The sequence below is a fragment of the Balaenoptera acutorostrata genome, chromosome 1, assembly GCF_949987535.1.
Source record: "Balaenoptera acutorostrata chromosome 1, mBalAcu1.1, whole genome shotgun sequence".
NCBI lineage: Eukaryota > Metazoa > Chordata > Mammalia > Artiodactyla > Balaenopteridae > Balaenoptera > Balaenoptera acutorostrata.
The window spans coordinates 146,908,309-146,965,583 of NC_080064.1; the positions used below are offsets into that span (position 1 = coordinate 146,908,309).

The window sequence follows — 57,275 nt, forward strand, 5'->3', positions numbered from 1 at the left end:
GAGACACATTGGAGGCTATAAACCTAGTTCGCCCAATTCCCAGGGCAGTCCATTCCTTCGTGCCACAAGTGCCTTCACATTAACTATCTGGTAGCGCTGGTTACCTTTTCCAGAGAACAGATCATCTCACCAATAGTATATCTTGAGGTCAGGGAACTCTTTCACTTTGTTACTTCAGTTTGTAGCTTAATTTATACGCATTTTATATACTCTTTGGTAGACTAACTGGTTGTGTTTTAGGGAGTCCCAGGCGAGACCAGGAGTCCGAACCCGATCCCCAGCAGCCGGCCAGGGAGGCTTAATGGGGGTCGCAGGTAGGGGCAGGAGACCTCAAGGAGAGAGAACGCCGAGAACGAAGCGCCGCCGTCGTCATCCGGGCATTGCCCGGGGGCTCCGTCGCCCCGCGGAGGGCGCCGGGGGGCGGGGCCGGGCGGCCCGGGGCGGGGCGGCGGCTCGGGCCCTCCTGGCAGCACGCGGCGGCGCCCCCTCCCCTCGCGCCACGGGCCTCCTGGCGCCGTGCACGTCCCCGTCCCGCGCCTCCGCCCCCTCGCCCACTCGCTCCTTCCCGCCCTCCCCGCCGCGCCGGCCGAGCCGGCTTCCCCTCGGTCTCTCATGAATATTGAGCGGCCCCTGTTGTATTTCCCGAGCTCCATTGCGGAAGCCGAGGCTCGCCATATTGTGCGGCGGCGCCGGCAGCCGCGGCGCCTTGTACCTGAGTCTCGCTCCGGCCGCGGCTAGCGGAGCCCCGGATTGGGGCAGGAGCCGGTGAGCGGGGCGGGCGGGGAGGCGAGGGGCGCGGAAGCGGCGGGCTCGGCCGCGCGTTAGCTCGGCGTGGCTGCGGGCGGCTGACGGCCGCCCCGGGGTCGGGGGGGGGTGTGTTCGCGGGGGTGTGAGGGGAGATGGCGCCGCCACCCCCGGCCGCTCTCGGGGCGGGGATGGCGGGGGAGGCGGCTTCTCATTGTTCCCGTTTCTTCGAGGGTCTTGGCGGGGGTGGGGAGTCCGGCTTGGGGAGGACCCCGTGGGCGAATCTCGGGGATTCCTTCCTTCGTGCGAACCGCTCGTTCCTCTGCGCGGAGGCCGGGGCTGCGGTGCGGCCCCCTCGCCTCCCGGGGCGGGGGCCCCAGCCTCTCCACGTCCGCTCTCCGGGGGCGAACCGCGTGGAATGCAGGGTTTTCCTCCCCGGGCTTCCCCCTCGCAGCCGGGGGTGTGTGTCCGCACTGTGGAGGGTGAGGCAGGGGCGCTTTGTGCAAATAGCCAGCTTTCCCCCGGGTTGCTGGAGTCCGGGTTCGAGCGTAGAGGCGCTCTTCGGCGTCGGGGTTCCCTGTAGGCTGCGGGGAGACCCCTCCTGGTTAAAACATTCCTGGACTGCCGCTTGCCTGCTCGGGAGTATCTGTTGCTGCTTTCTAAAACCGCGAGGTTGCCCCGGAGGAGTCGTGGGGGGAGGGGGTGTCTTGGGTTGTTTCTGATGGAAGCTTCGCGTTTTGAACCCAGTCGTGTACGCTGAGGTCTTTGGTACCGAGTGTTGCCGGGGAGCCCTCGTCCTGGTTGTCAGGATCATTTCCCTCCTACAGACGTTGCCTCCCTGCTCCCAGAGATACTGTTAGTAAAAATTGGTCTCTAAAACTTTGAGGTTCATTCCGATTATTTGGCCCCTAAGACCAATTATAGGCTTACCTCCTTGAATCTTTTTTGGATAACTATTGCCTGGCTGTCAGAAGTTTTAGAGAATGTGTACCTTTACGTGGTAAAATGGTTTGAAAATGTCAGGTTTCTCGAAGGTGTGTAAAGATACTTGTTTGCTGTGAAAAGGGTAGCTTTGCTTTCGGTATTTTAGTAATATGGTTTATTTCTTTTAAAAAGTAAAAAAATTGAGACATGGTTTCATTGTTTTAGACTGAGAATTATGTTTAAAACTAATGTGTGTGTGATTTGCATCACATAGTCTACTTTTGGTAGTTCCAAGATGATCAGCTGGAATACTTAGTGTAATTGGCAGATAATCTACTTTCCTCACTTGCATTAGAGTGTAGTTGTTGAATATTTTAATAACTTAGATTGGTGTTAGAGCTTGGTTTTAAAGTGAGTGTTTCATCCTTTGATTTATAAAGCATTTAAATGGCAGCAATATGACTCTTGGTTATTCCTTTTTCCCCCTAAAATTTCTACTTGTCACAATCAACAGGTATCTTTTAAAATCTTGTTTGTACATTTAACGTGATTTTTAGTAAAATAATGGGTAGTTATATAAGACTCCATTTTCCAAGGCTAGCACAGCAAATATGGCCCCTTACTTTTTCTAAGGATTGGAGATAATTTCCTTCAGGTACCGTTGTGGAATACACATTTGAGGTAAATTACAGTAGTTGTGAGAGTGAAATGGAGAATTTATGAAGGAAAACTGCCTGAGTAGGCTAGTCCGCTTGAGTATTAGAAAAATATGCTGATGGTCCTCAAATGTGCTGCAAAGAAAGATTTTAAATTAGAACCATTAACATAATGTAGACAATGCAGACATTCAACAGACTACGAATTTTGAGTTTTTTCCTCTGCCTGTGTGGAACACTCAGACTGCTAGCTCCCAGGTTTGTGTGGATAGAAATATGGAGCAGGTCAGCAAACATCTTTGGAATTTCATTTGTCTATTACTGACCTTCAGCATGTGGTGTCAGGTCTGTCTCTTTAATTTGATTTATTCGTGATTTGTGTTTATATTATGCAGTCTTTGGAGTAAAGGTGATATATGTCTAATGAATAATATATAACCAGATGTTTCAGTGACAGTTTCATTTCTATACATTAGCACAGAAGCATAATTCCTTCTAGCAAGAAAAGTGAGTTAACATTAAAATGCACTTTATTAAAATTACGGCAGCATTTCTGGTGTGACTTAAAGCACTTCACACCTTTGTATCAACTCATTTGTTAAATCTGGGGAAACTAGACAGTGTATCCCAGTTTGCAGTTTTTTTTTTAATAGTAATCTTTTATTTATTTATTTATTTATTTATATATTTATTTTTGACTGCGTTGGGTCTTCGTTTCTGTGCGAGGGCTTTCTCTAGTTGCGGCAAGCGGGGGCCACTCATCATCGCGGTGCGCGGGCCTCTCACTATCGCGGCCTCTCTTCCTGCGGAGCACAGGCTTCAGACGCGCAGGCTCAGTAGTTGTGGCTCACGGGCCCAGTTGCTCCGCAGCATGTGGGATCTTCCCAGACCAGGGCTCGAACCCGTGTCCCCTGCATTAGCAGGCTGATTCTCAACCACTGCACCACCAGGGAAGCCCCTGCAGTTTTTAAAAAGGGAAAAATACTGTGAGATTATGTACAGTCTGACGGCATACAGATCTACACTTGATTTTTAATTAATGTTTGTTACGCATGGTGTGGAAGACAGACATTGTCGTCAGACATTAGTTATTTAATTTCCTGATGTTTTTCATTTCTTTGGAATCTTTCAAGATATCAATAAGTTATTATAGTAACTTATTGAGTGTTTATTTGCATTTAAGTGAGTAGATCCCCATATAATTTGGGTACAAAGGTACAGTAAAATTTACCCTGTCCATTCTCTGTAGATCCAGATATCCTGTCTATTCCACCCCCCCACCCCCGACTTTCACTTTTTCTACCTAATGTGTCAGACGGGTCCTCTGGTGTCTCTTGTAAGGTGTATAGCTTGGTTGATTTTACATGGATATACTGACTGTGGTAATGGGACTTTTGGCAGTTAAGTAGCAACTGGTATTAGTATGTCCATGGGCAGGAGCTAGGTGATGAGTCCCCGAATTATGCTAAGGGAGTAGGTGGCCCACTCTCCACTTTTATGCTTTGTGGAGGAACCCCAGTGGAACTGGCATGGACTTTTAACTTTAAAATTTTTTTCACTTCTGTTTTGTCTTATGGATGTTAGGCAGCCGAAGTGGACTAATATGTCTGGGTCTAGTGATACCTTTTCTTGGATGCTCAGGAACTATATACATACGTTGCTAAGAATTCTGAGAAAGATTCTCATTGTTTGAATTTGCCTTCTCTCTATGTGTCTGCCATTTTGTCATAATTTTTAAAAAATCTATTAAGTACAATAATGAAAAATTATTTTTGAAATTAACCTCAGATTAAATTGTCTAATGAGGGCGTCTTATTAAATGAAGTAACAAACCATAACATTTGAACAAAGCATTTTGGTCATTTGTTTTCAGCAGTTGTGTTGATTTGGGGCTCTCCTGCAAGAGGGATTTCTTTTTGTTCCTATGCTGTAGCGTGTAGTTGTAGTTTATGAAAAAGTTAGATTCTAACGTCAGTGCGTAAAATGAAAAACACATGTAGTAAGAAATTATGCTTGAAAATCCCTTAGGATAGGAAAACATACCAATAAGTTCAGTTCAGCTTTAGTGTTGGAATAGGTTGTTGTTTCTTTTGTTGAACACTAGATGAAGTAGTCAGCCTGTAGTATGGGCTGTGTTGAACACAGCAAAAAAAAAAAAAGTCTTTAAATATAAGAATCACATTCAGCGCGGCGTCATGCTCATACCAGGAGAGGCTTGTGGGAACTGAGAGCACTGAGGAACAACAGACCAGCTCCACTATCTCACATTTTCTCTAGGATACATGTGCTCTAGTGAGAGGACGTGGGGGTGTGTGCTTGGAATAGCCGGAACTGTGTAAATATTTCTCATTTCCTCTCTTTTTTTTCCTTTGCAAGCTGGATAGTTTAAATCACAAAAGGTAAATGATTTTTATGTTGCAATTTAACAGACACAAATTTAAAGGGTTTGGTGTTTTTCTTTCTAAAATATATTTTACCTGTAACTCCAAAGTTACTTTGCTTTTCCCTTCAGTAAAGAAGCAAGGTATCTCAGAGGAGAGCAGCTAGAATCACTGTGATTAACAATGTATTAGTGTCCAACAGAGAAAACAAACTTCAATAGGAATTTGAACAGAGGGAATTTAATATAGGGAGATGGTTAGACGAGTGTTAAGAGCAAAAAGAGAACGTTATAGTAATCAGTTAAAGAGCTCAGAGAAGAGGTTCTACTGGCCTGGTTCTGAACTTTTGAGGTCAGCCTTGTTGAGCTGCTGATTAGTTCTGGGGGATACTGAAGGAAGCTGGAGGCTGGAACCAAGTGCTGCTGCCAGTAACTGGAAGGAAGTCCCCTCACCCGTCTTCCTGCTTTCCCATCTCCATTCATTACCTCCATTGGCAAAGCCTAACAGGGAGCCCCCTGGCAGAAGAGTTGGTGAAATACAGTTGCACAGTCTCAGCCTAAGCACCACAAAGCGGTCTAGAGTGGTGGTTTTGGAGTTGAGAGACAGGGAGTAAATTACCTGCACAAGTAGTATAGATTAAAATAATTTAAATAGGGAATCCTGTCCTTACCTTGCCTGTTCAAAAAACATTTATTGATTATCTTCTGTGTGCCAGACCTTCTGCTAGGGATTAGGGATAGAAAAATGAAGCGAATAGGGTCTCTTATTCAATTGAATAAGCAGAGATGACAAACTACCATACAGGTGTTAAATGCAGTAACAGATAAGTGATACGCTTTGGGAACCCAAAGGACATAGCAACCTACTTGCCTCTTTTCTTCCCAGCTAAACCTAATGACTACTGTTTTTATTTGGTATCTTGATCAAATCCAACTTCATTCTGTTTGACTGCTGTCCTATGAAAGCTGTTTCTCTGAGATGCCTCAGATTTATCATGCAGTTACTGTCATTAGTTAAGCATTTCTCTGTGCTTTATTTTTCTAGATTATAAACACCATCATTTTCTCTGCACTTATAGCCTAGCCTAGTACTTCACACATAGAAGATGTTTGAGGAATATTTATTTTTGCAGTGGATAATGGGAATTAAAGTATTGCTCATTACCTTTGTAGACATTGTTTCCTCCTTCCAAGGTCATTAGAAAATAGTTTGGCTAGAGTGTTGTGATTTTACAGATGTGAGAATTGAAAGATTTAAATAATTGGTTAATATAAACTATATAGTACTAGTAACTGATCTACAAATAGGACTTTGGATTTCTGATGTGTTATATTCCAGATCCAGCAGTTTTGGCAGGGATTTCATTTGATGGCTAAATAAAACCTTCTTCTACTTCTCATTTTAGAGCCTAATGTTCTAAAATCTCAAATTATTTTGGGGTGGGGGGAGGAAGAAAAGAAGCCCCTCATTTTATTTCCTAAAAATAAAAACATCATGCAGTTTCTATTTACATTGTTCTTTTTAGTTGTCTACTGTTTTCTTTTTTTCTACTCACTGTGTTGATTACACTACTTCTGTTAGCTATTGTAAAATGTGCAAATCTGCATACTTCATTTCGACTTCCTTTTTAGAAGAGTGTTCTGCGTGTTTCCCCCACCATACACAGACTATGTTGATTTAACTTAAAACCAACTGATTTTTCACTTATAAAAAGATGTATGCCTCCATGCCAGTAATTGCATTAAATCCTCACTATTTACACTATTTACTGTATAAAGTCTAATTCAGTCTGGGACGGCTGTCTGTATAGAGTCTAATTCAGTCTGGGACGGCTGTCTGTATAGAGTCTAATTCAGTCTGGGACGGCTGTCTTGGTATCCAGCCAAATGTTTTGTAGAAGGCTTTCCTGTATTACAGAAGGGGTAGTGTTGTGTATAGTAGAAGGAGCTTCAGAACTGAAGGCAGGAGACTTGGTTTCTAGGTCTGGTTCCACTACTAGCAAGTTTCTTGGCCTTTCTGTTTTCTTTTCTATTAAAAAAAAAATAGCACACTCGTTGACCTTCCAGGTTATTTGTAAAGGTTTAAGAGGTAACATAAAGAGCATTGTGAATATAAGAGGGTGTATTTGAAGAAAGAGAGAGGGACAGATTGATCTGCTGCATGGATCTTGAGAGAGAGAAAGACAGAGATTGATCTATGGCATAGTTGTGTGTCTCCTTTCAAGTTTTTGAGTCTGCATGTTTAAAAGAAGATTTTTAGGGTGAAATGGGGTATGGGAGGAGTTGTGGATGTCCTATAACCCTACTTTTCCCAAGTCTGGTCAATAGTGTAGTATTCCCAATCTCCTTAAATAATTGTCTGTTAAGGTTGATGTGCTTCATTAATTTTCTTTCACCAGGGCTAAATATCTTATGTCGTGAGACAATACCCCAAATTTATACACTTAGGCACAAAACTACCACTTTGCAGATTGTTTAAATGACAAGGGCCTAAGGGAGTAGAAGAAGTAGATGCCATTACTATTTTGACTGGAAATTTCCTATTTTGGTTTTGTTTTATTTATGTTGTTTTATAATACCAATTACAGAAAATCTCTGTGCTTTTATTTATTTTTTATTTTTTTGGTTACGTCAGGTCTGAGTTGTGGCACGTGGGCTCCTTAGTTGTGGCATATGAACCCTTAGTTGCTGCATGCATGTGGGATCTAGTTCTGTGACCAGGGATCAAACCTGGATCCCCTGCATTGGGAGCTTGGAGTCTTAACCACTGCACCACCAGGGAAGTCCCTCTCTGTGCTTTTAAAAAGACACATAGCAAGATTAGAAATTATACCTGTTGTTTAGTTTTTTTTTTTATTAACACCTTTATTGGAGTATAATTGTTTTACAATGGTGTGTTAGTTTCTGCTGTATAACAAAGTGAACCAGCTATACATACACATATATCCTCATATCTCCTCCCTGTTGCGCCTCCCTCCCACCGTCCCTATCCTCCCCCCCAAGGTGGACACAAAGCATGGAGCTGATCTTCCTGTGCTATGTGGCTGCGTCCCACTAGCTATTGATTTTACCTTTGTAGTGTGTAAATGTCCATGCCACTCTCTCACTTCGTCCCAGCTTACTCTTCCCCCTCCCCATGTCCTCAAGTCCATTCTCTAGGTCTGCATCTTTATTGCTGTCTTGCCCCTAGGTTCTTCAGAACCGTTTTTTTTTTTTTGAAGATTCCATATATATGTGTTAGCATATGGTATTTGTTTTTCCCTTTCTGACTTCACCCTGTACGACAGTCTCTAGGTCCATCCACCTCACTGCAAATAACTCAATTTCGTTTCCTTTTCTGTTGTTTAGCTTTAATGAATTTAATTTCTTATCCTTGATCTTAAAAGTTTTTTTTTGTTTGTTTCTTTCTTTGTGGGTAAATAAGAATTTTTTTTGAATTTTATTTTATTTTTTTATATAGCAGGTTCTTATTAGTTATCCATTTTATACATATTAGTGTATATATGTCAGTCCCAATCTCCCAGTTCATCACACCACCACCACCACCTTCACGCCCCGCCACTTTCCCCACTTGGTGTCCATACATTTGTTCTCTACATCTGTGTCTCCATTTCTGCCCTGCAAATCGGTTCATCTGTACCATTTTTCTAGGTTCCACATATATGCGTTAATATACAATATTTGTTTTTCTCTTTCTGACTTACTTCACTCTGTATGACAGTCTCTAGATCCATCCATGCCTCTACAAATGACCCAATTTCATTCATTTTTATGGCTGAGTAATATTCCATTGTATATATGTACCACATCTTCTTTATCCGTTCGTCTGTCGACAGACATTTAGGTTGCTTCCATGACCTGGCTACTGTAAATAGTGCTGCAATGAACATTGGGGTGCATGTGTCTTTTTGAATTATGGTTTTCTCTGTATATACCCAGTAGTGGGATTGCTGGGTCCTATGGTAATTCTATTTTTAGTTTTTTAAGGAAGCTCCATACGGTTCTCCATAGTGGCTGTATCAATTTACATTCCCACCAACAGTGCAAGAGGGTTCCCTTTTCTCCACACCCTCTTCAGCATTTGTTGTTTGTAGATTTTCTGATCATGCCCATTCTAACTGGTGTGAGGTGATACCTCATTGTAGTTTTGATTTGCATTTCTCTAACAATTAGTGATGAGCAGCTTTTCATGTGCTTCTTGGCCATCTGTATGTCTTCTTTGGAGAAATGTCTATTTAGGTCTTCTGCCCATTTTTTGATTGGGTTGTTTGTTTTTTAATATTGAGCTCCATGAGCTGTTTATATATTTTGGAGATTAATCCTTTGTCCGTTGATTGGTTTGCGAATATTTTCTCCCATTTTGAGGGTTGTCTTTTCGTCTTGTTTGTAGTTTCCTTTGCTTTGCAAAAGCTTTTAAGTTTCATTAGGTCCCATTTATTTATTTATTTATTTAATTAATTTATTTTTAATTACATTATTCTAAGAGGTGGATCAAAAAAGATCTTGCTGTGATTTATGTCAAAGAGTGTTCTTCCTATGTTTTCCTCTAAGAGTTTTATAGTGTCCAGTCTTACATTTAGGTCTCTAATCCGTTTTGAGGTTTTTTTTGTGTATGGTGTTAGGGAGTGTTGTAATTTCATTCTTTTACATGTAGCTGTCCAGTTTTCCCAGCACCACTTATTGAAGAGACTGTCTTTTCTCCATTGTATATCCTTGCCTCCTTTGTCATAGATTAGTTGACTATAGGTGCGTGGGTTTATCTCTGGGCTTTCTGTCATTTTCCATTGATCTATATCTGTGGTTTTGTGCCAGTACCATACTGTCTTGATTACTGTAGCTTTGTAGTATAGTCCGAGGTCAGGGAGCTCTGTTTCCTCCAGCTCCGTTTTTTCCCTCAAGACTGCTTTGGCTATTCAGGGTCTTTTGTGTTTCCATACAAATCTTAAGATTTTTTTTTTCTAGTTCCGTAAAAACTGCCATTGGTAATTTGATACAGATTGCATTGAATCTGTAAATTGCTTTGGATAGTATAGTCATTTTTGCAATATTGATTCTTCCAATCCAAGAACATGGTATATCTCTCCATCTGTTTGTATCATCTTTAATTTCTTTCATCAGTGTCTTATAGTTTTCTGCATACAGGTCTTTTGTCTCCCTAGGTAGGTTTATTCCTAAGTATTTTATTCTTTTTGTTGCAGTGGTAAACGGGAGTGTTTCCTTAATTTCTCTTTCAGATTTTTCATCATTAGTGTATAAGAATGCAAGAGATTTGTGTGCATTAATTTTGTATCCTGCAACTTTACCAAATTCATTGATTAGCTCTAGTAGTTTTCTGGTGGCATCTTTAGGATTCTCTATGAATAGTATCATGTCATCTGCATACAGTGACAGTTCTACTTCATCTTTTCCAATTTGTATTCCTTTTATTTCTTTTTCTTCTCTGATTGCCGTGGCTAGGACTTCCAAAACTATGTTGAATAAGAGTGGTGAGAGAGGACATCCTTGTCTTTTTCCTTATCTTAGAGGAAATGCTTTCAGTTTTTCACCATTGAGAATGATGTTTGCTGTGGGTTTGTTGTATATGGCCTTTATTATGTTGAGGTAGGTTCCCTCTATGCCCACTTTCTGGGGAGTTTTTATCATAGATGGGTGTTGAATTTTGACAAAAGCTTTTTCTGCATCTGTTGAGATGATCATGTTTTTTATTCTTCAACTTGTTTATATGGTGTATTACACTGATTTGCATATATTGAAGAATCCTTGCATCCCTGGGATAAATCCCACTTGATCATGGTGTATGATCCTTTTAATGTGTTGTTAGATTATGTTTGCTAGTATTTTGTTGAGGATTTTTGCGTCTATATTCATGAGTGATATTGGTCTGTAATTTTCTTTTTTTGTAGTATCTTTGTCTGGTTTTGGTATCAGGGTGATGGTGGCCTCATAGAATGAGTTTGGGAGTGTTCTTCTGCTGCAATTTTCTGGAACAGTTTGAGAAGGATGGGTGTTAGCTCTTCTCTAAATGTTTGATAGAATTCACCTGTGAAGCCATCTGGTTCTGGACTTTTGTTTGTTGGAAGATTTTTAATCACAGTTTCAGTACTTGTGATTGGTCTGTGCGTATTTTCCATTTCTTCCAGGTTGTCCATTTTATTGTCATAGAGTTGCTTGTAGTAGTCTCTTAGGATGGTTTGTATTTCTGCAGTGTCTATTGTAACTTCTCCTTTTTCATTTCTAATTTTATTGATTTGAGTCCTCTCCCTCTTTTTCTTGATGAATCGGGCAATGGTTTATCAATTTTGTTTATCTTCTCAAAGAAGCACCTTTTAGCTTTACTGATCTTTGCTATTGTTTTCTTTGTTTCTATTTCACTTATTTCTGCTCTGATCTTTATTTCTTTCCTTCTGCTAACTTTGGGTTTTGTTTGTTCTTCTTTCTCTAGTTCCTTTAGGTGTAAGGTTAGATTGTTTATTTGAGATTTTTTTTGTTTCTTGAGGTAGACTTGTATAGCTATAAACTTCCCTCTTAGAACTGCTTTTGCTGCATCCCATAGGTTTTGGATCGTCGTGTTTTCATTGTCTTTTGTCTCTAGGTGTTTTTTGATTTCCTCTTTGATTACTTCAGTGATCTCTTGGTTATTTAGTAATGTATTGTTTAGCCTCCATGTGTTTGTATGTTTTACGTTTTTTTTCCTGTAATTGATTTCTAATCTCATAGTGTTGTGGTCAGAAAAGATGCTTGATACCATTTCAATTTTCTTAAATGTACTGAGGCTTGATTTGTGACCCAAGATGTGATCTATCCTGGAGAATGTTCTGTGCACACTTGAGAAGAAAGTGTAATCTGCTGTTTTTGGATGGAATGTCCTATAAATATCAATTAAATCTATCTGGTCTATTGTGTCATTTAAAGCTTCTGTTTCCTTATTTATTTTCATTTTGGATGATCTGTCCATTGGTGTAAGTGAGGTGTTGAAGTCCCCCACTATTATTGTATTACTGTCGATTTTCTCTTTCATAGCTGTTAGCAGTTGCCTTATGTATTGAGGTGCTCCTATGTGGGGTGCATATGTATTTATAATTGTTATATCTTTTTCCTGGATTGATCCCTTGATCATTATGTAGTGTCCTTCCTTGTCTCTTGTAACATTCTTTATTTTAAAGTCTGTTTTATCTGATATGAGTATTGCTACTCCAGCTTTCTTTTGATTTCCATTTGCATGGAATATCTTTTTCCATCCCTTCACTTTCAGTCTGTATGTGTCCCTAGGTCTGAAGTGGGTCTCTTGTAGACAGCATATAGATGGGTCTTGTTTTTGTATCCATTCAGCGAGCCTGTGTTTTTTGGTTGGAGCATTTAATCCATTCACATTTAAGGTAATTATCGATATGTATGTTCCTGTGACCATTTTCTTAATTGTTTTGGATTTGTTTTTGTAGGTCCTTTTTTTCTCTTGTGTTTCCTACTTAGAGAAGATCCTTTAGCATTTGTTGTAGAGCTGGTTTGGTGGTGCTGAATTCTCTTAGCTTTTGCTTGTCTCTAAAGCTTTTGATTTCTCCATCTAATCTGAATGAGATTCTTGCCGGGTAGAGTAATCTTGGTTGTAGGTTTTTCCCTTTCATCACTTTAAATATGTCCTGCCATTCCCTTCTGGCTTGTAGAGTTTCTGCTGAGAAATCAGCTGTTAACATTATGGGAGTTCCATTGTATGTTATTTGTTGTTTTCCCTTATTGCTTTCAATAATTTGTCTTTGTCTTTAATTTTTGCCAATTTGATTATTATGTGTCTCGGTGTGTTTCTCTTTGGGTGTATCCTCCCTGGGACTCTGCGCTTCCTGGACTTGGGTGGCTATTTCCTTTCCAATGTTAGGGAAGTTTTCAACTATAATCTCTTCAAATACTTTCTCGGGTCCTTTCTCTCTCTCTTCTCCTTCTGGGACCCAGAAGAGTCCCAGAAGACTCTATAATGAGAATGTTGTTGTGTTTAATGTTGTCCCAGAGGTCTCTTAGGCTGTCTTCAGTTCTTTTCATTGTTTTTTCTTTATTCTGTTCTGTGGCAGTGAATTCCACCAGTCTGTCTTCCAGGTCACTTATCCGTTCTTCTTCCTCAGTTATTCTGCTATTGATTCCTTCTAGTGTATATTTCATTTCCGTTATTGTACTGTTCATCTCTGTTTGTTTGTTCTTTAATTTTTCTCACTGTTTGCTCTTTAATTCTTCTAAGTCTTTGTTAAACATTTCTTGCATCTTCTCGATCTTTACCTCCATTCTTTTTCCTAAGTCTTGGATCATCTTCACTATCATTATTCTGAATTCTTTTCCTGGAGGGTTGCCTATTTCCACTTCATTTAGTTGGTTTTCTGGGATTTTATCTTGTTTCTTTATCTTGTACATAGCCTTCTGCCTTTTCATCTTGTCTGTATTTCTGTGAATGTGGTTTTTGTTCCACAGGCTGCAGGATTGTAGTTCTTCTTGCTTCTGCTGGCTGCTCTCTGGTGGCTGAGGCTATCTAAGAGGCTTGTGTGAGCTTCCTGATGGGAGGGACTGGCTTTGGGTAGAGCTGTGTGTTGCTCTGGTGGGCAGAGCTCAGTAAAACTTTAATCCTCTTGTTTGCTGATGGGTGGGGCTGGGTTGACTCCCTGTTGGTTGTTTGGCCTGAGGTGACCCAACACTGGAGCTTACCCGGCTCTTTGTTGGGTCTAATGGCGGACTCTGAGAAGGCTCACATCACAGAGTACTTCCCAGAACTTCTGCTGCCAGTGTCCTTGTTCTCACGGTGAGACACAGCCACCCCCCGCCTCTGCAGGAGACCCTCCAACACTAGCAGGTAGGTCTGGTTCAGTCTCTCCTGGGGTCACTGCTCCTTCCCCTGGGTCCCAATGTGCACACTACTTTGTGTGTGCCCTACACGAGTGGAGTCTCTGTTTCCCCCAGTCCTTTCAAAGTCCTGGTATCCAATCCCGATAGCTTTCGAATCTCATTCTTTAGGAATTCCTCCTCCCGTTGCCGGATCCCCAGGTTGGGGAGCCTGACGTGGGGCTCAGAACCTTCACTCCAGTGGGTGGACTTCCGTGGTATAAGTGTTCTCCAGTTTGTGAGTCACCCACCCAGCAGTTATGGGATTTGATTTTATTGTGATTGCGCCCGTCCTACCATGTTATTGTGGCTTCTCCTTTGTCTTTGGATGTGGGGTATCTTTTTTGGTGAGTTCCAGTGTCTTCCTGTCAATGATTGTTCAGTTAGTTGTGATTCCGGTGCTCTCGCAGTGAGAGCATGTCCTTCTACTCCACTATATTCAGTATCGATCTTAAAACTTTTAATTGACATATTTGTAAAGAAAACATGCCTCATAGAATTAGTGGAAAGATGCTTTTTTATTTTTGTCAGGTACTGTCCTCTAGGAATGTTTCCTTTTGTGATTGTAAAGTAATGGAAGCATGTTAAAGGCTCTCAAATATTGATAGTTGAATTTTGTCTAAAATACTAAGACTAAATTTCTCCATTCTTAATGTTATTATTATCGGTTATGTTTGTATTCAGATGTGGGTCTCATTTATCAGTTTGAGTTAACCAGTCATAATTTATCAGTTTAGTGTCCTGAAATATTTTTTTTTCCCAAGAAGTCTCTATAACTTTTGAAAATCTAATGTTACAGTTTTGTATAATTTAAATAACATGATTATTAATTCCAATTTATTTTATTCTGAAACCTTTGAGTATCAAGGATACTGGAATGATTGATTTAGGAGAATTAAGACAATACAGTTGTGCCAGTGAGAAAAAAACAGTTTCACAGAGTAAAGAAGCTGTCATTCACTTCTTAAATGGATTGTTTTTAGTTTTAATCCCTATGTGCAAAATAGTGCTTAGTCCTTTCCAAAGTAATTAAGAGCTAAGAATGGGGAAAAAATCCATAAATTAAGTTGTCTTTTTAATCAAATATAACAACTTTCAGTTGTCACTTTATTAATTAAAATTTTTTTAATGGAGAATTTAAGAAATGGAAAAAATCATGCTTTCAATACTCAGTTTTAATTGCTCTTAAATTTTGATTTATTTCCCTTTGGAAATAAATTTTAGCCTTTGGCTTTTGTTTTGTTTAAAATATAGTTTTAACTATCTTTTGTATGTAAACCTAAATTTATGTTTATTTTTAAATCTAACTTTAGATATCACTAACATTTTCTATGCCATAACCAATTTTGTAACATTTTTGATGATTGCATAATATTTCAAGTGGATGTACCATAGTATATTTATACACTTCCTTGTGGTTGGATCCTAAGGTTCCTTTTAGCTTTATATTTATGTTGATGGTAGGGAAGTACAACATTCATTGTGGCAACCAGATGGAAGTAATTAACAAGTAGTACCTATTATCTCCATAACTTTATCTTTGCAAGAATAAACCTGTTTTTTTTAATTGAAGTATAGTTGATATACAATGTTGTGTTAATTTCTGCTGTACAGCAAAGTGATTCAGTTATATATATACATACGTTCTTTTTTATACTCTTTTCCATTATGGTTTATCACAGGATACTGAATATAGTTAGTAGGACCTTGTTGTTTATCCATTCTATATATACTAGTTTCCATCTGCTGACCCCAACTCCCAATCCTTCCCTCCCTCACTCCCCTCCCCCTTGGCAACCACAAGTCTGTTCTCTATGTCTGTGAGTCTGTTTCTGTTTGATAGCTAGGTTCAGTTGTGTCACATTTTAGATTCCACATTTAAGTGATATCATATGGTATTTGTCTTTCTGACTTTACTTCGTATGATAGTCTCTAGGTCTATCCATATTGCTGCAAATGGCATTATTTCATTCTTTTTTATCTCTGAGTAGTATTCCACTGTATATATATACCACATCTGCTTTACCCATTTATCTGTTACAGACACTTAGCTTGCTTCCATGTTTTGGCTATTGTAAATAATGCTGCTGTGAACATTGGGGTGCATGTATCTTTTCGAATTATAGTTTTGTCTGGATATGTGCCCAGGAGTGGGATTGCTGGATCATATGGCAACTCTGTTTTTTTAGTTTTTTGAGGAATCTCCATACTGTTCTCCATAGTGGCTGTACCAGCTTACATTCCCACCAACAGTGTGTAGGAGGGTTCCTTTTTCTCCATATCCTCTCCAGCATTTGTTATTTGTAGACTTTATGATGGCCATTCTGACTGGTGTGAGGTAGTGTCTCACTGTAGTTTTGATTTGCATTTCTCTAATAATTAGCCATGTTGAGCATCTTTTTGTGTGCCTGTTGGCCATCTGTCTGTCTTCTTTGGAGAAATATGTCTATAGGTCTTCTGCCCATTTTTCGATTGAATTGTTTGCTTTTTTGTTGTTGAGTTGTATGAGCTGTTTCTATATTTTGGAAATTAATCCCTTGTCAGTCGCATCATTTGCAAATATTTTCTTCTATTCCAGAGGTTGTCTTTTAGTTTTGTTTATGGTTTCTTTTCCTGTACAAAAATTTGTAAGTTTGATTGGGTCCCATTTGTTTATTTTTGCTTAAAATAAACCTATCTTTTTTTAAAAAATTTTTTTAAAAATTAATTAATTTATTTTTTATTTTATGGCTGTGTTGGGTCTTCGTTTCTGTGCGAGGGCTTTCTCTAGTTGTGGCAAGCAGGGGCCACTCTTCATCACGGTGCGCAGGCCTCTCACTATCACAGCCTCTCTTGTTGCGGAGCACAGGCTCCAGATGTGCAGGCTCAGTAATTGTGGCTCACGGGCCCAGTTGCTCCGTGGCATGTGGGATCTTCCCAGACCAGGGCTCGAACCCGTGTCCCCTGCATTGGCAGGCAGATTCTCAACCACTGCGCCACCAGGGAAGCCCAATAAACCTATCTTTGATGGCGGTGGCTTGTTGTGCAGTACAGCTGAAGAAAACTGAGAAGCAATTAGAGAAGGTAGCCTCCGTTTCCCTGTTTAAGATTTGGAATTCTTTTTTAGACAGTGTGTAGCAAGTGTTTTTGGGCTTCAGTCCAAGGATCTCTTAAGGATCCATGAGTAGTCTGGAATTTTGCTTGTGTGTTCTTTTGTATTTTTTACTTTTGTATTCTGCACCCCACTCCCCGGAGATGAGAGTTCCTAGCTTTTATCAGATTCTCAAGGGGCATATAGACTCAGAAAAGTTAAGGGCCATGGACTAAAAGGATTTTGTTTAAAAAGTGGAGGTAGAGGGAAAACTATATTTAAAAAGTGCCTGAAAACAGTGAAACAGTGTCTGTTGTATCAAATTAGTGTTAGTTTTCCTTTCCGTTTATTGTTCAGTAACATAGAATCCGTTTTCCTTAGGAGAGAATGGGTTTTGCTGCTTTCGCTACTTAAATTCTTCTTTATTGTAGTATTATTATGGTTTTCTCTTTTTAACATTGGTTATTTGAAGAACTCACATTAAGATTTTCAAAGTCTAATTGCTAATAAGTAACTTTGCCCTAATAGACATATACATATATCTATATATTTTTAATATATACATATTTAAATATCTTTTTAAATTGCTAACCAGGAACTCTGCCGTAATGGACATTAAAAATATATATACACACACACACATATATCACCTAAAACATGCTCATTTTACAGATAAAGAGAATAAGAGGTATATATCGACTTGCTCAGTCATGTTGATTTCTAGTATATGAGCTATGCCAGATTTTTGCTGCTTTCATGAATCTAGAGATTATGCTAATCTTTATATTTATTAGAGCTATAAGACATCTTTCTATCCTTAAAGTTTCTGGTTTCTTTTTTCTTCTTCTAAGACCCCGTCCTTTGAAACTGCAGGAGCTGCTTTTTGCCAGTTTTAAACTTTTTTTGATGCAAGTTGCAGAAACCAGGAGATAGGGGCAGAAGAGAAATCAGTTTACCTTTTGAAATTGTATCAAGAGCCCAAAATGAGAATTGAGGTCTCCTGAATCCCAGTCTGGCTGCTACTGTTTTCCATAACAGTTGCTTTTCTGCAAAAGAAAATCTACCCTAAGTAAAGGGAGACCAGAAACACATTCTTTACTTCTCCAATCTTATCTATTGTTTTAAAACTGTTAAAATCTGTGCTTGTTGTATTTTGGTAATAATAGTAATAGGAGTTGAAAAATGGAGGGAAACCCCCTCTACAAACTCCAGCAACTCCACGTTATCTTCTAAAATAGAACTTTTACATAGCTATAATTGTAGCACAAATTCAAGTTAGTGGCCTCTCTCATCTCTTTACCTTACAAGTATTACTACTCATTGCATATGGTATTAATAATTGTTATTTTTAATGATTGAAGAAATTTCCCGATGTTGATGTTGCAGCAGATGTCTCCGTGCTGATGGCATTATTATTGTAGTAGTGGTAATAATAATAATTGGTGTGGTAGTTAAAGGCATGGCTTTCTTAGTCAAATAGACCTGAGTTTGAGTCTTTCCTCTGACCCTGTGAGACCTTTAAACAAGTTGCTTGCTTGTTTGTTTATTCAGTTATTTATATTTTGGCTTGATTTCCTTATTTATTAAATGTGGGCAGTAATAGTACATATTTCATAGGGTTGTTAGGATTAAGCAAGATTTCATATAAAGTGGTAAATACTCTGTAGATGTTACCTATTATTATTAATAGCATTATTTTCTAGGACTGGGATTACTGGGTGCAAGAATATGAATGTTTTGTATCTCTGGGAATGAATTGCCTAGCTGTTTTCTGAAAGGGTTATTCCAGCTGCTGTTGGGAGAATGTGGAGGCATCAGCCTTCAGCTTTCTTATCTTTCTCAATCTTATTTTTTCTTTTCTGCCCTTGTCAGAAATTTAGACCCTGTTGGTATATTTTCTGTGACACAGGGAATGTTGCTGTTACTTTGTACATTGTTACTTGCTAAAGCTAACGTGTGTTCATCAGCACCTCTGCTGCTTCTGACAGGAATCTGCACTTGATAGACATTTCTCTTCCCAAGAAAGGATGACAACCTTGGTATACCACTTTTCAAAAGTTGTTAACATCGGACTTCCCTGGCGGTCCAGTGGTTAAGATGCTGCGCTTCCAAAGCAGGGGCGTGGGTTCAATCCCTGGTCGGGGAACTAAGATCCCATATGCTGTGCAGTGCAGCCAAAAAAAAAGTTGTTAACATCTATTCTGGCATGTGGGGTTTTGGACTAAAAGTCGTTAGTTACTAGAATTCTCTTTTTAGCTTTGCCATTAATGATAAGTATATGTAAATCTTTAAGCTTTGCTTTATGCTTTACTTGTGTTTCATTTCTCCCTCTCAAAGATAGAAATACATATCTGTTTCTGCCGTTAAATCTGCAGATTTTTATTGGGAGCCAACCATGTATGCTGATGGCATAGAGCAACAGTCCACAGTCAGTAGTCAATTGGTTACACACATCAGTATGTTCCCCTGTTTACAGTTTCCTGTAATCTGGGTACGGATGTGAAATGAAGTTGGTACTCCCTCTTGTTCTACTTAGGAACTCAGAATTTTTCTGCTCTGCTCAGCAAATTATCAATGTCCTTTGTATCTCTTGGTCTTGTAGCATGGGGAGAATGAAAATTAATCTCTCTCTAAGAATGTGGTTAGTTTGTGGTATAGAGCTGGTGCATGTTCAGAGCTGAGAACCTAGATTATGCTGGAGTTTGAGGTCTAAACTATAGTACTAGTGAGTCAGTAGTTTGGCAGTAGGTCGCTAGATTCAAATAATTGGTTGAAGCAGTCGACTGGGAACCCCTTAGGCAAGCAGAGGTTGATACATGTTAGAAGAATTACAAAATCCCAGACTGGCAGATGAGAACCAGGAGGTAAAGTGCCACTGTAAGGACAGTCTTGTCAGAGGGACAGACGACTAAGAATTCAGGAAATCAACAAAAATGGGACGTTCTGACCAAATGGAGCAAAGCAAAAAAAAATAACAGGAGGAAAAAAGCAAACAAAACCCTCCACGTGTACAGCCTCTAGCACAAAGATACCAGTTCAGAGGAAAATCTACAGCTAGCTGACTGTTTAAAATATGTATGCAAGCATACCAGATGGATGTGGAGAGCTATGGTATCAGCTCTTTTCTTTAAGACAAGGAAAAAAGTGCAGAAAGCCTTGTATATGACTTGAATGCTAGACGTGTGAACTTTAATGCACAATATGCCTCTTTTTGACCTGCTTTGAAAAGAAAAGAGTGGAGGAAACGACTGGTCGAGGTTGTTATTCAAGTTGTAAGAAGTATTCAAGTTGAAAGAAGTTGCTAAAGGTAGAAGAATACCTTCTTAGCTTAAGAGGACACGACTGTGTTAGGCATTGTCCTATTAAGGATATTTAAGCAAGCTTTTTTTTTTTTAAATTTTATTTATTTATTTATTTATTTATGGCTGTGTTGGGTCTTCGTTTCTGTGCGAGGGCTTTCTCTAGTTGCGGCAAGTGGGGGCCACTCTTCATCGCGGTGCGCGGGCCTCTCACTATCGCGGCCTCTCTTGTTGCGGAGCACAGGCTCCAGACGCGCAGGCTCAGCAATTGTGGCTCACGGGCCTAGTCGCTCCGCGGCATGTGGGATCTTCCCAGACCAGGGCTCGAACCTGTGTCCTCTGCATTGGCAGGCAGACTCTCAACCACTGCGCCACCAGGAAAGCCCTAAGCAAGCTTTTTGATCCACAAAATATGAGAGCTAAGGGGGCTCTTGATATTACTTAATATAAATTCTTAAACTTACAAATAAGGAAACTAGATCCTCAGTTAAAGTGACTAGCCTTAGTTCACCCAAGAATTTGGAAGCAGACCTTCTTTACTATTTGAGTATATTTGTAGAAGATTTGTGGCTATTCATGTTTCAGTAACCGATCTTCCTATTATCAAATTGTCTCCACCTAGTGGCAACAAATATTTTGCAAAGCTGAGTACAACCAACGGGGAAAAAACTGCTGGGGGCCTTTATTCTTCACTGCTTTTCAGGAAGTCAGCCTGGTGACAGTTGTGTTGTTTTGGGGAAGGGAAAGGAGGAGACAGTGTGCCTAATGCTTACTTTCATTTTCCATAACCTTATAGGAATTTGTAAACTCTTTATACTTGAATTAGGCAGCACATTTATCGTTGACCATGTAAGAAGTTCGTGTGTTAAGCTTGTACTGTTTTCATGTACACACACACACACACATACACACATATTATATAAGCATATATGTATATATACTCACACATATACTTTTTTTCTCTCTCTTCCCATCTTTGTGTAATGAGTTAAAAGATAGCATGATAACTTCATCAGTGGAGAATAAATGAACTAAACAATAAATGATGTTGGGACAATTGCCAGTTATGTTGGGGTGGGGCTCTGTGGAGGGGAATAGGTCCCAACCTTTGTAAAAAATGAAATTCTGAAAGTATTAGAATAAAGTATGGGTGGATGGTGGATATTGTTTACAACTTTAGAGTATGGATTAGCTTTCCAAAGAAGCCATAGAGGAAAAAATAAATACATTAAAAATATATAAAAAATAAAATCTATGGCCTAAAGAAGCCAAAGGCAAAAGACAACAAAACTGGGGGAAAATATTTAACAGTCATGACAAGCAAAAAAGGTCCATTTCCTTAACAGGAAAAGTTCTTACAAATTAATTTTTAAAAAAACTAATAGAAATGGATATGAATAAGTAATTGACAGACCCCCCAAAAAATGGCCAACAAAGCTCTGAAAAGATACTCAGCTTCACTCATGGTTGAAGCCTTGCAAATTAAAACAACAATGAAATATCATTTCCCACCTATCAGATTCGGCAGGCTTTTTAACAAAGTGTTGCTAATTCTTAATTGGTAAAAGGGTACATTGGTCTAGCAATTTAGCAGTATTTGTCTGAATTTAAAAAGTTACCTGCCTTTTGATCCAGTAATTACACTTTTAGGAATTTGCCTAGGCAACATCTTATCTAGTATAATTTTCTGTCAAATGTAAAGTCAACAAAACATACATTAAACTAATAAATGAATGAATGAATGAATGGTAAACCACATCTTTATTGGGGGACAATTTCAGGAACTTATAGTATCATTTGGAAATGCCAGGAGTTTCCTAAGGTCACTTAAAACTAATCTTTAGCTAGAACAGTTCTCAACCCTGGCTATACATAAAAACCATCTGGTTGACTTTCTAACCATACCAAGAGCCCCAGAAATAATGATTCAGTTGCTCTGAAATGGGACCTTGGTATCAGAGCTCTCCAGGTGATTCCTGTATGCAGCCAAATTTGAGAACTACGTCTCTAGATTAAGATTGTTTTTCCTGTGAATACATTAATTTTCTTCTGGCAGAAGATAAGACTTTATTGGGCAAGTAAGCTGAAGTTCATATTTTTTCCACCTTGTCCCACTCTGGCTTTCTCTTATAATTTGGGTTCAGCTGGTACGTTAGTTTCCTATTGCTGCTTTGACAAACTACCACAACATAGTGGCTTAAAAATAACACAAGTTTGTTATCTTACAGTTCTGACAGCCGGAAGTCCACAGCGGGTCTTGGGGAATTAAAATCAAGGTGTTGACAGGGCTGTGTTCCTTCTGGAGGCTCTAGGGGAGAATTCATATCCTTTTCATTTTTAGCTTCTAGAGGCTGCCTACACTCTTGGCTCATGAATTCTTCTTCCATCGTCAAGCCAGCATTATAGCATCTTCACATTTCTTTGACTTATACCTCTGCCTCCATCACATTGCCTTCTCTCTTTTAAGGACCCTTGTGATTACATGGGGCCAAATCCAGATAATCCATAAACTCCCCGTATCAAGATTGTTGATTTAATCACATTGGCAGAGTCCTTTTTGCCATGTGTGGTAACATGTTCACAAATTCTGGCCATTATTCAGCCTGCCACAGTTGGAGACCTAATTCAGAAGCCACTAAAAATTTACAAATGGAACATTTTATTGTATTTTAAATTGATATCATATTGCAGCCCAAAGGAAATTAGCTTTTATATGGTAAGTTATGATTAATGTTTATTGCCTCTCAGAAACAATCTGCAGTTTTTCTTTTATTGTTAGAAATGTGGGTTGGATACGCTAGGCATTCTTGTTTCTATTAAAATCAATAATAGCTATCATATATTCTTCACAGAATGGTACAAAATAGGTACATACTTTATTTCAGCCCTGGCAGGATTTTTTTTTTTTTTAATAGAATTCAGGACTCTTTTTTTTTTTTTAGAAGTTTGTTTATTTATTTATTTATTTATTTATTTATTTATTTATTTATTATTTATATTTGGCTGTGTTGGGTCTTCGTTTCTGTACGAGGGCTTTCTCCAGGCGAGCGGGGGCCACTCTTCATCGCAGTGCGCGGGCCTCTCACTGTCGCAGCCTCTCTTGTTGCGGAGCACGAGCTCCAGACGCGCAGGCTCAGTAGTTGTGGCTCACGGGCCCAGCCGCTCCGCGGCATGTGGGATCTTCCCAGACCTGGGCTCGAACCCGTGTCGCCTGCACTGGCAGGCAGACTCTCAACCACTGCACCACCAGGGAAGCCCCAGGGAAGCCCTGGTGGCGCAGTGGTTGAGAGGAAGCCCTGTACTTTTACAGGAACCCCTATACTTTTATTCCAAAGTATAAAATTCCAAAGGATTTTATACTTTGGTATTTGTAGTATCTCTGAAGAGTAGTTTATAGCAGGGTTGAGGGTCACCATTAGGTTTCTTCCTATTGCTGATGAGTTGTTTTCGAACCAGCTGCAGATGATCCATAAAGATTGATATATGGTGGGATAATTTTAACGACTTCTCTTCCTACGCCTGTGAGTTCAGTTAACAAGCCCAGAATTTCCTTTGACCCTTACTCCACTTTTTCTTTTTACACGGCATGTTCCTTTCTCTTATAGTTTTGGCTAATATAAGCTGAAATTTCCCACCAGAACCTTTCTTGCTTCAGATGGGTTTATTCTTCTGGATGACCTTGCATGTACCTTATGTGCAACAAGTCCAGAACTGAATTCAGCTTCTCATTCCTTCCTAGAAGATGCATACCATTTCCTGTTTAAGAAACATTTAAAATATTTTTTTATTGCTGTAAAATATATACTATGTAAAATTTACCATTTTTAATCATTTTTTAAGTGTAGTATTAAATAGCATTAAGTACATTAACACTGTTAATGTAACTATTACTACTATTTATTTCCTGAACTTTTTCATCATCCCACACTGTAACTACTCATTACCAATCCACCCCCGCCCCCAGCCCCTAGTAACCACTATTCTACTTTCTATGAATTTGACCATTCTAGGTACTTCATATAAGTGGAATCACAATCTTCATTCCTTTGTGTTTGGCTTATTTTACTTAGTATAATGTTTTATTTATTTATTTAATAGGTTAATGTATTTTAATAGCAAACTTACAGGAACAGCACAGAAGACAGACAACATTAAAAACATGTACTTTCAGGTAGGACAACTCAAAAAAATATAGTGAATGGATGGAATCTACTGTATGATAAGAATGCTACAAACACTATTTAGTTGCAGTCAGTAAGAAATTTACTCGTTTTAAAAAAATCCAAATGCTGGCATTGTCCAGAAAAATTTAACAGCTTTATTTATAATTGTTATAAAGTTGAACTGCTGAGACATTTTGACTTGCATTAATGCTTTATGTCCCCTCATTTGTATTAAAAATTCACACACAAATGAAAATGGAAAAATTGCCAGTACCTGATTTCTGTCCCCTATTTTTCCAGTCATGTACTTAGGTATTTTTTGACCTCATTGGGTGGGGTGGGGGGGGGAATCTAACATTCAGAACTACCAGTAACAGGAGGATAGTGTTCTTTGATGTGCAAAAGTTTTTAATTTTAATAGAGTCCTGTTTATCAGTTTTTGCTTTTGTTGCCTATGCTTTTTGTGTCCTATCCAAAAAATAATTGCTGAATTCAGTGTCATGAAGAATTTCCCCTGTGTTTTCTTCTAAGAGTTTTATAGTTTTAGCTCTTACATTTAGATCTTTGATCCATTTTGAGTTAATTTTTTTATGTGGGATAAGGTAGGAGTCTAACTTCATTCTTTTGCAGGTATATAGCCATTTTTTTCCAGTAACTTTTGTTGACAAGACTGATCTTTCCCCATTGAATGATCTTGGCACCCTTGTCAATGTAATTGACCGTAATACATGAAGATTTACTTCTGGGCTTTCTATTTGATTCCATTGGTTGGTCTGTATGTCTGCCTTTATGCCAGTACCAAATTATTTTGAATATTGTAGCTTTGTAGCAAGTTTTGAAATTAGGAAGTATGAGTCCTTCAACTTGTTCTTTTTCAAGATTATTTTGGCTATTTGGGGTCCATTGAGATGCTATATGAATTTTAGAGTGGGTTTTTCAATTTTTGCAAAAAATATTGTTGAGTTTTTGTTAGGGATTGTACCGAATCTGTAGATTGCTTTGGGTAGTATTGTCATCTTAACAATATTAAGTCTTCTGGTCTATGAACAAGGGATGGGATATCTTACCATTTATTTGTCTTTAATTTCTTTTAGCAGTGTTTTGTAATTTTCAGTGTACAAATCTTTTTTCTCCTTGATTAAATTCCTAAGTATTATTCTTTTTGATGCTTTTGTAAATGGAATTGTATTGATTTCCTTTTCAGACTGTTCATTGTTAGTATATGGAAGGTCAACTGATTTTTGTGTTGATTTTCTTTTTTCTTCCCCTTTGCAACTGTTGAATTCATTGATCAGTTCAGTTTTGAACATTTTTTTGGTGGAATCTTTAGGGTTTTCTACATATAAGATCATGGCATCTGTTAACAGATACTTTTAGTTCCTTTCTAATTTGGACGCCTTTATTTCTTTTTCTTGCCTAATTGATCTGGCTAGAACTTCCAAAAATACGTTGAGTAGAAGTGGTGAAAATACCATTTCCTATTTTGTTAACTCACTTTCTTAGCATCAACATCTTAGAAAACCCACAAGCTTGTGGCTCTATTCTCCTCTTTTCTTATTTCCTATATCCTATGTATTTTACCTTCTCAGTATTTTTCAGCTGTGTCCCTCCTAAGTCATTCTTATTATTATCAGCCCCATTGTAGGCATTTCTAATTTGGATACTAGCCTTTAGCTAGTATTCTTGCCTCCCTCATCCTCCACTGTTGCCAGAGTTGGTCTTTTTGTCCTAAATGCAAATCTGATCTTGTCATTGCACTGTGAATTTCTCCTGACACCTTTGCATGACATATTGAGCCTCCCTGATCTCACCCACGGTTTAATTCTTCAGTCTCACTCTGTGCCACTCCCTTTCTCCCTCTTATCATCAATTTAATGGTGAACTACTTGGAGTTTCACAAACACCGTGCTGAGTTGTGCCTTTGCTTAATATGTTGGTCCTTCGGGACTGCTTTCCTTTCCTCAGTTGGTTAGCTTCCACTTAACTGTCAACTCTCCTCCTCCAAGGAGGAATGTCTTTCTCTAGGTTTCTTTGTGCTCTTGTAGCATTTATCAAACTGTGTTGAAAATATGTTCAGGGCCCACTAGCCAGTAAACTCATGGAGGGTCTCATTTCCATCATGTGCTGTGGTAGCTCTCAAATGTTTCCTAAACTTTTGAACTCAACTGTTTTTCATTATGGGTCTGTTAGCTTCTCATATGGGTAGGCAGAGGGACAGAAGGAGAGCCAGGCTGCTGCTGATATAACTGGTGTTGGCTATTAATAGCCCTTGATAGGTGCTTTCTGAAGTCTTGGGGAGAGACTGAATTGAGCCATTAAGAAAGTATCTGTGGGAGTGGGGAAAGTGAAGGAGTAGTGTTTGAGGAGATGAGATAGTGATGAGAAGTATTATAGGAGGGCACAGATCACACTAAATTATCTAGATCTGCATTTTAAATGCTTTAAAAAAATTTTAGAACATTTATTTTTCCTGTAACTATAACTTAATTTTATATAGAGACCAGCAAACATTAAGTCTGTTACCAATAGTACTCAGAAACTTAAGACTGGATAATGAAGATACGGTAAATCACCTTTGAAAGGTTCCTGCTTTGTGTTCCACAGTGTGGAAAGATATAATCCAATTAGGAAGTGATTATATTACCTTTTAAAATAAAGCTATTGGGTTACCAAAAGTAATTTAGCTTTTTATTCAAGATGTTTAGTACAATGACAACTTTTCCAATAAAGAACACTTTGTGTTTTTAGAAGCTTACAGAAATTAGTGTCTGTCTTACAGCTGTAGCTTTAGATTAAACTGCTGTGAGTGGCTTTTATGAGGTGATGCTTATTGCCGGCAATGTTATGATGACAATTGGATTGCTTACTCAGAATTATTTCTCCCTGGTTTGCCTAGTCTTGAATAAATTTCTAAACTCTAACACCTGTACCTGTGAGCAAGCAGTGTTTTAATTAAGGAACAAATCGTTTGCTCTTTCATATGTTGTATAATGTAATGCAAGAGGAAAATAAAACTTCTAAAGGTTGGGAGAGTTAATTTGATGTGACCTTTATTTACTTTATGTTCAGAGATGGCAATAACTGTGGAAGAAAAAGATAAATTTCTTGTTACAAAAAAAGAGTTTCATAGCTTTTGTTTCGTAGTAGAGAAGCAAATCTCAAATGAAGAAAAATGCTTTATAGGAAAATGGGATAATCTAAGTAATTTAAAAGTGATTGTATTTTCTGATACATGGTTCACAGTTTTAAAAACAAATTAAGGAAACAAATCATATACAGGATAAAGACAGAAGTATTGGCTGTGAGGAGTTAGTTACATAGTTACTTTTACTTTTGGCAGTTGTGGTAGGCTGAAAAATGGACCCTCCAAAGATACCCACATCCGAATCCCGGGAATCTGTGATGTTACTTTATTTGGGGGGTGGGGGTCTTTGCAGATGTCATTAAGTTAAAGATTTTGATATAAGGAGATTACGCTGGATTATCTGGGTGAGCTCTAAATGTTATTACATTTGTCCTTGTAAGTGAGAGGCAGAGTTTACACGCAGAAGAGGAGGAGGCAATGTGACCACAGAGGCAAAGATTGGCGTGTTGTGGCCACAAGTCAAGGAATGCCAGCAGTTACTCCAGTCTGGAAGAGACAAGGACCAGATTCTCCCATAAAATCTCTGGAGGATGCACAGACCTGCCAGCACCTTGATTTTGGCCCAGTGATATTGATTTAGGATTTTTGGCCTCCAGGACTGAGTGAGAGAATTTTCTGTTGTTTTAAACCACAAAACTTGTGGTAATTTATTTCAGCTGTTGTAGGAAACTAATACATCAGTTTTTCTTCAAAGTATGAATGGACATTTCTGAATAACTCCATATACCTTAACTCTGTTAACTCTTTGTTCTTTTGGGGGGGGTATATTTATAGCTCAAGCACGTTAGACTGTAGTTCTATTTCAAATATTCTGAATAGACCAGGTAATTTTTATGATTAAAACAACTGGTAAACATTTTTAGGCGCAGAACTTTGAGGTTTTAGCTCAAAGTAAGTTATATTTAAAGCTCTTTTTTTGGGAAGAGTGTTTTTATTCATTCTGGAATCTCCCTGGTGGCTACTTTCAATAGCTACACTCTGGTAAGAGTACAATTTAGAGTCCTAAAATTTTACAACACAGTGTCAGCCCTTTTGCCTGTGTATCTGCTGTTTGATAAGAATTCTTCTCTCACCTGCACTACAGAAAATGTACACTTGAGGCTCTTATTGAGAATGGAGTTATGAGTTTTTTATGACCCAGCATGTGTCAGGGAGTCTTTGAGACTTGACACTTTGGTTTATTAGGAGTCTGACCAAAGTGTAAAGACCATATAGATTCTCTGCACTTTAGCCCTGTATCCTTAATGATCAGACAGCAGTGTACCTGGCCTATATTATCTTAATTTTCTCAAAGATTATATATGTGTTTGGGGAAAGAGAAGGATAATTCAAGAAACATCCATTTGAATGCCTCTAAATGTTCTTCAAAGCTGTGGTTCAAGATGCCCTTCTTTATGTCACCTAGTGCCCCTTGTATAAAGAATCCACAAGTTTCTAATGGGATTTGAGCCAGAAATGTCTCTATCTAATATTTCTTTTTTCCCTTAAGCTTCCAGGAACTACTCTTAGTATTCAGTTACATACAGGTGACTAGCAGTAAACAACTGACAAAGATATCTGCCCTTTCTGGCAACTTCTGTTTGTTATAGAAAAGGCCTTAAATAAGTAGTCTTGGGAACGAATAAGCCTGTTGATTGATTTTTTTCTTTTTTTTAATCACATGAGGCACATGATCAAGCATTCTTGTGTTCCTTTCTAAAATAATAAAATTATTATTTTTGAAAGGGGTTTTATGTAAAAATTTTTATTTTTAATAAGTTAGGGGGTGGCTAAGTCATTTTTTCCCCTAGTCTTTTACATATTGGGGCCTGAGAAATAATAATTCTTATTTATTGAAATAAAGGAAATTATATCTTTTCATTTTTATGAGTTATCATTTATAAAGTGCTGGACATTTTATATGAACATCTCATTCAGCTTTACCAATGACACTGAAAAGTTTTGTCATTTTGCAGATTAAAAAAAAAAAAGCCTTGAGAGACTGAGAAATTTGCTTGTGGATCTGTAGCCGGTAACAGCCAGCGTTAGCATGCAAACTCAGGTTGATCCAGTTCCAAAAAACACTCTGCTTTCTAGTTGTCTCATTTGTTGTACTATAACAAGGATATCCCTAAAATATGAAGTTCTCTGACTTTATGCTTGAAGAATATATGGTTTAGTGGATCTGTTTTTCCTTCTAGGGGAGCCAGAGAATGATCTTCGGAGCAAATGCATGGCCCAGTCAAGGAATTTGAGGGTCTTGGAGGTCTCAAAGAGTTGAATGGAACCTGTATTAGTATTGTCCTTAGTTTTTTCATGTGAAACCTGCTATTTGCCACATCTAACGTCTATAGACTAGTCACTATGGTTTTTTAATACTCCCCTCAGCCAATTTGAGGATTATAGATGAGAGGTGGGATAAAAATGGCACTTTGGGGAGCCTTTACATTACTTTGCTAGGTACTATTAAGAGAATATTTATGTGAGATGATGTTATGATTAGTGTCTAAGTCCCTAGATGAGTCTTCAAAAGACTAATCCATAATGTCATTGAATTAGTATACAAATACAAATTTTCCAATACTTTAGACATGTAACTTAAGTATGATATGTTTTTAATGGAAAAAATTAAAGTGGAAATTTTAGTTTCTAAGTTGAGGATTCATGACAAAGTAATTTTTATATTCATTTATAAAAATTTGTCACTCTTCCTAAAGCCTGAATTACAAGATATGTTTTACCAACCAAATTCTGTTAGAATGATAAAATTTTGATATCTGTATTTGTTCATATTATCCTGAAAGTAGACAAAATTTCTGGGGCCAGGATAGATTTTACAGTAGTAACCACATCAGTTCCCTTTTGCCCCAGTTCTTCACCCCTAGAGTGATGCAGTGAGAGCGGGATGTTCGTTTGGTAGGTGACGAATCCCAAAAATTTGATTCTAGGCGCTTGTATACAAGTTGCCCACCTCTCCTTCTGAGAGAGGGAGAGAGACCTTTGCTCCCTAATTAAACAAATTTTCCTGGGTTACGGAAGGGGAGGAGCCTAGATTCTTAATCTTTGGACTATTAAATGAATGTTTCTGGGGGAAAAATTAGACAAGTCTCAGAATTTACAACCCCTGGAATGTCTCCATAGTCTCACAGCTGTCCCACCCTGAAATATAAACACATATCCTAGAGAGGTGAATCTGTTATCTATACAGTTATCTATAAGTTTTCAAAGCTTGTCCTTTGAAGGACAGATTTCTTTGCCCAGGAAGCCCTCACCATGCAGAAACATAGAACTATTTTCTCTGCACATAGAAAATAGACCAACTGATAAATCTTCCTTTTTGTTTTATCTTTTCTCAGGTTAATTTGAATTGACTTTTTTTTAGTCATGAAAATATGAAATGTTAAGGTTGCCTAATTTGAGCTCCTTTCTTTATGTAGTCATCACCATTGTTGAGTTGTTCAGCAAATATTTATTAACTATTATATGCTAGGCACATTGCAAGGTACTGGGAATATTGTGGTGAATAAGATAGGTAACTACCCTGCTTTCAAGGAGCTTAGAGGCTATAAAAGTGTAATGGTGAAAAACAAACAAACAAGGGAAGACTTGAGAGAATGAGAAAGTTAGAATTTTGTTAGAATGCATGAAGGAGCTAGCTGTGGAAATATCGTGGGGGAAGAAAGCATTCTGTTACAGGTAGAAGGATGGGCTACTGAAAAGATTCTAAAATTAGAATGTGTTTGCCAAGATTGATAAAGATGGCAAATGTGGCTAAAACACAGTCAACAGAATTCAAAATTACAAACGTATTTAGGTATTTGGATTTCCTTTTTAATTACTTAAATGAGGTCGATCACATTATACATTTTGCTCTACAGCTTGCTTTTTTTTTTTAACTTAATGTATGATGTATACATATGTTGAATTCCACGTCAGTATGTATAACTACATAGTATTTTGTACTATGGGTATATTCTAATTGGCCATATTCCCATTGATAAACATATATATGTACATGATTTTTTGCTATTACAATGCTGTGATGACTCTTCATGTATATATATTTATCACATACCTGTATGAGAATTTTTGTCAGGTAGATTTCCTAAGAGAACCATTATGAGGTCAAAACTTAGGTGCATTAAAAATTTTGACAGATATAGGCTGCTCTGAGTGGTGATGGTTCAACCAGTACAGTACAGTGAGTCCTATTTTTTGATTTGGCCAAAGAGCAGAGAGTTCTTTTGGTGTATTCTTTCATTGGCATCTATTTTTCAGACACTGACTTTTGATTCACAAGTTAATTTTATTAAATTTTTTGAAGGATAAATGAATGGGATTATTTTGTAGTTTAAGGTTACCTTTGTGTGTTAAAATACATGTTGTACTAAAGTTCTAAAAGCTGATGTGTCTACTATTAGACTTATAAAGAATGTGGATTAAATGACATCAGCCAGTAAGTTAATTGTATGTTGATGAAAGGTAATAAACTGAAAAGTAGGGAATGCATTTCCATAGAGATTTCTGTAACAGTCGTGTATAGCTTGATTCAACCAGTTTCCATTTCAAAGAGTACATTCTTAATGCCAAAAACCGCAGTTATGCCTTAAATGCCAAATTGCTCTGTCCCCAAAACCATGCCACTGTACACTTCCAATGATTTGAGAATTCCTGTTTCTGCACACCCTTTTAACACCCAGTATTATCAGTCATCTTAATTTTTGTCAGTATTGCAGACAAAAAATAGAGCCTATGTAACATTGTCTTGATTTGCAGTTTAGTGATTTGTAGTGAAGTTAAGCACAGTGTAGTTTTGTTGGCCACTTGTATTCCTCTGTTAATTACCCATTTATCATTTTGCCTATATTGAGTTGTCTTTTAAATTGACCTGGGGGAAGATTTGTTATGTATTATGGATTTTGGCCTTTGTTTATTATGTATGTTGCAAATATTTTCTCCCTGTCAATTGTTTATCTTTTAAATATGCTTATATCTTTTGTTGTTTTTTTGTATATAAGTTTAAAACTTTTATGAGGTGAAATGTGAACTATTTTTAAAGCCTTCTGGGTATGGCATCTTGCTTAGGCTGCCTTCCTAATCCCAATCATATGAAGACATTCTACCCTCTTCTAGCTCTTTCGTATAGTTTTTTAAAAATGTTTAATCCTTCTAGAATTTTTTTATTCATTTATTTGTGTAGGTTCATCTGATTTACTTCAAAAAATTTAAAACTTTTTGTTATCCCTCTGATTTAAAATATCCTAAATTACATAAATTCACATGTTTTTGAACCCTCTGTTTTGTGCATTATTTCATTCATCTTCGTGCATTAATTCGTCTTTTCTTCAGACCATAGTGTTGCTTTTTATTAGGCTTTAATGTTTGATGTAAGGTAAGCCTCCCTGATTATTTTTCTCTTTTAAAATATCCTGGGTGTTCTTGTGCATCTTCTAAGTGAACCTTAGAATCACTTTGTCTATTGATATTTTGATTGGGATTGCCTTACATTGGGTTTATATGTTTATCCAATTTAGGTCTTCTTTAATGGCCTTGAGTTAAGTTGTAGAGTTTTGTCTTGTCAATATTTTTTGAAATTTACTCCTAAATATTTCATAGTTTTTGTTGCCATTGTGAATGGTTGTGAATGGGAGCTATTAAAAAGTACATTTCTAAGTGGTTATTCCTGGTTTATAGGAAACCTGTGGCTTTTTGACCTTGTTTTCTCTCCTCAAGCCAAACATGTTACTGCTTTTTTTTTTAGATCTAGTAGTTTTTCATTTGATGCTACTGGACGTTCTAGGTAGCTATATTATCTGCAGCTGATGATTTTGTCACTTCCTCTTCCAGTGTGTGTGTGTGTATGTGTATGTGTGTGCCTCTCTTTTTTTTTTTTGTGGTGGCATAATTTAGGACTTCTGGCAGAATGTTGTAGGGCAGTCGTGTTTTGCTCCTGACGTTTTAATAGGAATCTTCAGAAGTTTTAACTTTGGGGCTTCTGGCATATTTCCATCAAGTTAAGGATATTTCCATTTATTTCTAACTTTCTAAGACTTTTAATTAGGAGTAGTTGAATTTCTTAAGTGGTATAAAGATGAATATAGCATTCACTAATAATCTAATTTAAAAATCTGTTTTATATCTATGTATGTGCATTTTCTAATTTTTCTTTCCCTTTTGATTATGTCAGAAATTTAGCTATTGGATTAGCTGTATCAGGTTACTAAATTTTGCTTTCATGAACAAGTCCATTTTATTTTTAAAGCAGTTGTTTCTGTTTGATTTCTGCTTTTATAATGATCATTTTTCCCTTTTACTTAATTAGGTTCATATTCTAATTTCTAATGCTTGGTGCATATTTTTTTCTACTCTCCATGGTTTTATTACTTAAAAATTGAAGGTTATAAGTATTTTTGAAGGACATTTTTCTCATTATACATCCCATATGTTTTGGTAAGGTTGTATTTTCACTTTATTAATTTATAAAGAACATATAGTGTCAATTTTCAATTTTGCTTTCCTTTTTAACCCATTCCAGTGTGGCTTTTGCTCCTCAGCTTAACCCCATTTGATTCTTGGGAAGATCACCATCATGGCCCCTTCTTTAGTTCTGTAACCTCTTCTTGTGTATTTTCCCATTTACTTACCTGTCACACTGACCTTTCTGTCTTTCTGACATGTCTGTTCCTTTGAAGTCCTTCCTTGATCCTCTGTTTTTAATAGCTCCTTTTCTCTTCTTGATTATCTAAACCAATGCCCTTTTTTGTATCTCTTATTTAGAACTTAAGAATTTTTAGTTTATTGTGTCATACTTGTGTTTACTGCTATCATTCTTAGCACCGTGTACAGTGCATGGGTTGCAATGGATAATCAGTATTTGAATGAGTGAGTGAATGATATGTAATCTTATGAAAGGATTGGGGCAGGGAGAGGGACCTACCCAGATATATAGGCCTTTTGTCAGGGCAGATCAATTTTGGTAAAATTACATCAGGAAAATTGATAATCTGGAAATTAAATTCCTTTCAAACTATCCAAGCCTTATAGCCTTTTGTGTAGCTCAGGAGTACATATGCATACCCCACTTTGAGGATTCCTAGTTAAATCATAAAAGATCAGCATTAGGAAATTCTTTCCATTTATGTATTATTTAAGGTTCATTTTTTTCCTTTCTAAATGCCTTCCCTCACTCATTTATTTAACTTTTATTGAAAAGCAGGCTCATTTCTAGGTGTAGCAGAAAATATTAAGATGTATCAAATTATTTAAGTCAGTGGGATAGACATGTAAGCAGCTCTAATGCAATACAAGTAAGTTCAAAGTACAGAAAATACTTTGTACTTTGCATCCCTTTTTTTCTACTCAAGTAAGTATAACCTTTTCCTCTGGCTTGTTCAAGATCTTTTCATTGTCTTTGAATATCTGTAATTTAAAAATGATACGCTGAGGTGTAGTTTTTTTGGCATTTATTCTGCTGGGTATTCTCGGAGCTTCCCAGATTTGTGGTTTGATAATCTGACATTAATTTGGGGAAATTCTCAGTCATTATTGTTTAAAATCTTTCTTCTGTTCCTTTCTCTCTTCTCTTCCTAGTATCCCCATTACATGTATGTTACATCTTTTGTAGATATTCCACAGTCCTTGGATATTTTGTTCTGTTTTTCTTAGTCTTTAGTCTTTGTTTTTTTCGCTTTTCAGTTTTTGAGGGTTCTATTGGTACATCCTCTGACTCAGAAATACTTTCTTTAGCTGTATGCAGGCTACTAATAAGACCATCAAAGGCATTCTTTATGGCTGTTACAGTGTTTTTGAGCTCTAATTTCTTTTTAGTTCTTTCTTAGGATTTCCATCTCTCTGCATACATTGCCCATGTGTTCTTCTATGGTCTTTATCCTTTAGAGCCCTTAGCATATTATTCATAGTTATTTTAAATTTCTGGTCTGATAATTCCAGTATCCCTGCCATATCTGGTTCTGATGCTTGCTTTGTCTCTCAAATTGTGTTTTTGTCTTTTGATATGCCTTGTAATTTTTTCTAGAGCCGGATATGATGTACTGGGTAAAAGGAACTGCGCAAAAAGGCCTTTAGTAATGTGGTGGTGAGGTGTGGGGGGAGAGCAAGGGTTCTGTAGTCCTGTAATTGGTCTCAGAGCCTATGCCTCTGGGCTATGAACTTCACTAGTGGTTCTTAGTTTTTTTCTAACCCCTTTTAGTTGGGACAGGAAGACTAGAATGGACTGGAGTTGGGTGTTTCCCTTCCCCAGGTCACTTAGGTTCTGATAGTATCCCAGCAGGTTAGGTTCTGGTTAACTAATTTTCCCTGAGGGCAGGACTTGTTAAGAAGAACTAGAGTACTCTGGCATATTTAGAAATGGTTCCTTTTCCCCTCCCTCTGCTGGACGCATGAGGGGATTTTTCTCTGATAATTAGTGGGGGAATCTGGTTGGGCTACTGGAGGTAAATTTCACAGTATTGTGGGGACCTCCCTGTGACTGGGTCCTCCTGGAGTTTTTAACTCTCAGACTTGTCCACACTGAGCTTCCTCCAACCATTTTTCAGTTATAGTTCAAGAGTTTCCTCTCTGACACTGCTTCCTACTGCGGTTTCAGTGCCTCCGTCTGCTCAGATATGTTGAGATTCCCTGTATTCTGTCTCTTCAGTTTTGGGGCAGTGATTTGCCTTGTGTCCTCCTCTCGCTTATGGATCCCAGAAGAGTAGTTGATTTTTCAGTCTGTTCAGCTTTTTACTTGTTAGGACTGAATGGTAACTTACACGCAGAACTGGAAATGAAAGTCTAACCTTTTTCTTGTTTAAAAAAAGATAAGCTTACTAAATCTTTTTGTGTAGAATGCATAGGAGTTTTCGTCTCTTTTGCCTGCTCTGCTCTTTGCTTTATGGGTAGTCACTTCTTGAGGGTGTAGTATTGAAAAAGCGTTTGAAACCACATTGAGCCTCCACAAAAGGACTTTGTGATCTACCATATGCGAAGATGTGGAAAGTCAGCATGAGTGCCAGGTATTTGTGGTCCTAAAAAGAGCATTCTGAATATCCTATTGCTGTTTCCCCTTCGGTTATTGAAGCTGTGAGCTTTCAAAATTGAGCTGTGACTAGATCTTTTCTCAAGATTTATTTTCTGTTTCTGTCACTGCTACTAAAGTTATATTGTCCAAACTATAATGCTAACATTCTCTCCACAAATTTGAGGGCCTACTTTGTGCAAGAAACACTTCTGTTTTGTTGGGGGTATCTTTTATTCAGAAATATAATTTAGGTGGGTATTGGGCCACAGGTAGACCTAGATCTTCTGTTGTGCTGCAAGGATCTTCAGGCAGTAGGCAACTGGGAAGCACATTCCTGTTGCTGGAAAGAATCCCTAAGATTACTTTGTCTGACATCTTATTTCCCTTCTTTCCTGGCTTCAACTCTACTTTCCATCCTTTCAGATTATAATTACTACGTAGGCCATCCATTCTTGTTCCTTTCCTCTTTCGTTGCTCTGTCTATATATTAGTAGTATCAATACATAGACGACTCCCAAATACCAGTCATCAAAATCACAATTTATTCCCATCCGAAAAACAGAAGCTAAATGTCTTTTACATTCTTGGCTTGGGCAAGAGTGAACTGCAGACAGAAATGTAGCTTCTCACTAAACCAAAGAAGAGGAAAGGTTATATATGATTTGGGGGAAGGGTAGAATTTAGGTTCAATTTAAATGAAAAAATATATTGACCTAAAGCAAAGAGGAACTAATGCTAGAGAGCTTATCTGTTCAGTAACTGCCAAAAGTAGAAATTTGAGCTTCCTAAATACATGTAGATAATGTGCTTTAGGCCAGAGTAGAATTTACAGCTTCCTCTGTATATGTGGATTGTGTCTTGAGGCAAAAAAACGGAGTTTTTCATTCTCAGATCCCCTTTTGACCCTCCTTGGCCAGGTCACAGTAGAGGTCACTAAGTATTGTTCAGATTTATTTACACTGCTAACATGTTCTTAAAAATTGAGATAGCAGTTTTGGTGCTCAGCAAGACTGGATCCTTTTTTTGGTCTAGGATTACCTGCTGTATTATCTGATAAGATGGCATCCATGCAGTAGCATTTAAGACTCTAGCTACCAGGGAACATATGATTGATTGTAATACAGATTCAAACAGAAAGACTGGAAAATTTTTAAAACTCGTGTAGATCCTAGTTTTCCAAATGATGATACCAGGAAGTTCTGGAACTACAACTAACTTGTGAATTACTTCCTGAATCTTAGTTGCCACAGGAATACAAGTATCCGAATCGGATATAATTTGGCTATGTTCAGGAGAACTGGCATCTCTAGAAAGAAGACTTTAAAAAATATATATATATTTTGAGGAGAATATTTCATTTGACAGCTCCTATTAATTTGCTGGGGAAGCTTTCTAGAAACAGATGAAAGGAGTGTTCTGTTTATAGTTGGCCCCAGGGTAACAGTGTTGAGACATGGGTTAGGATTTAGAATTCTTAGAAATTCCTCCTATCTTAGTAGTTTTAGTTCTCTGATAAATTCATTATGCTATTGTAGGATTTATGGTAGAAATAGTGGTACATGTATCTACAGGGAAGCTGTATTTAAAGGTAGTTCACTTTGAATTCAATGAATTCTAGAGTTATCTTCAGAGCAGCATCATTGGTAGGTTTGGGGCCATTGTTCTTTACACACACACACACAAACACACGTGCGTGCACACACGCACATACACCACGCTTTATTTGCTAATATGGAGCAGTGCCTCTTCCAGATATTTTTCTGATTGCTGTATCTGCAGTATCTTTATGAATAGGTCCTTGAAACTTAGAGGCTGAAGGATCTTTGATTTTTTTTTTTTTTATCTGAAGGATCATATGTTTGTTTTAGTTTGTAGTTTGTCAGTTTTCTAAAGGTCTTCTAACATTTTCTTTCAGCTCTGTGTTGGAAATCATCCAAATTTGCAGTTTTCTGTTCCATTTTTTTTAAATCCTGTATTTTAGATTTTAACCTATTAAGAAAAAAAGGGGGCAGGTTCTTTTTACATTGCCTCTTGGGTCTATCCCACAATACAGGTTGAACACCTTGAAGTCAGTTTCTTATGTCCCCTGTTTATCGGTCCATTCCTTGTTTGCAGCCTAGAATTTTAGTCTAAGTTTTAAAGGAAGGGCACCAGAAAAGGCTTTATTTATCACCCTGGTTTTCTTGCTTTCTCTAGTCCCTGTTGAACGTTTTGCAAGGTTTTTTTTTTCTTTTCTCCAGCCACTTTTCAACTATTTTTATCCATCTGAGGGGCTACAAGTAAATGGAATCATTAATATAAGCCTGGGATTCCTGGACAGTTTCTTAATAGAATGAAATTCAGTAGCAGCCATTAGTCTGTCTGCCTTTTGGTTTTGGAAAGTCTTTTATTGTGACTGTTAGCCCTAAACTGTATCTTAACTTAGTTTCCATTGGTTTACCTACCATTGTAGCAGTCTTAAGTGGTTATGGGTCATTGGTTGTTTTCCTGGGGGAAGACCTTGGGGAAAGGATAGTTCATTTAGGATTCTAGGGGTGGCAGTAGAGGGGAACAGAGGGAATATAGGTAAAGGTGGTGATGCTAAAACATGATAATGTTGGATGCATAAGGAGGGCAGGTTTCAGATAATTTGAATGCTTTTTTCCTTTGGTCTTTGCTAGAGAATCTTTAAAGGGATGGTACTTTGAAGTTTGGGTTTAATTTTGGGGCCTCAGCATACCAGTCAAAAAGACTGGCCAGGGGCTTCCCTGGTGGCGCAGTGGTTGAGAATCTGCCTGCCAATGCAGGGGACACGGGTTCGAGCCCTGGTCTGGGAGGATCCCACATGCTGCGGAGCAACTGGGCCCGTGAGCCACAACTACTGAGCCTGCGCGTCTGGAGCCTGTGCTCCGCAACAAGAGAGGCCGCGATAGTGAGAGGCCCGCGCACCGCGATGAAGAGTGGCCCCCGCTTGCCGCAACTAGAGAAAGCCCTCGCGCAGAAATGAAGACCCAACACAGCCATAAATAAATAAAAAAAAAGACTGGCCATTGTGTATTTGGTACTTTTTTTCCTTTCTTTTCTAGAGCTTCTTTTAGTTGTATTATCTTTGACATGTCCAAGATTACCAGTAAGAGCTAAGGTAGTTATAAACATCCTTGGAGAAATTGTGCCATCTAGCCTGGTAAGCAGAATAACTAGGATTATAATAAGAGTGTATATAGGGGTAGGAGTTCTGCCAGGAGAAGTTTGTATTTTAGATGTAGAGAAACCCACATCAATACACAAACTACATACAATAAGATCAAGTGATGCTTATAAAATGGTAGCTAGGGGGGCTTCCCTGGTGGCGCCTGGTGGTTAAGAATCCGCCTGTCAATGCAGGGGACATGGATTCGAGCCCTCGTCCGGGAAGATCCCACATGCCGCAGAACAGTGAAGCCTGTGCGCCACAGCTACTGAGCCTGTGCTCTAGAGCCCGCGAGCCACAACTACTGAGTCCACGTGCCACAACTACTGAAGCCCGCGTGCCTAGAGCCCGTGCTCCGCGACAAGAGAAGCCACCGCAATGAGAAGCCTGTGCACCGCAATGAAGAGTAGCCCCCGCTTGTCACAACTAGAGAAAGCCCGCACACATTAACGAAGACCCAATGCAGCCATAAATGAATGAATGAATGAATGAATGGTGTCTAGGGACCATGATTTAGTCCCTAGAGTACAGAAATGTTAACCTTTAGCCCCAGAGTACAGAAATGAAGGAGAAAGTCCTCCTACATTAAACAAAATGATCTCTCTTTTAGATAATCTCTTCACGAAGGCTTTTAGAGAGGCTCATGGCAAAGTTTTTTGCTCCAGAGAGCAGATACTGGTCTGTTGGGTCTCTTGTATCCATCAGTTTGACTAGATAGCAATTGGTAGAGTCTGTGCCATCATTTGATCCTCTGGAGACTGAATGAGAGAGAAAGACAGTATTTCAGGAAGGAGACGTTTTCTGTCACAAAATTCTTTCAACTTGTGATTCTCGCACTCAGGGAGATACTCGAACCACAGGCTACTAATCCTAGGATAACAAACTCTGCTAGATTAGTGACCAGAGCTCTGTGAAAAATTGCTCAGATTTCAGACTACTATTGGGGACACTGATCAGGAATCATGATGGAGCTGAAAGATAATTGTATTTCAAGCACAGAGGATTCAAGGAATGTTTGCTTGCTTGGGAGTCCACTAGTTCTGATAAGCAAAATGAGTGAGTCTTCAAGGTAGACTCAGTGGACAGCCTCAAAATTATAAACGAAAGCCATGACTCACTCAAATTTGAAAAATTTGAACATATTTATTTCAAATTTTTGCTTGCACAAGGGAGAAACTTCATGTGGAAATGTAGCTGTTTGTTGAAGAGACAATGTATATTGAATTTTAGAGGGGGCTAGAATTTAGGTTAAATTTCAGTGAAGTGCTTTTACTTATAAAAGCAGAGTAAGTTAATTGCTCATTGGGTGGGTTCTTGAGAGCAGGTATTTTTTTTTTTATTAATTATTTTTGGCTGCGTTGGGTCTTTGTTGCGGTGCGCGGGCTTCTCATTGTGGTGGCTTCTGTTGTTGCGGAGCATGGGCTTTACGCGCGTGGGCTTCAGTAGTTGTGGCGCACGGGCTCAGTAGTTGTGGGTCCCGGGCTCTAGAGTGCAGGCTCAGTAGTTGTGGTGCACGGGCTTAGTTGCTCAGCAGCATGTAGGATCTTCCTGGACCAGGGCCCGAACCCGTGTCCCCTGCATTGGCAGGCAGATTCTTAACCATTGTGCCAACAGGGAAGTCCGAGAGCAGGTATTTTTAAATGGTAGCTGCTAAAAGTGGGAAATTCAGCATCCTGGATACAAATAGATCATGTCCTTCATTGTTTATGTGCCAGTGTAGAATATATGCCATACTGTGATTGTGCAAGTTGTGTCTTTAAGCAAGTGTGGTATTTTTCTTTCTCACTATCTACTGGACGACTCTACCCCCCTCAGTGCTCCATTAAATAACTGGAACTCAGTGTGTGTAGCAGCTCCACTTCTCCTCTAACCCATACCTTCTGTGTTCTATCCCAGTAAAGGATGGTTGCTTTCCTAAAATCTTATTTGACCCTTCATCTTAGACCAGTGTCGTATGTATCACGTAGTGATCTGTCTGATTCTTTCTCTCTGTCCGTGCTTTACTGCTTTGGTTCAGATAGTTCATATCACTAAGGTTTTTTAACAGCCTCCTCATTGTTCTTACTGCTAGTTGCTTTCTATTCTGTCTTCTGCATACTGCTTGAATTTCTTTGAAACTATTTGATCATGTCACTCTCTTGTTTAGAACTGCCAGTGGCTTCCAAACTTATACATACATACATGTTGCTCGACTTTGCCTGGAACCCTGTTTCTTTTGTAGTCCCATCCCAGTATAGTATTTTTTTTAAGGCTGTTTAATCTCCATTTAAGCCTTCCCTGACTCCTTAAATTTCCTGATCCTTCTCTGTAATTCCATATTGTTTTTTCCATGGTTGCTTAGACTTGATCTTGTCAGTTTGTAGTTTAGCTGTTTACACACATTTCTTTCTTTATAGGCTATGAATTCTGAGGCAAGGACCTAGAGCAATTCTGCTTGGCCAATAATAGATGCTTACTAAATACTTGAATGATTGGAGCCTCTTCCTTTGCCCTAGAGGAGTTAGTTGTCTAAGACCATCTTCCTTACATGTATACTAGATCTCGTCCCCCTATTCAAAGACAGGCAGAGAAATTGGCCGTACATTGTTCATTCATAACAAGAGGAAAGTCACAGTGGTGAGAAGACCTTGAAATTGTGTCAGATGGTGAGCAGTAGGAGGAACTAGGACATTTAGCCAGAAGTAAAGAAAAATCAGGTGGAATATGGTAACAGTGTCCAAATATTTGAAAGGCTGTTGTGTAGAGAAATTATTCAACTTGGTTTGCCTCCAGAGGACAGCTGTAAGGTGAATAGGAAGCAGTTTTGGGCTCATCATTAGGAGGAGATAAGCTGACTTATTAGAAAGGGGATTTTTCATGAGTGGAGCTGTGAAAGTAGAGGCAGAATGACCTGTGGCTTAAAGTGCTTTAAAGTATATTTTGTATCTTTGGCAAAAGTTGGACTAGATGGCCGTGCTGCAGAGTCTGAGATTTTCCTGACATTTCTAAGTTGCATGACTACCAGTTTCAGAAAGATACTTCTTATTTTGGGTGAAGAGAGTTTCCTATACGTCAGTAATAATTAAGCATTCTCTGTGTGCGAGCTATTAGGCATTCAGAGATCAGTGATAACTTCTTGCTCTCAAGTAGCTTGTATTTATAAATGGAAAGATTCTTGAGCTTTTCTTCTTTTTCATTCTTGAGGAGCCAGTGTGTAATTTCTGTTGGTTTTACTCTCAGGATTTACAATGTCTAAAAATTAGTTTTGAGATTTACTTCCATTTCAGATACTAAAATTGTTTTTCTCTCTTCTTTATTCCTAGCAATGTCTCAGGCTGTGCAGACAAACGGAACTCAACCGTTAAGCAAAACATGGGAACTCAGTTTATATGAATTACAACGAACACCTCAGGTAATGTAGATTAAGATAACTTAGGGGAAATATGAGACATATATAAACTGGGATATAGTTTTAGAAAGTGAAAACGTGAAGGAACATAACAGTAGTAATAAATTTATGTACAGTTCTAATTTATGTATGTTTGGTTGACACTTCATTTCTTGAACAAATAACTTGAGTGCGTGTTCTATACCAGGTCCTAAGCTGGGCAGTAGGTAAAGTGGTGAATAAAACAGATGTGGCACCAGCCCAGGGAGTTTATGGACATCAAACAAGTAAATCACACACATGAGAAGTTATGTAGAGGGAAGGTCCTTAATGCTGCAATAAATAATAACGGGAGAACCGGGGAAGACTACTTTGAGACGGTGAAGATGGGAAGGACTGGGAGAGGAACAGGTTTGAAGGAGATAAACATGCTTAAAACTGAAGTCATTTTCAATTTGAAATGCCTGTAAGACAAGCAGAGATGCTACCTAGGGGTCTGGACTAAATATAAAGTTTTAGGACTTGTCAGTACATTTTAAGCATGAGAATGCCAGAGCACCTAGAGAGATGAGCAGAAGGCCCGGAACTTCATCCAGAGGAGCTTCAGCATTTAGAAATTAAGTAATGGAAAAGGAGCCAGCAAAGGAGACTGAGAAGGAACGGCTAAAGAAAAGTAAGGAAAAATGGAAGATGAAGTGAGGGGATCAAAACATAGGACAAAGTGTTTCAAGGAGGATGCAGTTACTGTGTTCAGTACTACTGAGGGGATGAGTAAGATGAAGATTACAAAAGTGAGCGTTAGAGTTGGCAGTATATACTTGGTGACCTTGACCAGAGTAGATTCACTTGAGTAGGTTCTGCTGTGTTAAAGGGGAGGGGGAGGTGAAAATGAGTAGGTAATGTTTCAGAGAAGTTTGGCTGTGCAGAGAAGCAGAGAAATGGAGGGAAAACTTGAGGGCAACATAGAATCAGGAAGTTACTTAAATTTTGTTTTGTTAATAAGATGAGAGACGGAACCACCCTCACCCTACCCTCCTCTACACACAGCTGCAAGCTCATCATTCACATTTCACTATGCAGCAACCCTATATTAATCTAGGCTGATTTAGTGAAGAGGGAGAGATTGCTGAAGTCTGAGATCAAATAGAATAATCCAAAGAGGTATATACTTGAGAAGGTAGGAAGGAATGGACATGTGATAGGAAGAGGTGTACTTTCTCTTTGTAAGAAGAAAGGAAGATGCTTTATAAAGATTTGGTAGAGAGAAAACGAGAGAGTTCTTTAAATGAAATTTGAGGTAAGGTAATTAATCTATTGAACATTTAGGTGGTAGGTCTGCAGATAGAAGAAAAGTTGTAAAATAGTGTAGTGAAAAGAAAAATGAGTTTTTAGTGATATCAGTCTGGTTGTGTGATTCCTCCCTTTTTTTCCCCTGCAGTGCTATGCAGATGCACAGGTATAGTCATGGAAAATATGGATGGATGGTTTATCCAGGGTTCAGATTTTGCTAGGCAAATTCTAAAGAGGAAGAGGGGAGCAGACTTGATTACTAGCTGGATCATCATCCTACTCTCTGTGTGATTTATAAAATCGAGGTTATAATTCCTAAATCAAAAGTTTGTGTATATATTAAACTAAGTAAAATACAGAAAGTGCTTTATATAGAGAGGTTGAAACATAATGGATACTTGATAATGGGCAATATCTATAGTTTCGATGTCTTTCCTTGTGGGGTCATCAATCTTTGACCCTATAGAGAAAACACAAGTACGACGGAGAGCCAGTGGAAACAGGAAGTGTCAGTAACATATGGGAAGCCCCTTATTCTACCTGCATCTTCCTTTTCAGTGGCCACATACTAGACCTCTTTCCTCAATCCGTAGGAGCCTGTATTGGTGCCTTTAGAGCTACATAATCTTTGTTCTCAGTGCCACCTTGTGGGACGGGTGAGTAGTGGTAGTGGCAAAGAAAGTAGGAGTCACTAATCTGTGCATTTGGGAGGTTTGTCCTGAATTCTGCATTGGAACTCCAAATGCATTTTCGCACTGAAAACGTTTTTAGACATGACAATTAGAAATACTAATACTTTTTATACTTCAGAGGTGCTATGGTTTAAATCAGTTTGTAGGTTAGCTTGAGAACCTGACCACTTTGTATAAAACTGCTCTGTGGATTAAGACTTTTTAAGGTTCAAAAGGTGATTTTAATATTAAATCCTGTTAAGCTGTGTATAAATAGAGAATACTTGTATTTGAATTTTAAAATATTTTAATGGATGGCATGAAAGGTATAGTTTATTATCAAAATGGTACAGTTTTGCAGATGGAAGAATTTTTAGGGTTCATTTAGCTTAACTTCCTCATTTTGCAGGTAAGAAGACAATGTTAAAACTAATTATTTAGTGTCACAAAGCTAGTTATAGAACTAATAGAACCTAAGCCATCTAATTCCATATTCAGTGCTTTTTTTTATTACTATACCAGCGTAATTTAGCATTAGTTATCTTTTAAATATATAATATGTTATCTTTAGCATTAAAATAAGGGCATTTGTATAATGCTTTGGTGCTGGGGCTGAGGGGAGTTGGAGGAGATTATAGCTAAAACAAGATTGGTTGTGAGTTGACAGTGATGGTGACTGGGTGATGGGTATATAGATGTTCATTTTTGTCATTTTCTATATTCTTACGTTTGAACTTGTCCATAATTTTTTTTTTTAAATTAGGTAGCATTTAATTTTAAAGTGATGCTTTTACAGGAGGCAATAACGGATGGCTTGGAAATTGTGGTTTCACCTCGAAGTCTACACAGTGAGTTAATGTGCCCAATTTGTTTGGATATGTTGAAGAACACCATGACTACAAAAGAGTGTTTACATCGTTTTTGTGCAGACTGCATTATCACAGCCCTCAGAAGTGGGTATGTTAAAATGAATTATGCCAGGTACTTAAATTATACGAGGTCAGTGTTCTAGTGCTCTGTGGGTTTTGAGAAATGCATTTTCTATAAGTGTTCGTTTGAGAATTGGAAATTTATCTACAGTCTAGGTTTTAATTTTTGGAGAATCTTTGTTTTGAAACAGTTGATTCTGTATAGTTTTAGAAGCTTTTTAGGATGAGTTTTTGTTTTGAGGAAATTACGAAGCATGAAACCATGATTTTCTCACTTCTTAAGTATATAAAATAATATCTTGATGAATGCTATTTTAATAAAATAATTCATAACATATAAATTAATATGTATTAGTGGATAGTTTTTCCATGTATAGCATGGATATCAGAAACAGGAAATTTAGGAAGGGATAGATTTTTATTTCTAAAATGGTTATATATAATTTATCATGGGGAAGTATTTAGTTTTTTCCTCTGTTGGCAAGTAGTATGGAGAGTCTCAGGTTTCAAAAATCTTGCTTAGTCACTAGTCAGATATTCAAGGAAAGTCAGGTTAATCAGTTTAAATTTCTGTGACTTAGTAAAGCTATTGGAATAAAGATGATAATTATCTGGAAGCTGGCTATTTTTGTCTTTAGCCCAAAGATACTGGCATTATTTACATTTTCTTTTCTCTCTTTTTATTTAGCAATAAAGAATGCCCTACCTGTCGGAAAAAGCTAGTTTCCAAAAGATCACTAAGACCAGACCCAAACTTTGATGCACTCATCAGCAAAATTTATCCAAGTCGTGATGAGTATGAAGCTCATCAAGAAAGAGTATTAGCCAGGATCAACAAGCACAATAATCAGCAAGCACTCAGTCACAGCATTGAGGAAGGACTGAAGATACAGGCCATGAACAGGTATATGGGAGAGAAGGCCAGGCAGGGCAGCCATTTTTCCAAATACTTTATTAAATACTGAATTAACACCCTCCATTTTGAAAAAGATAAAATGCAGTAACAAATAGTAGTTCTGTGTGGTTACCTTTTCTTGAAGGTATAAAATATGTCTCTAGGCATAATACGGTATTCCATTTAAAGTACTAGAGTCTTAAAACACAACAAATACCCTCTCTTATACCCACTTCTCCATCCACTTACCATTGTATTTCTCCTCTTCTCTTTAAAAGAGTTGTCTGTGCTTACTATATCCAATACTTCTACTGTCCCATTTTGAACTCCCCCAGTCAGGCTTTATCCCCATGCCTCATATCACCCTTCTTGAAGTTACCATTGACCTCCACATTGCAAAACCCGGTTGCTGATTCTCAGATCTCATCTTACTTAGCAGCATTTTACACAGTTAATTTCTCTTTTCTCTTTGACTGGTTTTCTTCCGCTGGCTTTCAAGAGACGATATTCTCCTGGTTCCCTTTGTATGTCGTTAGCTGTTCCTTATCTCAGACTTAACATGTTCAGTACTGAACTTGTAATTCTTAGCCCCTATTTCTCTTCATTCTTGCTCATTTTAGTTGATGGCAACTCCATCATCCTACTTGCTTTAGCCAAAAACTTCGGAGTTACCTTTAACCTCTCTCTTTTTTCCCAGTCTGTGTTCCAGTTTGTGAATAAATATATTTTTAGCTTTTTCCATAATATATCCAGATTGGTCTAGGCAACCACCATCTTTCATTTGAAAGTGTTGAAACAGCCTGCTAATTGGTCTTTCAACTTTCCGTGCTTACCTCCACATTGTCTGTTCTCAGCACAGCAGCCAGAGTGATAAATTGGAAGTCAGGTCATAGTTCTCCTTTGCTTTGAAGCCTCTAATAGCTTCTATTCACATTCAGGTTAAAAGACTTTAATGATAGCTTCCAAGACCCTATGTAATCTGAGCACTTTCCTCACCCCTATTCTCTTTTCTGCTCTGACATCTCCTAATATGTTTAGGCCTCAGGGAGAGTCAGCATCTTCCAAAGCCACATCCCAATAAAGCCAGCCACCAATAAAGCCACATCCCAATCTAGTGGCTTTCACCTTGGCTGAATATCAGAATCACTTGGAAAGCTTTTAAATCCTAGGGCCTCAAAGGTATCACTCCAGACTAAGTAAATCAAAATCTTTGATTGGGGTACAGGCATTCGTATTTTAAAGGTTCCAGAAGTGGTTCTGAAGAGCAAACTTTTAGTCTTTTACCAGGAGAAAGAATCCCCTTCGTAAAATCCTTTATAGATAGACCTTTGATTTTGCTTGAACATTTCTAGTGGTGGGAATATGTGATAGAAGCTTTTTTTCATTTATTAATAACTTTATTAAAGCTCCTTGGCTGTTTCTGAGACTTGGCAAGCTTGTTTCTGCCTCAGGGCCTTTATCCGTACTGCTCTCTGTTTCAGGAGCCCTCTTCTTCTAGATAGTCCACATGACACACACTCACTCTTCAGGTGTCTGCCAAGTTCCCGTCTTCCACCCCAGGACTCCACACTTTCGTACCCTCTCCGCCCCATTTTTCGTCATGGCACTTACCATTCTCTGAACATGTGTGTGTTATTTGCTGTACTAGAATAATATAAGCCCTAAGAGGGTAGAGACTGTGTGAGCATTACTGATTCTTATAACACCAGTACATAGAACTACGTTTGGCTTAAAGTAAATAAGTAAATAGTTTTGTATGAATATATATTTTTTAAAAGTTCTTCCCTTATATTGAATTAAAATTAGTCTTTTGTGTGTAGCAGTCTTGATGTGTCTTTGTCAAAATACTTACGTTGGATTCTATACTTACTTCAGATTCTGCTTCTATCTACTAGTCCTCAGATAATTTCATATAAATATACATTCTTATATGCTCCTCTAAAGGCTAAATATTTACATTCCTAATTTCTTTTATTCCTCATATGACATTCAAGTTTGTTGGTGTATAATTCTTGAAATGCTGTCTCTAGAACAGTATGTAGTGTTATGGTTATGATTTGATAAATGCAGGATATGATAGGCTTTTGATCTACCTCCATTATCTGAACATTATTTTGTGAATGCTGCCTGAAATTACATTAATCTAGCTCTGTTCTTTGGAAAGAAGGGTGAGGTAAAAATAAATACATTAGACAAGTAACCCTGTTGAGTTTTTTGTTTGTTTCATTATCTTGGTCTTTCCATATCACAGTAGAAAATTATGATAAAAAACATAAAATTTACCATATTCAGCATTTTTAAATATACAGTGCAGTATTGTAAGTACATTCACACAGTTGTACAACCAATTTCCAGAACTCTTTTCATCTTATAAAACAAACTCTGTACCCATTAAGCGACAGTTCCTCATTTCTTCCTCCTCTCCTCAGCTCCTGGTAAGCACCATTCTACTTTGTGTTTCTGTGATTTTGATTACTTTAAATACCTCATATATGTGGAATCATACAGTATTTGTCTTTCTGTGATTGGCTTAATGTCTTCAAAGTTTATCCATGTTGTAGCACCTGCAGAATTTCCTTCCTTTTTAAGACTAATATTCCATTGTATGTGTTCACATTATTTTTTTTTTATAAATTTATTTATTTTTGGCTGCGTTGGGTCTTTGTTGCTGCGTGCAGGCTTTCTCTAGTTGCGGTGAGCAGGGGCTACTCTTCATTGCAATGTGCGTGCTTCTCATTGTGGTGGCTTCTCTCGTTGTGGTGGCTTCTATTGTTGCGGAGCAGGGGCTCTAGGCGTGCGGGCTTCAGTAGTTGTGGTGTGCAGGCTCAGTAGTTGTGGTTCGCGGGCTCTAGAGCACAGGCTCAGTAGTTGTGGCACACGGGCTTAGTTGCTGTGCGGCGTGTGAGATCTTCTAGGACTAGGGATCGAACCTGTGTCCCCTGCGTTGTCAGGCAGATTCTTAACCAGTGTGCCACCAGGGAAGTCCCAGTGTTCATATATTTTTGAATCATAGTTTTGTCAATTAACATATTAGTCACCCCCTCTTAATTTTGAAATGCTGTATAGATTTCATAAACAGTATTTTATTTTTTTGGGAAAAAAAAAAAGTTCTTGAGCATCTTTCCTAAGCAAGGATGCTCACTCTCACCACTTCTGTTCAACATGGTATTGGAAGTCCTAGCCACAGCAGTCAAAAAAAAAAAAAGAAAGAGAGGGAGTGAGGGTATCCAAATAGGAAGGGAAGAGGTAAAATTGTCATTATATGCAAATGACATAATACTCGATAGAAAACCGTAAAGACTCCACACAAAAACTATTAGAACTAATAAATGAATTCAGCAGAGTAGCAGGATACAAGATTAGTATACAGAAATCTGTTGCATTTCTTTACACTAACAATGAAATATCAGAAAGAGAAAGTAACAAAACAGAACAATCCTGTTTAAAATTGCGTCAAAAAAAAAAACAACCCTAGGAATAAATTTAGCCAAGGAAGTAAAAGACCTATATGCTGAGAACTATAAAATTGATAAAGGAAATAGAAGGTGATTCAAAGAAATGGAAAGACATCCCATGTTCTTGAATTGGAAGAATTAATATTGTTAAAATGGGCATACTACTCAAAGCAGTGTACACATTTAATGCTATCCCTATCAAATTACCCATGACATTTTTCACAGAACTAGAATAAATAATCCTAAAATTTATATCAAACCACGCAAGACCTAGAATTGCCAAAGCAGTCCTGAGGAAAAAGAACAAAGCTGGAGGCATAACCCTCCCAGACTTCCGACAAGACTACAAAGCTAGAGTTACGAAAACAGCATGGTACTGGTGCAAAAACAGACATACAGATCAGTGGAACAGAATAAAGAGCCCAGAAATAAACCCACACAACCTGTGGTCAACTAATCTTTGACGAAGAAGGCAAGAATATACAATGGAGAAAAGAGTTTCTTTAGCAAGTGGTGTTGGGAAAGCTGGACAGCCACATGTAAATCAATGCAGTTAGAACATTCCTTCACACCATACACAAAAATAAACTAAAAATGTCTTAAAGACTTAAATATAAGACATGACACGATAAAACTCCTAGAAGAGAGTATAGGCAAAACATTCTCTGATGTAAATTGTAGCAATATTTTTTTAGATCAGTCTCCCAAGGCAAAATAAATAAAAGCAAAAGTAAACAAATGAGACCTAATCAAACTTATAAGCTTTTGCATAGGAAAGGAAACCATAAACAAAACAAAAAGACAGTGTACGGACTGGGAGAAAATAGTTGCAAATGATGACACTGACAAGGGCTTAATTTCAAAAATATATAAACACCTCATACAACTCAGTATCAAAAATCAAACAAGGGCTTCCCTGGTGGCGCAGTGGTTGAGAGTCTGCCTGCTAATGCAGGGGACACGGGTTCGAGCCCTGGTCTGGGAAGATCCCACATGCCGCGGAGCAGCTGGGCCCGTGAGCCACAATTGCTGAGCCTGCGCGTCTGGAGCCTGTGCCCCGCGACGGGAGGGGCCGCGATAGAGAAAGGCCCGCGCACCGCGATGAAGAGCGGTCCCCGCACCGCGATGAAGAGTGGCCCCCACTTGCCGCAACTGGAGAAAGCCCTCGCACGAACCGAAGACCCAACACAGCCAAAAATAAATAAATAAATAAATAAATAAATAAGAAAATCCTTTAAAAAAAAAAAAAAAAAAATCAAACAACCCAATCAAAAAATGGACAGAAGACCTAAGTAGGCATTTCTCCAAAGAAGACATACAGGTAGCCAGCAGGCACATGAAAAGATGCTCAACATCACTGATTATTAGAGAAATGCAAATAAAAACTACAATGAGGTATCACCTTACTCTGATCTGAATGGCCATCATCAAAAAGTCTACAAATAATAAATGCTGGAGAAGGTGTGGAGAAAATGGAGCCAGCCCTCTTACACTGTTGGTGGAAATGTAAATTGGTGCAGCTATGGAGAACAGTATGGAGGTTCCTTAAAAAACTAAAAATAGAGTTACTATATGATCTGGCAGTCCCACTCCGGGGCATATATCCAGAAAAGGTGGAAACTAATTTGAAAAGATACATGCATCCCAATGTTCATTGTAGCACTGTTTACATTAGTCAAGACATGGAAGCAACCTAAGTGTCCATAACAGATGAATGGATAAAGAAGGTGTGGTACGTACGTATACACACACACACACACACACACACACACACACACACACACACTCTGGAATATTAGCCATAAAAAATGAAATTCCGAAAAAAAAAAAAAATGAAATACTGTCATTCGTAGCAAAAGTGGAGATTATCATACTGAGTGAAGTAAGTCAGACAGAGAAAGACAACTATATGATATCACTTATATGTGGAATCTAAAAAATAATACACATGAACTTATTTACAAAACAGACTCATGGACGTGGAGAACAAACTTATATTTACCAAAGGGGAAAAAGGGAGGGGGAGGGATAAATTAGAGGAGTATGGGTTTAACAGATACGCACCACTATATATGAAATAGATAAACAACAAGGATTTACTGTATATAGCATAAGAAACTATATTCAATATCTTGTAATAACCTATAATGGAAAAGAATCTGAAAAAGAATTTTATATACATATGTATGTATATATGTATGTGTGTGTATAACTTACTTTACTGTACACCCAGAACTAACACAGAATTGTAAATCAACTATAGTTCAATTTAAAAAAAAAGTTCTTGAGCATCTTTCCCAAACAGTGGGCTATTATTTCCTTGTTCTGGCAATAAAAATGTAGTAATGACACTGTTCTTAGAAGTGCATGTCGTTCTTTCATATTTCTTTTTCATCATATATTCCCTCCTTTTTTCTTGTATATACAGCTGAAGAGGCAATACATATGGTAGAAAGAATGTGTATCATGTTCTTCCTCTGGTTCTGGTGCTTACTAGCTTATAACCATGGGCCTTGGACCTCAGTTTCATTGGTTTTTCTCAATTATGAAATGATAATAACGTTAACTGCCTTGATAGTTGTTTTCATGGGTAAATAAGGTGTATACACAAAGTACCTTGCCCAGTACTGGTTTTTAGTATTTGAGCTTGTTAGAGAGCTGCTTCTGTATTTATGCTCCATATTTAGATACCATCTCATCTTCTGCGTTGGAATAATTTTGCATTGCATTAGCAGACTTTGGGTGAGGTCAGCAGCGGGCAGGTAGTGCTTACCATTCCTCTTAAATCCTGTTTCCTTAAGAAATTCTAATTAAAAAGGCATAAATATCTTCCCTCAGAACTGTAAATTTTTCATAACTGAATTATGCCTTTCTTTAGATTTAAAATCTCATAATAAAGGAAATTATCAAAATATAAGTATTTGCCAATAATTCCTATAATCAATAAAGAAAATTTTTAAGGGAATATAAACATTTGTTTAATTTATTCAAATGTTTGCCTGTGTATGAGTGACGTTCCCTAGACCTTTCGGGGACATGTGGGAAATAAATGACATTATTCAACTTAGAGCAAATTCAGTTATCAAGATGTTTTTAGAATTTAGCTTTTGGGGTTTTTTTTTTTTTTTTTGGCCACGCTGCATGGCTTGTGGGATCTCAGTTCCCCGACCAGGGATTGAACCCGGGCCATGGCAGTAAAAGCCCGGAATCCTAACCACTAGGCCACCAGGGAACTTAGAATTTAGTAAATTCAGTAAACATACTTCGAAGTTGATGCATTGAAAAGGCCTAAATGAAGATTTCATGCAACCCGGTTTTTTGTTTTGTTTTGTTTTCCTTAACTAGATTACAGCGAGGCAAGAAACAACAGATTGAAAATGGTAGTGGAGCAGAAGACAATGGAGACAGTTCTCACTGTAGTAATGCATCCACACATAGCAATCAGGAAGCAGGACCTAGTAACAAACGGACCAAAACATCTGATGATTCTGGGCTTGAGCTTGATAATAACAATGCAGCAGTGGCAATTGATCCAGTAATGGATGGTGCTAGTGAAATTGAATTAGTATTCAGGCCTCATCCCACACTTATGGAAAAAGATGACAGTGCACAGACAAGGTAAGCGTGTGGGTTAGTTTCAGATTATCTGAATTTAGAGTGTTAGAATTTAGAATGTTAAGGAGTTAAAAGGCAATTTTAGATAAGAATTAAGGGTGATATTTGTCATCCCATTGATTGCCAGGGTTTGGTTGGATATTTTGGCTGCCTGCATTGTTGTTTTCGTCTTTCCTCATGTGCTTCCCACCCACAGTTGCATATCTGAAAGGAATGACCCTTCTAGGTAGAGGAGGAGAAAGGATCATTTAAATTTCTTAACAATGATGCTGGGGTGCCAGTAGGCTCTAAAATTCACGCTGGCCAGGATGGCTGCTTTACCGCTATATAACTCTAGAGAGCCTGCCCTTGAGTGCGTATACGCATCAAATATTTGTTGAGTGAGTGAGTAAATGGTATACGATGCTTTAAAAAACGATTAGCACTTCAGTGCTTAGTCTTAAAAACCTAAAATTTATTAATTCTTAGACAAGAAGCAATTTGCTCATATTCTTAGTATTCTTCTTACTGCTGTAGACTCAAAACTCTGATCATTGGGGTTGAGGGGTATGTTCTTTTTTTTCCTCTCAGTACAGTGTTATTTCTACTTGATTCTTGTCATTTTATGTCATATTTTATGGATGGCAAGGTAGGTAGAGCTTTCATGGCCTGGTAGATAGTGAGCTTGTACTTCTCCTGTTTCTGTACCTTTTCGATAAGAAATTTTTAGATAATAGAGGAATAAATTTCTGATGTTATTTTGTCAGTAATTGAGACATTTTACATTTTATATACCTTTTTGGAAATGTATTAGTTTTATAATTTATGTATGTTTTACCACTAATCTAGAAATTAAGGTTTTAATGATTTATTTTTCCAGATACATAAAGACTTCAGGTAATGCCACTGTTGATCACTTATCCAAGTATCTGGCTGTGAGGTTAGCTTTAGAAGAACTTCGAAGCAAAGGAGAATCAAACCAGATGAACCTTGATACAGCCAGTGAGAAGCAGTATACCATTTACATAGCAACAGCCAGTGGCCAGTTCACTGTAAGTATTTAAAATAATAGGCTGTTGAAATTGGGAGTACATTGATCATCTGAGAGTGGCAGGTTGTGGGGTGGGGCCTAATAAAATGGTACAGACCCTGGAAGAAGGAGAAATTGCAACAGGTAGTTAACTTGATACATCCTTTGTTCTTTTATGAATAGTATAAGTGACAACAAGTTTATCTTAAGATTTTTTTTAAGATGGACTTCTTTTTTAATTGGGGTATAGTTGTTTTACAGTGTTGTGCTAAGATGGACTTTTATGTTTGTTCCATCTCACAATTTTGTGCTTTGAGCAGTTTTCATAATTCTTTCTTTCTTTTGTTTTGTTTTGTTTTGTTTTGTTTTGTTTTAGGTGTTAAATGGCTCTTTTTCTTTGGAATTGGTCAGTGAGAAATACTGGAAGGTGAACAAACCCATGGAACTTTATTATGCACCCACAAAGGAGCACAAATGAGCTTTTACTAAAACCAATTCTGAGAATGAACTTTTTTATAGCCTATTTCTTTAATATTAAAGATGTACCGTCATTACTTTTATGGACAGAACATTGGCTGTGTTGTTCAGTTTTCTTTCTGAGCCAGATTCGTTTACACTATTAGAATCTTTTCCCCTTAATTTAAGATATCCTTTTTTGGAAGGGACTGCAGTTATTCAGTACTTTTTCTTTCCTTTTAAAACTATATCTAGGATGTATGTTTTCACGAAGTGTGGTTCCATCTGGAGCATCTTGGAGCTTCTGACCCAGGAATTTTTCATAGTTCTGTATTCTTAAGTGAAGATTCAGTTGGCCGTCCTTTCCCCTCCCTTCACAAGTTTTTTAGGCCTACAGAATGTTAAATAATATGTATTTTGACTTTTTTTCCTTGAGTCTTGTATATTTATAGTTTTCTATATAAGCTGTAGTATCTTCATGAAGACCAAGGCTCAAATTTACTGTGCGTAAAAAAACAATTCTCATAGGATTATTATTTTCATGGTGTTTTCTTCCATAATATCTCATTTAAAAAAAAAAAAGTTCCTTATGAACTTAGTGTCCATTGTCATGCAATGTTATTTTCTTCCATTTTTTTCTCTCTAATTTTGGAATTTCTGATCCTGGGAAAGAGAACCAAACAAGATCTCAAGTTCTGTGAGAACTTGGTTCATTCACAGATTTCATTGAAGAAACAAAAATTAAATTGGTCTTATGTAGTCTTCAAGTGTATATTTAAAGAAGTCTTTTTTTGCATTAGTTCTACTGTCACCTCAGTTCCTTTATTATGTGTTATGTTTTTTCCTATTAAAATACCAGAGACATGGAGATATTTTGCACTTTAGCCTTGATGAAAAGTACAAGATATGTTCAAAGCTTCCCTAATTCTTTTCTTATTGGTAGCCACATAAGTTTCAAAAATAACATGGCACATAGAAGTAACAATGGGGAAAAATTTGCTTCTGTTTGAAAAGTGTGTTTAGCATTTTGGGTTGCCATATCAGTTTATAAATTTGGTGCTCCGCTAATTATACTCTTTCTAGAGAAGCAAGTTAATGGAGCTTGAGCCCTGCCTTGATGTGTAGTGAAAGATAATTCTGTAGAAGAATGTCAGCCAGCATGGTAAAGTTGTTCTACTCTTCTTAATTTAGTTTTATATTGAAGGACAGTGTTTGGTGTTTAGAGCCAAAAGGCTTTATGATTACAGGTCAGAAATAAGATTGACTTGCGTTTTATTTTTCGTCCCTGTCCTGATGCCAGGTATGTTTCCAAGTTTATATTATCACAGTATTTACAAAAACATGTTTGCATTGAGAATTAACCATAAAAGTTTTTTGCCAGGGGAGAGTCATCCTCTAATACCATTGTAACTAAAGCCTGTCTAGTCATTGTAAATATTTACCTGTCATTTTTGACAGATTGGGGCCAGCTTGATGTTTTAAATCTTCACCCCAATATGAAAATTAAAAGGCTTGTTCAATTTTTTTACCATTTTATTGAAAATATTTAAAATCTGTTTTTACCTTGGGAATCTGTGCCATGAAATTTGAAAACCACCAAAAATCAAGGGAAATTTTGTATTCAGTTCCTTTTCTTGTATAACGTTAAATTGTATAGATTATTAATGCATGTCCACTGAATATAACCCTGGTTTTGTGATATAACTGCTTAGATTTTATTGGTGACATTAGGTTAGTGGTTGCATTAAATAACTAAATTCCCATTGTGATTATTAATTGAAATTTGTCTTTAAGCAAAAAGTTATTTGTGAATATAAGCTTTGTGCTTGGGGAATGTATGTGTTTTTATCTGTCAGTATGGGAGGATGTAAATTCTTTGCATCATTAGTGAATTTATTGGATGTGTAATCCTTTGAAAAATATAATTATAGGTATTTGATAAGAGCATTGAGTGTGTAGTGTTGTGTGTGTGTATGTATGTGTATGTGTGTGTGTTTTGGAGGGTGGGTACTATTTACTATTAACTACCAGCCATTTCATAAAGTATTTATTATCTAAGTAACTTCTATAACCACCGTCTCACCTGAGGAACAAAAGGCTCACTAAATAGGACCTTTGGATAATACATTATCATTTAAAAATTTATTATGGTAAAATATATATATAACCTAATTTATCATTTTAACC

The 57,275-nt window shown here is 37.8% G+C and overlaps 1 protein-coding gene across 2 annotated transcripts; it reads left to right on the forward strand.

The window, feature by feature from the left end:
* The first annotated feature begins 555 nt into the window (after positions 1–555).
* On the forward strand, positions 556–57,035 carry RNF2 (ring finger protein 2). Of its 2 annotated transcripts, none has more exons than XM_057534443.1 (7): positions 556–765; positions 42,704–42,792; positions 45,526–45,710; positions 46,347–46,562; positions 53,354–53,626; positions 54,483–54,654; positions 55,009–57,035. In XM_057534443.1, the coding sequence occupies exons 2-7, from the start codon at positions 42,706–42,708 to the stop codon at positions 55,108–55,110; spliced, it is 1,035 nt and encodes a 344-aa protein (XP_057390426.1). In that variant the 5' UTR covers positions 556–765; positions 42,704–42,705; the 3' UTR covers positions 55,111–57,035. The 2 variants fall into 2 exon arrangements, with proteins under 2 accessions (XP_057390426.1, XP_057390433.1); XM_057534450.1 differs by having other exon boundaries at positions 564–765; positions 45,526–45,686.
* The last annotated feature ends 240 nt before the right edge of the window (positions 57,036–57,275 follow it).

What these genes read in the sequence shown, in the direction of transcription:
- RNF2 (XM_057534443.1), top strand. Translation starts at nt 42,706, where the DNA reads ATGTCTCAGGCTGTGCAGACAAACGGAACTCAACCGTTAAGCAAAACA. An exon ending in AATTACAACGAACACCTCAG is followed by an intron (nt 42,793 to 45,525) that starts GTAATGTAGATT and finishes ATGCTTTTACAG; the next exon opens with GAGGCAATAACGGATGGCTT. An exon ending in GTTAAAATGAATTATGCCAG is followed by an intron (nt 45,711 to 46,346) that starts GTACTTAAATTA and finishes CTTTTTATTTAG; the next exon opens with CAATAAAGAATGCCCTACCT.